This window comes from Notechis scutatus, chromosome 3 (genome assembly GCF_049901735.1).
Source record: "Notechis scutatus isolate UNSWTSFEM ecotype Mainland chromosome 3, rNotScu1.2, whole genome shotgun sequence".
NCBI lineage: Eukaryota > Metazoa > Chordata > Lepidosauria > Squamata > Elapidae > Notechis > Notechis scutatus.
The window spans coordinates 87,383,428-87,455,516 of NC_142011.1; the positions used below are offsets into that span (position 1 = coordinate 87,383,428).

At 38.2% G+C, this 72,089-nt stretch overlaps 1 protein-coding gene across 4 annotated transcripts; it reads right to left on the minus strand.

The window, feature by feature from the left end:
- Positions 1-5,277: 5,277 nt before the first annotated feature.
- On the minus strand, positions 5,278-55,371 carry ABCD3 (ATP binding cassette subfamily D member 3). 4 transcript variants are annotated; one of them, XM_026671841.2, is made up of 23 exons: positions 55,084-55,371; positions 45,294-45,327; positions 43,382-43,480; positions 42,916-43,004; positions 39,709-39,778; positions 37,273-37,370; positions 35,579-35,702; positions 35,127-35,183; positions 34,091-34,233; positions 33,258-33,327; positions 30,680-30,749; positions 29,505-29,602; positions 29,316-29,407; positions 25,791-25,879; positions 25,618-25,690; positions 17,162-17,225; positions 15,788-15,865; positions 15,644-15,709; positions 15,470-15,559; positions 13,661-13,780; positions 12,018-12,122; positions 11,320-11,376; positions 5,278-8,359 (listed from the first exon to the last, which is right to left on the minus strand). In XM_026671841.2, exons 1-23 carry the CDS (start codon positions 55,206-55,208, stop codon positions 8,282-8,284), a joined length of 1,989 nt encoding a protein of 662 aa, XP_026527626.1. In that variant the 5' UTR covers positions 55,209-55,371; the 3' UTR covers positions 5,278-8,281. The 4 variants fall into 4 exon arrangements, with proteins under 4 accessions (XP_026527626.1, XP_087816776.1, XP_026527627.1 ...); XM_087960650.1 differs by having other exon boundaries at positions 43,382-43,483; positions 55,084-55,366; XM_026671842.2 differs by lacking the exon at positions 39,709-39,778 and adding an exon at positions 41,360-41,429 and having other exon boundaries at positions 55,084-55,343.
- Between the last annotated feature and the right edge of the window lie 16,718 nt (positions 55,372-72,089).

Sequence of the window (72,089 nt, forward strand, 5' to 3'; positions counted from 1 at the left end):
GGCTGGTTTTTGCCCTCCTGGGGCTCCGGAGGCTCTCTGCTACAGTGAAGATGGGCTTCTAGTGTTTCAGTAGATAACTTGGTCCAGCCAAGGAACTTGGAATGTGTCAAACCTGTAGGATTGAATCAGCCAGACAGATATCATGGGCAACAGGCAGCCCATCAAGTAATCAGGTTCTTTGCCATGAGGGCTTTAAACAAATAACGAGGATTTTGTAATGCACTGGAAGCATACATATGAATTGTATAAATGGATTAATTTTACTATGTATATATTAACATATAGCTGGGAAATTTTCATAGAATCAAGTGCTGTATTGTTTTCCTATAGTAGACATCTTGATAGATACTTGATAAGACAGTAGATTCCATCGTCTAAATAATAAATTATATATTTGCCTGGTGTATCTCATATATGACTGTTACACCTTTTTTGGGATTTCTCTTCTTTTTATATACAAAGTAAGTCTATTTTTTTAATGTATATAAAAACATATGATATATGCTTCCCCAAATGAATCTTTCAGCAATAGAATTCTTTTCCATATATAGAGGTATAGGATCTTTGGTTCTCTGAATAATAGGTGGAGTATGAACATTCCTCCAGTCTTACAGTATTGAGCTGTAAAGTAGTTTTCTGCTGTCCTTCTATTCATTTCTAAATGATTTGTACATAATTCTTTTGAATTATAGTATACAAATCCTGTGAGTCACAGTGAGTTACTGTATTACATGACAGTATCATATAAACTGAAGGTTTGCAAATTCTTCAGAGAAATGCTTTGAAATGCAAAAAAGTACATGCAAAATATTTCTTTCAGTTTGAATGTGCCACAAGAACCTAGAATAAGGCAATTAATGTTTGAATAATTCCTGCATTCTATAAAGCACCTCTTTCAAATGACTAATATGGCATTATTATGAATTAGTATTGTATTTAGAACTACACACCAATCATTGGCTGAACACAACTTCTTCCTTCTAAACACATATAGGTATCAAATGCATCCCAAAACATTTCAATTGTATTAACTGAAATTAAAGCTAGAAATATGACATGTGGATGTTAAAATTGGCTTCTCTTGAAGTTCATGTACAAAGTTTTCTAATTATTTATTCTGTATTCCTTAAATGCCTCATTTGGTGTCTTCTGGTTGTTGTTTTTTAAATATAGCAATTATAGACTTGTGATATTTAACAGTTTTACTGCTATGTCTATTACTCTTCATTTTGATGTCAAAGAGTGTTTTTATTAAAAAAAATATTGTGGCACCTTGGAGCAATCGTTCTTACACGGTAAACAACAGCAAAACAACAACAAAAAATGAGCTAGCTGAAACTGATAGTTGGTCACCATAATTCTTAAGTGTGCTGACACATGTATGCACAGCAAGATTTTATTATTTAAAGCCAGAGTGCTTGTGGTCAACAGGAGCTCTTAGGAAGGCTAGAATCAGAGTACAATTTGTTTCTCTGCTTAGGGTTGCATGGTGTCAATTCTCATACAGCGCTTTTGAATGTCACACTAGTTCCTATCTTGATCCATATTATACATAAATGTCAACATGGATTTTATAATTGTTTAAGGAAGAGACGTGTACACTTTTTTGATGCAGGGACTGGCAACCTTTTCAGATGCTAGACATTGTCAGACCTGAATATAAAAGAAATATTTAAGAATAGTCCTCACATTATTAGCTCATTAAATAGAACAGGATTCTCAGGAATGCAACTCTCAGATTTTATGTTAGAATTATGAAACCTAAAAGATTCATCTATTATATGTAATCACAATCATTTCAAAGTGATTGGATTTGGGTTTTATATGGACACCATCTATGAGCATCACTCATAAAGCACCAATGACCTTGATTTATGTTATGAAGGTGGCATTACATTATCTATGGTTTACATATGCATATTCCTCTACTCTGTCATCTCAGATTTTTTGCAGTGCAGTGCTTAAAAATATTTATTTGATCCTCAGTTATACCAAAACATAGAAGTATTTGCACATGATTGGAATTTGGCATCATCAAACCATATTAACTATTCATAAAAAGGTGACATATATATGAAGACATTAGCATTATGGACACATGTAATTCAGGGGAATCGTGTTTCTTAATTTTCAAATAGTTTTCAATCCTTTGTATATTTACACATATTAAAATCATCTTTCACGTAAGTAAAATTAGAATATGAATTATTAGATTTCATAAATGAAACTTTTACTTATTTAGAAGAGATGTGTGCTTACCTGAATTTCCACAAATTCTGTGGCTAATATTAGAGGTTTATTACATCTATAATATAAACTTTTTATGGAAATAACTAGGATACATTAACATTCCTAGGATTATTAGTAAAGATTATCCTGCCTTCATTTGCTGGAGAAGCTGGATCCCACGGAGAGAAAAAAATCCTTAAATTCCTTAAAACTTAAAACAAATTGTCTAGTTCTGTTGAAAGGTTTAAACAAGAGAACCTTTTTGAAATGGCAAATTGTGCAATTTCTCAATTATCTTCTTTCTACATCTCCACAGTATGTTTAAAAGTAGGCATTCATCTAGCATTTCCTGTTTTTAAGCTCCAGTGATGGGGGTGGGAAAGCAGCTTTAATCAACAAAAATCAACAGCTTTAATCAACAAAAAGCAAAAATTGTATTCCACTAAAAACAGACATGGTGAAGTTTTGAGGGGGAAAGAAACCATTATTTTCTAGAATCTTTTTCTCACAAGGATAGCTATCAATGATGGAATGTTCCAGAAGTTTAAGGCATTCCTGCTTGTTTTTGCATAACACCATTTCAGATATCGGATTGTGTACATTTATTCTTTTATGCTCACAGCAGAAAGGTGCTTTACCTAGAATGAATTGGCATACTGGAAAATGACAGCAGATATCATATTGAAAAGTTGAGTGGGTATTATGGCTAATAACAGCAGAAACAGAAGTATTGTTGCCAGAGAAAATATGGAGACAAGAGTTGGCATCTGGGTTTATAGTAAAGAATGCTCCACTTTTGCACATACTGACCTGCTATTAAGTCAGGTGGAATGAAAGCATCAATGTGTAACCCAAGTTGTAGGATTGCCATTTCTTACAGTAAATTACTTCTGCCACAAATCTAGGACTGCTTTTTTTCATCCTTCACTTGCTTACTAGTTGAGTGAGAAGTACCTGACTTAAATTTTACTTGTAACCCTCTCCCTAATGTCTGAACAGATAAAAGCTGTAACACTTACCTCTCCTGAAATCCAAGATTTCTTTCTTTTTGTGTGTGATGAATGTTCAATAGAAACTAAAATCCCATAAATAACTGGAGCAATCTGTGCCTCTAAAGGACAGTACTTGTATGCACTATGTACTTCTATAATGATGTCTGGAATGTGAGTATATTGCATGGAATAGCATTGGTTTAAATTGGTGGTATGTCTATATTTTTACAGTTGCCTATAAAATGGATTTTTTTAGGCCCAATTTAATTATTAGCAGTTTCACGGTTTAGATCTCAACTCCTATCATTCCTACTCATCACAGCCAAGAGCAATCTGATTACTTAAGCTATAATCTGATGAGAACATTGACCGATTTAAACCTTTTGATGAGTAAAAGACTATCAGACGATTCTGTATTAATTAAAAGGGATAAAACTCTATAGAAAGTAGAAAACTGTTGGAGGTCCCCCGTAAATATCAATTAAAAAACCCAAAAGTGACTATGTCTAATAAAGTGAATAGAGAAATAAAACATTTTTCCATTTTCATTTCCCTCCCCGAGACTGAGGATCAATAGAATTTTACGCTTAGCTCTTCCAACTCCATTGGATAATCTGCCAAGCAAGGCTTTTAAAATGAGTGGGAAATTGCCCCATTATAATAAACAGAGCATTTGAACAGACATGAATGACAGGGAGTGCTTTAACATGCCATGAATGTGTTGTCTGGAGGGAAAAAAACATATGTAGTGCTAATGTCTTTTAATAGCAAGCATAAAAGTGCTTCAATCAAAACCTGTTTGCATGTTGATCACAATATTCAAAAATGGACTCTAGCCCTATCAGAATTTTGATTCCACTTTCCTAAATAGTGTATATCATGCTTGAAAAGTGCTTGCATAATCTGCCATTGATTTAATTTCACATAGATCATTTTCCCCCACTTACGTTTTAGTCACTGCGTTGTTCAATGCCAAGTATTTATAATGTAAACTTCTCCTCTACAGTCTGCTTTATCTCCCATTATGGTAATAAAGACCAAAGGGGATCATCAAAGAGATCACAGGCATGGAAACTCATCAAATCTATTGAAGTTTCTCACATAAAACAATTCCATTAGTTATTCTTGGTTCAACACCCTCCCCCCAAAGGACTATATCAAGCATACACGTGTATGCATGCATTATGGTTCACACTCACATACTTTTATATATGCCTACATACGCATATGTGTGTCATAATAGCTTAGAAAAAATGATTCTCATGGGTAAGGAATGCAGTGATCTATGAGATGTGTGTGAAGAAGAAAAATGGTTATGTAAGCCTTGTCATGTTGCAACCAGAGACCACCATGCTATAGTGAGATGTGAAATGACAACTCCTTAAGAAAATCCTTTTAACAATAACTCTTAGCCAGGAGTTAAATTAACACTTTAGTCAAGTCCCTTACTGGCAACCAAAGCTAGGTAGAATAGGTGTAATCAGAAAAGCCACTGTAAATTACTTACTGTAATTACTTACTCCTCATATTGGCTAAGTTCAATGGCTGAGGTCAAGCAACATAGAGATAAAAGGAAACAAACCATAATGTATGATATTAGTTATTGTGTTTTAAAAGATTAGAGCAAAATATGTTCTGAGTAAGGAGGGCAGCTGGATTGATGCGCATCCATACAACATACATTTTCCAAGTTGTACGTTTCTCTTCCTTTGTTTTACCATGAAGAAAAAACAAATAGGAATTGCAATCAGATTGGATTTAAAAAGTGGCCTTGAAACAAAATCAAGGCTATTTATTTTACAGTAGGTTCTTGATTTTCTGTTGGATGGATCCTGTGTTAGAAAACTGAAAACCAGCAGGCATGCACACACAGAAATTTGGACTCCATAATGTTTGTAATTTAGGCTTGATATGATAAAATGTGAAAATAATTTTTTCACTTTAACTGGGATCAGCCCCTTAAATTATGAAAGCTGAATCACTATGGCGATCAATTGTACAGTTGTAAAAACTTTTCATTTGACACCAATGGAAAAGAAAAAAAAATACTAGGTGGTTATATGTTTCAATTTTATTATCCAGAGGCACTTATATAGAAAAATCGTACATATGCCTTTCCTTCGAACTGACTTTACAAGCAATAAAGTAATGAATTACTGCAATTATTTCCCAAGGAAACAAGAGTCTCTTGTGATCAACTATAGTACAAAATACTACCAGGCTAAATGTAGTATAAAGTATGCTGATGCTTCATTCTTGCTGACTTTTACATCATACCAACATTTCCAGTTTAATACATTGTTAACAGTATCAATCAAAACATATGACCCTGACAAGACCATCATGGCTGATCCGTGAATCATTTTGCATAACCTTTGAAACATTACAGACGAAAAGCATAACCTTAAACAACTCTTGTCCCCTCGAGCACTGCTCGGGTTATCTTTACCTTCATACTAGTTTTCTCATGGGGCAGGTTGACTTTTGATGCACTCTGAATAAAAATATGAAGCTTGAGCTTAATGAAAGTCATCTAAAACCACCATTTCCCATCAGGGTCTCATGTAGCACTGAAGTAAATCAACCGGTATCACTGATTAATAGTTACTGAAGTTAATCAGCTCCGTCTGAGAGATAACATTTTTAAAATTGTGCCCAGTGGGTAATATTCATTGGAGAGTTTCCCATATAAGTAGAAATGCTTTTTTGTTCACAGAATGTAGGGTTCTTCCCAACAGTTTATATCCCTCAGAATCTTCTTCTAGATTCAGAGAAGATTTTATAGGGTTGTGGTGGCTGAAGGGAGATTGAAGAATAAGCAATTAGCTCTACTTCCCAAGCAATGCAATGTCCCACTCTATGAAAAATGTTGCTATTAAGCAATCCTGGATTTTCTACAAAAGATGCTATATGCTTTAGGGTGCTTTCCAGTTAGTAACAAAAACATACATGCCATTTTTGACTATTACTCACTTGTAGCCCAGATTTCCTGTAAAGTGTGTGTGTGTGTATGTATGTATGTATTTTAACAATAGCAGTTTTTTTCATAGGAATTTCTTGAAAAAGCTGGTCTCAGTAGAATAGCCGCACAAAAAAAGAAAAGAAAAAGATCATATAGGGGAAAAAGAAGTTTTCACCAGAAGCATGGCAACCAAATTCAAAGCAGAGCTTTGTTTATTCCAGACATTAGATTTCCATCCAATCTGTAACAACTATTCCAAGCAATCGATTTATGCTAAATTGGTATCATAGTCTCACTGCTTGGATTGCTTGTTTCAGATTGTGACATGTCCTGATGCATTGTCTGTAAACTCATAGCAACTAATACAATCAATATCAGCTTTTAGGGAGAAAAAAAATTGAAGTAATTATAAAAAAAGGCAATTCTTTGCCAAATATGAAATAGCAACAAACTGAAACTAGTTATTTACTGTAATATTTAAACTGAAAATAGTTACTTAACATTTATTTTTGCATTTCTCAGATAATTTATTCTAACCCAACTCTCCACCCATTTACCCAGCACACATGAAAACTCTGACTTTTCAGAAAAATACCAAATCTGATGAATTATTTGGAACTTTGACAAATTTCAAATTTCCCATGAAAGAGAGATAATTAATGATTGGCTAATCATTAAGAACAAATGCTGATTTTAAGCAAGGGGGGGACGGACACCAACCACATTTATTTTGCATGTAGTGCTTGCCATCATGTTAAGTGCATGTGGATATTCTATTATAAGGACAAAATCATGTCATACAGCACAGCTTTTAAAGATTTCTTAGAAGAATGGTAATCAATTACATAGCCAGACTAACCAACTCACATCTTCCAGTCCCATCCATGTCAATAAATCTGGACAATAATTTATAATCATCATATGTAAGTATTACCACATGCCTGTTTCAAAGGTGCTTATTTATAGTTAAGCAGTTGTTTTTACAAAAGTAATTGACAGGAAGCCAAACAATTCTTCAAGTAATAATTATAAAATAGTTCTAAAAGTTTCTGAACTGTTTCCTGGTGACTCTGAACTGCTGTGTCTCTGGCATTACTTAGTTTACATTCTTTTTTTTTTAAAAAATCACATATTATAGACCTACATGCCAGGTACAAAAATGTCCAGTAAGCAAAAGCCTTCTCCGAAAAATCCAAATCCTTGTGGCAGATACGCATGGCATTTCATTTCAAACTTGCACACTACATTCTACAAATTACAAAAAGATCAGACCTCTCGTAAGCGAGAATGTCCATGATCTTTATTCCATGACAAGGATTTGGGAATTATTTTATTTCTTTCTTCTTTATTTTTCTCCCCATTCTCATTCCTCTTATTTGTCCTTCTGAAATTGGGATGTAAAGGCCAAATGGAATATGGTTATTTTATTTGCACTAAGCAGGAGAAAAATGGAAAGGATTGAAAAGTAGTGACCAGCAATGGCCAGAGGATTTGGATGGAGTTTTTATCTTTTTGCAAAGAAATGCTAATGGTCTTTTCTCCCATCAATACAGCATACTGCTGCAAGAAGACTGTCTTCACAGTCACGACTAACATAAAGGCCAATTTCCCTAGACTATGTTGTAGTAATACAACAAGTCCTATCCTGAAAAGAGTACATATAATGAACTGATATATTAGGATTTTGACCTAGAAATTCATATCTGTTGTAATGGGTACAGAAGAGGTAGTGAATCTAATTTTAATAAGGGCCTTCCCCAGAGGAAGTATGGTCAAACAGAAGTCAAAATAGTTGACTTCAGACTGTTTACATCCCAGGATGAATCAACATTTCAGTGATTTAAGCCCAATTTAATTTAGGCAGATTTTTTTTTAAAAAAACACAGGAATAAGAACATTCTTAGAGCATATTAATAATTAAACCAACATGAACACAAATTAGTAATATTCTACATCATAACAAAAGTACTGACAGCTTGTTATCGTATTCCTAGTAATCAATTTAAGAGTAAGTCAAGTAGCTTTGTTACACCACAATGTACGTTTTCCAAGTCCAGTATTGTTAACAGTCATAGCTGTTGATGGCCAGGGATGGGGGTTATGAACCAAACTCAATAGTTTCTTCAGTAATTTTCTTGAATTCATAGTTGCCTCTTCCATCCATGTGAAGATAAAACTGGGGAGACAAGAAAAAAGAGTCAGCAAATTTGGATATTTAAAGAGTGAAAAGTATGCATCTGTTTAGATAAGGATCATCTAGAGGAATTCATATTCAGACATCACCCTTGCGAAAAAGATAAAAATATAAAATGTGGACATTTGATCACCATCTGCTGGCCATGACAATTAAACTAATGGTCTAAGCCCTATCCTTAAAAAATGAATTCAATGCTTTTTATTATTGAAACTCACGAATTGCTAAATAATAATCTTTTATTCTTCAAATAGTGATTAAAGACAATAGGTATTAAAACAAGTGATTTATATTAAAAAATAACTTAGCTAGAACAAACTAATGACAAAACTTACCTTTCCTAACTGTTAACAAAGTTTTGATTATATTTATGAGCAATCACAATGTGCAATATTAATACAGAAAAACCAACAATCTTCTTTAATTATCCTTGAGATAAATGTACATGATTCAGAGGAGTATAAAATTGGTTTTATTGTAATGGTTTATTATGGCTTTATTCTTCCATTATTCTATACTATATATATATCTATAGATATACTTTTGAAAGGAAGTTTCAGTGACAATGCGGTTATGATTAGAAATTTAGAAGAAAAATATAACCAAAACTCTGGCTCGTAACACTCAAAAATAAGAAAAAAATATTTAGCTAAGTTTTCAATTTATTTACTTACAATGTCAATTTCTAAGGTTGCTTACTTGCCAGTGACATTGGGTGACTCACACAGAGTTAAAAAGAATTCAGAGCATTTTTTAAAAAAAAACATGAAAAAAGAGTTGCACTGAGGAAAAAAAGGGCTGAGGAAAAAAACCACAGGAATGAAACAATACAGTCTCAGAGTTCAAAATGCTGATTCATGCAATGTCCCAGCATGGTGTCTGTGGGAACAGTCAGATCTTTAAGAGTCTCCTAAGAAGTGCAAGATCAAGATCAACAGGCCTCAAAAGTAAACTGTTCCAAAAGTCAGGTATAGTGACAAAGAAAACTATATGTCCCATATAGTTCCCATAAGGTGATAATTGTTTAACAGATGAGATCTGAAGCATACTAACTCTATTGGCTCTTGTAAGACAGGCAGAAACAACTGATGTGAGGCATTCTAGTAAACTTTCAGGCCAATGCAAATATTAATCTGTTCAAAGGATGGGTGATAAGTATAGTGACCCTATTTTCTTAGGAAAATAAAAGGAAAATCATGAAAAAAAAGTAAATCTGAAAAAGGTTCATTAGGGTTAAAAAAAAATGCTTATGTTTACAGCAGTGCTTTAGAATGGTAAATTCAATAGCAAACAAAAACAAGGAAACTTTACCAATATATATTATACATATATACATATATACATACATACATACATATACATACATACATACATACATACATACATACTATATCATACATACATATATACATACATATATATATATATATATATATATATATGTTTTCTTAAGCGGTACTTACATGTATGGCATTCAGCTTTGTTCGGTATTATAGTTGTGCTTTTAAAGTTGTACGTTTCAGCAGAATCTCATCTGCCATCATCATTGTATTGTGTGCTGTAGTTTTACAGTGGTTTCAGATTTAAATTTGGGGCAGCCTATTGCTGTGCCAGACGTTTTCTTCATCCTGATTGGTTGGAGTCTTGGTCTGTGTTTTTGGTCTCGAGTTTGCTGTGTTCTGCTTGATTGGTGTCTCTAATATCTTCATCTGTTTTTGGCTTTTGTATCTTGATTGTTCATCCAGATGAACACTATACAGAAGCCTGATGATGGCAGATGAGATTCTGCCGAAACATTGCTACAACTTTAAAAGCACAACTACAATGATGTGGGAAAATACCCGAACAAAGCTGAATGCCATACATACACACACACACACACACACAAAATTAAGTGATATATAATATATAATAGCGGTGGCTAACTAGAGGAGCAGCTCCCTGATGCGCACGTGGGAGCAATGGAAACCAGAAGCTTGGTCTTCTGGTTTCTAACCTGCATGCACGCGCGAAGACTGCGTGCTGGCTGGCACACGCATGCGCTCTGGGGAGCTGCTCTTCCAGTTTCCGGTGCTCCCAGATGCGCGAAGACCAGCTGGCTGGCGCACACATGCACTCTGGGGAGCTGCTCTTCTGTTTCTGGCGCTCTCTCGTGCACGAAGACCAGCTAGCCGCCGCGCATGCACACACTGGAACCCGGAAGAGCAATAGATGACAGCTGGCATGCCCAGAAAAATGGCTCTTCATGCTACTTCCAGCACGTGTGGCATAGGTTCGCCATCATGGATACATAAATTCATTTTAAAAGTAATTCAATTTCTGAGCAGACTTCCCTCAAGATGGCTGCTGAATGGTAGGAGGATTTTCCTCTCCTGCCACTGATCAGCTGATTTTGCTGCCAAAGCTGGTTTTTTGGCAGTGCTGCTCCCTGGATTTGAAAGGAGCAATTCAATTTCTGTATTTTTCATGTGTGCATTAAGTAATACCATTTGTACAACAAAAGTTAAATAAAAGACAACAGTGAGTTTTGGAAGAATAAATAAAGCCAAAGCACAGCTTTTAAAATATATATATTCTTCAAATTACTTCTCTTTAAACTCAATCCTGATTCCCAATTTACTGATAACATTAAGGTTGACTCTGTTTCTTGGGTTTCTATATACAGATAATCCTCAACCTGACCTTGGGACTTCCCATACTTATCAAAAGAGTTATAATGCCTTCAAGCTAATTCCTAGGCTTAAAACTTTATTCTTTGAGACCAGAATAATTAAAGAGTAAGTCTTCTGTTTGATTCTGCCCCTTAATTCAGATAATGAAAGCTCCTATGTATGTTTTCAACCTATCCAGCAATAACATACCAAGCTGATCTTATTCCTTTAGCAGACATGGATAACATAGAATGGATTTTTAAAAACCCAGTTAAATAAAATAAGCCTTACTTCATGGTGCTTCCAAAGTGATTTTCTGTGAGAAACAGTGAAGAGAGTGATGCCAACCTGAAATGCCAAAACACAGTTTAAGGATTATAATAAGCTTTAGATTGCTAGACATCTATCTGCCCTGGAGGCACACATAACAATAAAAAAGCCAACCCGTATATTATGTAGAGAAAAACAATCAAAATTTCCAAAGTATTCCTTTTTCTAAAAGCAACTATTGGAATGGGGACCATTTAGAACAGGATTATAGTGCAGGAATGACACTTTTTGCTCTGTTTAATTTTATGTTGCATAATTCTCTTCTGTAACTAAACAGATCAAACAGATAACCAGAGTTGGAAGGGACCTTCCAAAACAATGACCTGTTTTAATCAATGAAATAAATCACTCTCATCCTTTAATTCAGAGAAATGACCTTCAGATTGGAGAGACTTCACGAAGGGAGAGACGGATTTAAGTTATATTCTACAGAAAATATCAAATAAAAATTGGGCAAAGCAGGCTGTCGTTACTCTTCATGTGATTTTTCTCTCTGCTATTTTATTTTTCTTTTCTTTAAAACATATTCAAGTTAATATGATAGGGTTAGGATCTGTAGGCCTAAAGTTACTATAGTAATATACTCTTTTCTTTTTTTAACATGATTTTAAAGTTGGATCTGAAACTAGCAATGCAAGATTAACCACAGAAAGACATACTTTCCGACAATGGCTGTAAATGTATCCTTCCACATCAACACTAACGGCACTCGTACATTCATCCAGAATGGCAAACTGGGGTTTATGGTAAAACAATCTAGCCATCTACAATGAAAAAAAAGAAATGATAAAGCATTAACATATAATCCATACATACGAAGAACATTAAATTGGATTTTATTTTTTAAAAATCTAAGATATTTTCCAGTTAATCATAAAAGATAAGCCACATTATATGATGGGAAAGGTGTTCAAATCACAACAGTACTACACAAAGGTCCATTAATTCCACCACACTCATATTCTCCAGAGAGTCACATTATTTGTACGTGGTCCTTTAGTAAACATTAAAATAAAAACAAAGCTAATTTTATATGTGGCACACAGTTCTCTTTTTTCCCTTGAAGCAGATGCAAACATTTTACTAAATTTCTGACCCACTTAAAGGTAGCAATTAATGAGAGACTTATCTATGATTGAGAACTGATGCCAGTCTGAGTTAATTCTAGATTAGAAGAACAAAAATTCTGAACTGGAATTAAGCAGATTCCAAACTGTTAAGTACTGAACTTATTTTTTATTTTTATTTTTTTAAAAAGCTTATTGTAAAAAGCAGACATTGTACCACATTTTGTTCCTATGTAATACTGTACCAAATTATTAACTAACAGGTACAGGTGGTCCTCGACTTACAACAGTTTGTTTAGTGACTGTTCAAAGTTACAACGGCACTGAAAAAAGTAACTTATGACAGCTTTTCACACTTAGGACCATTGCAGCATCCCCATGATCATGTGATCAAAATTAAGATGCTTGGCAATTTATGACAGTTGCAGTGTCCTGGGGTCATGTGATCACCTTTTGCAACCTTCCGACAAGCAAAGCCAATGGGGAAGCAGATTCACTTGACAAGAGTGTTATTAACAACTGCAACGATTCATTTAACCAATCAGGCAAGGAAGTTTGTAAAATGGGGAAAAAGTCATGTCTTGCTTAGCAATGGAAATTTTGGGCTCAGTTGTGGTCGTAAGTCGAGGACTACCTATGGTAGGTCCAGGACGATGACTGGGGCATAATTTTACTTCAATTCCTTTCGGCTTGCAACCTCCAGCAAAATGGATAAGATGCTAAGATCTCCTCAAACATCTATAGTTTTAATGTTTGCCCTTCCTGGCTCCTTTGGGCAGCTAAGGAAGAGGAAATTTCTAGATCTGGACCTAGGAGATGATTAATGCCTCCCTGATGGATGGAATGTTAATGGCAGCTTTGAGGGAGGCTGTGATACACCTCCTCAAATAGTTCTTTCTGGATCCAGAGTTATTGGATAACTATTGCCCAGTCTTCAACCTCTCCTTTTTGGGGAAGGTTATTGAAACCACAGTTCAATAACAGTGGCATCAACTATGGAGCATCCTATAAGAAACGAATTATTGAAAGACTCTACACTTAGGAATGGAGACCACCCTGGTTGCTCTAGTAGTTGATGTTTGTTGGAACCTACGGATTTGGTGGTCTATAAATGTAATTAATAATAATAGTAGTATTAGACCACCATTTTACTACTGAATTTATGATAACATGTCAATCAAAACAAGTGCTGGAAAATGCACACAGTGTCTAGGGACACCGTGAGGACAACCTACCGCCATTCTCTGTTTCTCTCCTCCACTGAGAACATCCATCCAGTCTTGAACACTATCCCAGCCTCCTTCACGTTCCAGGATCTGACCCAGCTGGACGTTATCTAAATATTCCTTTAACACCTGCAACCAAAACAGTTAACAAATATTGCTTAATAGCTTGTAGATATATTTGCTAGTACCTCACTGTTGAATTTATTTAATCCTCTCCCTCCCTGACAATTTACATTGGTTTAGTTCAAAAAATTTTGTCAGATAACTGTAGCAAGCAACAATATTGACTGAGCTACATTATGTATTTTAAGTGGCACTAAAGCATATGATAAATATTATGCAGCCTCACATACAATTAGCCTGAAAACGGTTCTGATTCGCTGACCTTCCTTTCCATTAAAATAAATAACCTAAATAACCAAGTGCTCTCTTTCGCCAGAACTGTAGTTTTTTTTCTCTCCAATTTCTCTACGATTCAAGATAGAAATCATAATGGCATTGCTACAGAACCTGGCATTTAACTCAGAGAAGCATCAGCACAGAATTCAGATTCAATCAATATTCTCTTTTTCTATATAGGAAACAGAGCTATGGGACTTGGAAATCCATGTGTACAGTTATAAAATTCCCATCTTGAAAGCTTAGCAGAAGTTAAAGCAGAAGAGTAATTTCTATGCAAGTACAGATGAACTGATGCATCTCTTCTTTACTACATTCGTACCCTGTAACTGTATCAGCAGACAGGGAGTATGCACCTGATTTTTCTGTCCTATAGTTTCAGGATGCTCACATAATAGCACATTTTCCTATCTGCCATGTGGCAGTGTCTACAATAAATTCAGAAAATTAGCTTTTATTATTCCACTTCTACACTAATTCAGGGTTCTACAGTAATTGAGCAAATTAAGGCTTGTATGAGCAATGTTGTCATTAACCCCAATTTAAAAAACAAACAAGAATCAAGCAAGGAATATCTGAAACACAGACACCACTATAGCAGCAAATGTGAAAACCAACGAAACAATACTCTATCCAGGAACATTATTCTTTTGGCAGAGTTATCCATCATAGATACATATTTACTTTTTAAAGTATTATATCTTTCTCAGAGAAAGAAAAAAATGTAGAAATATTTATAAATTTCTCCTCTGCTCCCATTAAGGCTGCAATAAATACAAGAATATCCATCCACAGTTTTTATGTATGTATACACAGTATACACACACATATACTCTCTGTGTATGTGTGTATACAGCACACACACACATATATACAACACACACACACACACACAGCATACACACACATACACAGTGTGGGAGGGAGGAAGGGAGGGAGGGAAAGAGAATGAGAATACTTGTTTAAACGAATACACACACACACACACACACACACACACACACACATATATATACATATATATCGAGACAAAACTGGTTTAAATGACTGGCATTTCAAATTATTACATGCTTTTAAAACTTACAGTGATTTTTGTATTTTAAATTTTTATTTATTTGTGTTATATATCTACAGTAAATATAATATTTAAAAATAGATAGAGCCAGTTTGGTCTAATGGCTAAGGCACCAGGCTACAAAGCAGGAATCTGTGAGTGCTAGGTACCACCTTAGCCATGAAAGTCAGCTGGGTGACTTTGGGTCAGTCACTCTCTCTCAGCCCAACCCACCTCACAGTTGTTGTTGAGGGGAAAATAGGAGGAGGAAAGTGTGTGGATATGTTAGCTGCCTTGAGTTATTTGTAAAAGTAATAAAGGGGAGATTCAAATAAATAAAATGTAGGAATAATAATGCACTTCACCTGATCAGAGATGCCTTTCCTTTTTTGATCTTCTATAGTGTCTGGATAAATTACTTGGTCTCTCAGCGTCCCAAGTGTCATATATGGTCTCTGAAATTAAAATGATAAGGGATTAGAAAATTGGGACATTTGTCAGAGAGAAGAAACGTCAACAGTCCTAGTGGTTTGATTTACCTGGGGAACATAAAACAACTTTCCTCTCTCGGGTTTAGTTAGACAGCCACCAAACAAAGGCCACAACTGCAATAAGAAAACACAATTTATTAGAATAGAAATGTAAATGTCCTTAAAATCAAGTTTACTTTAGCCTTTACTTACTTCACCAAGGACACGGAAAAGAGAACTCTTTCCACATCCATTTGGCCCACAAATAAGAACATTTGCACCAGATTGCACCTGGAATATAAATCAAGACAGAATATATTTAAAGTTTCTCAAACATTAAAAGCTACAGTATATGGATTGCCTTCATAATGCATGAGGTTTGCTTCATTAACTTGGGAACATATATTTGATTTGGCAAATATTTTCTAGATATTCCTTTAAACATGAGCACTCAAAAGTATTCAAACCTTGAAGTGTTTATAAAATTTGGTAGAAGGAAGTTAAAAACCTACATGCAAATTTTCAGTTCACAATGGGGCAGACCTGCTTTTCTTTAATATTAAAATGTTCTTAAATTAAAATTTGTTCTTAAATTAAAAATTGACGTGTTTTTAAAGTAACCTGAACTAGATTGTTGTATGAAAATAAATCGCAAGATTTTGTTATTGTAGCCTGTCTCAATCAAATATAGTTCTGTTCTTCCAGCAGAGTGATTTCTGATCTGATCTATCTTAAGGGCCATCCCTCTGGCTACTATTTGTGGAATGCCACAGAGATTGGTTCTCTCTCTACCCTACTCTTTATCATTTATATGGAGCACGGGAGAAGTCCTGATATGACTTGAGGTGCTGATGAATTACCAAGTTTTATGCTGCAACCCAACACTGAATTGGACTCCCATCAACTGTGGAGGTCCTTTTTCTTTGTCTGGAAGCTATACGGATCTGGATAGGACAAAACAGTCTGTACTAAAACCCTAGTAAGACCATCTTGGAGCTACACAAAAAATATTATGGAATGGATATGTATATTATAACTACCTAATGGGGAAAAAACCCCTAGCCTGATTAATGTATTGTTTCAAATTCCTATACTAGTGTTGACAAGGTCCATAGAGAATAGCAATCTGTTCGTAAAATTACTCCTGGTTTCCATGTGTACAGCATGATTATCACCAGGATGAGTTTTCTGCAAATATTTAGTGTTATGCATGCAGAAGATGGGGAAACCACTTACAGCCTACCTGGGTTAGTTCCCCTCTTAAAAGTTTCTCATATAGAAATTGTTCCTTTTCCTGCCTCTTGGCACTTTCCCCCAACTTTAGAAAATCTTTTTGATTGTCTGGGGAACGGCCTATACTGAGAAGGAGACATAGCTCACAATTGGGTACATTTCACTGATCAAAATATTTCTACTAATTTTGGATAGTTTTTCATTTTCAAGGCAATCTCCCTTACTACCAGAGATCACTTTGTTCTGAAATAATCTTCCAAAGACAATGCTTTGGGATGGGAAGAGGAACAAAACAGATTTTTATTCTTATTCAGCTAACTATTTCAAGATAAAATTGTCAATGTTGCAAATTACCTCAAAATTGAGATCTCTAATCAGCATATCGCCATTTGGTGTTGCCAATGGAACATGATCAAATCTTCAAGGAAAATAGACATGCCATCATTAATTATTGAAGATATTACCATTACCATTACAAAGGGACAATGAATAAATTAATTCATAAACTACTAAATTTACTAGTGGATTACTGTTAAACAAGAGAGTAATATTTTCAAGGTGTTTTCAACATAGCCGTGCCACAAAATAAGCACCAGTGAAAAAAACAAAATGTGTTTTTGAAGTCGAAGATGGGAAAATATATGAAAATCTACAAAGTTGAAAATATAAATACCATTATGTTTCACAAGCATTAACCTCTGCCCCTCTCTTTTAAATTTGTTGTGCAATTTCTTTTCAAAAATGATATGGGTATTCCTCAAGTGACAACCATTTGTTCAGCGACTGTTCAAAGTTACAGGTGAATGATAACTTACACCCTGTTCCTGAAGCTACAGCTGTCAAGCCGTAGTCAAGGCCTGCAGTTAAGGGATCAAAATTCAGGTGCTTGGCAGCCCATCTGCACTTACAATCACAGGGGCGCTTCAATTTCCCCCACCCATCTTCCCCATCTGTGCCAGAACTTACTCTGCAGGTGTGGGCAAAGCTATCATTGTTCCCCTGGCAGGTTCTGTTTGCTCTGTCTCCCAAGCTCTTTCCCACATACCCCATTACACCTTGTCAGCAGGGGGAAGAAGAAGACAATAAAATTTAGCTGGGGCAATAAAATTTAACACAGGATGGAAGGGGCTTCAGAGGGCAGAACAAAAAAGGCAGCTGGTGTTGGGGCAGCTGCAACTTCTTGAGATGGCTGGGACTTCCCATTGTGATGGTTGTTGCTTCCTGGGGCAACTGCAGCTTTGTGCTAAGGCTCAAGACTCCTTGCAGACCCAGAGCTGTGGCAAGCCATGAAGCTCGTGAGCTGCAATCTGGCAAGCAGGCCCTAGGCCCATTGATGGCGAACCTATGGCACGCATGCCAGAACTGGCACGCAGAGCCATTTCTGCTGGCACGCAAGAGGTCGCCCGGAACAGACCCACTGTGCATGGACACACATCCCCGCCAGCTGATTGTCGGGTATCTTCCGCGCAGGTGTGGGAGACGCATGTGCAGGAGATGTGTGTGCATGTGCAGGGTGCATGCCAGGGAGGCCGCACACGCATGCACAGAAGCGCTCAGTGCAGGTGGGTCATGTGCACATGCACAGGGGGGCGGGGGGTCACACGCGCCCTGCATTATGGGTGCAGGCACATGTGTGCGCATGCACACTTTCAGCATTCGATGAGGAAAAGGTTAGCCATCACTGCCCTAGGCTGTGCAGTTCTTGGGCTGCTTGCTATCAAGCCAAGATTGATTTGCATTGGGATGGGTCCTCAGGATAATGATGAGTGGAATTCAGTTCACAATTGCAATTAGGACTGTCAGGAGTGCTGTCGCTAAGCAATGAAGTCACATGATATCAAGCTTTATAATCGCATTGTTCAGCGGTGGAAATTCCAGTTCCAATTGCCATCATAACTCAAGGACTACTTTTACATAAAAGAGAACTAAAGGTAGAAATGTGTTGATATTGAACGTTTCCTTTTGAAAATTCAGGCATATATGAACAGTAACAGTTTAATAACCTTTTTAACTGTTGTTTAATCAAGTCTGTTTTGTTTATTTACTTTACTGCAATTCTCTCCCACAAAGCTTCTTGTACATCCAAGAGATGGCAATAGTTGTTGACAGTTGGAATAAAACGTTAACCAATATAAAAAGGGCGTTGGTGCTTACCTGACACGCCCATTCTCTTTGAGCTGCGAAGAGCATCCAGTAGTGGGAGGTGCTTCAGTCTCTGCTCATCTAGGCTGGGCTTAATTTGCGGAACGCTCCTCCTCCTCCACGCGACTCCTCCCCAGCGTTCCCCCGTTTTGGCGAAGATGAGAGAAACAAACACCCTCGCCCTTAACACTGTAAAAATTTGTTGGCCGACACAGGATCCCACCAGACGGAAGAGGGTGGGGCTGGATGCTCTTTGCAGCTCAAGGAGAATGGGCGTGTCAGGTAAGTACCAACACCCTTTCTCCCATGAGCTGCTCAGAGCATCCAGTAGTGGGACATACCAAAGCTTGGCCTGTCCTACAGGAGGGACTCTGTCTGCCTTGGGATCCCCTCCTGGTCCCTGTGGACCCGTTGCAGCACCCTTCTGCCAAAGGAGGCCTCGGCTGATGCAAACACATCTATTTTATAATGCCTAATGAAAGGCGATGGAGAGGCCCAGGTTGCGGCACGACAGATGTCAGTGATTGGTGCCTGCCTGGCCCATGCTGCAGATGTTGCGGCGCTCCTTGTTGAATGAGCTGTTATGCCCCTGGGCACCTGAAGTGCTTGAGTCTGATACATTTTTGCAATTACGGCCTGTAGCCAACGGCCTATTGTGGAGGATGAGACCTTGCATCCCTGATTGTTGGGCTGAAAAGACACAAGCCTCCGTTTTTCTAAAAGAGGCTGTGCGGTGAATATATATTTGTAACGCTCGTCTCACGTCCAGCCGATGCCACTGTCGTTCCAGCCCTTGGGATGGCCTGGGACAAAAATTAGGAAGTATCAGTTCTTGTGCCCTGTAAAAGGCTGAATTAACTTTGGGTATAAATGTAAGATCGGGACGAAGGACAACCCTGTCGGAATGGAAGATGCAAAGATCTTGCCTGATCGACAAGGCTGCCAGTTCTGAAATACGACGAGCGGAAGTGATCGCTACAAGAAAAAATACTTTATATGTCAGAAATTGGAGACTTGACGATTGCAAGGGCTCGAAAGGGCACTTAGTGAGTGCAAGAAGGACCTTGTTAAGGTCCCAAGTGGATAACGGTGAACCGTTGGCGGGAGTACGTTTGTGGCTCCTCGAAGGAAACACTGTATGCGTGGATGATGGGAAAGGGATAGGAGACCTTCATAAGTGATGACTGACGCCAAGGCCGCCACTTGTCTTTTCAACGTATTAGGTGATAATCCCTTGTCAAGCCCATCTTGTAAGAACTCTAGGATCTGCGCCACAGATGGAGAAATGGGATCAATTTGAGACTTAGTACACCATTTGTAGACACTGGACCACGTGGCATTGTAGATGCGAGTTGTTGAGGGGCGTCTGGCAGCTTGGATAGTGGCGATAACTCTGTTGGAAAACTTTTTGCTCTTCAGACGACTCCGCTCAACCTCCAGATGGTCAGGGTCCGCTCAACCTCCATTGAGGGTCCGGATGTTGCAGGGGTCCTTGGGTTAACAAGACCCTGTCTGGCGGAATTCTCCATGGTGGTGATACAGATAGACTGTGAAGGTCTGCAAACCACGACCACGTCTGGGCCAATAGAGAGCTACTAGAAGCAGTTCCGCCCTCTCGTTGAGCAGCTTCTGGATGACCCTGGGGATCAGTGGAAGGGGCGGGAATGCATACAGAAGCCCCAGGAGCCAACGGCAACGGAGCGCATTGAAATTCTCCGCTCCTTGTGAGGGGTATCTGGAAAGAAATCTCAGGAGCTGAGCATTGAGGGGGGAAGCGAACAGGTCTACTACTGGCTGCCCAAATGTCCTGACCGCCTCTTGAAAGAGGGTCAGATGGAGGCGCCACTCCGATGGATCTATCGTGGCCCTGCTTAGCCAATCTGCCTGCATATTCGACAGTCCTGAAATGTGTTCTGCTCTGATGGAAATCAGGTTGCTCTCTGCCCAATGACACAAATGCTCCGCTTCTCGCATGAGGTGTTTTGACTGAGTGCCCCCGTTTGTTTATGTGAGCTTTCGCAGTTACATTGTCGGTCAATATTAATGTGTTGGTTGCGTACCTGTGGAAGGAAGCTGCGGAGAGCCAGGTGTACTGCTCGAAGCTCCAGCCAGTTTATGCTGCGCGATCATTCTATGGAGGACCAGCGGCCTTGGGCTATGAGCGATTGAAAGTGAGCTCCCCATCCAATCAGGCTGGCATCGGTGGTGATGGTAAGTCTGTGGGGCTCTTTGAATAGGCAACCCTTGTTTATGGTTGGTCTGGTCCACCAGAGGAGAGATATGAGGACCTGTGATGGAACTTTGACCTTGTATTTGGAGTTGCTTCGGCTGGATCGCTGGTACGGGAACAGGAACCACTGGAGGGATCTAGTGTGGAGCTGGGCCCAAGGAATAATAGATATACATGAGATCATCTTGCCTAACAATTTTGATAAATCAGCTAGGGACACCCTCCTGAGAATCCTGACCTCCTTAACTAATTGATGAATGCTGTTTTGTCTATCTGGTGACAGGAAAACTTTGCCCTCCACTGTATCTATGACTGCCCCCAGATGGATTCATCGAGTCGAAGGCGTTAAATGACTCTTTTCCCAATTGATTGAGAACCCGTGTAGTTGTAAGAAATGTAATGTGGTCTGAACAGAAGGTGACAGAATTAAGATATCATCGAGGTAACACTGCAGTCATATGGGGACACCCCGGAGATGAGCAGCGAGGGCTGTGAGGACCTTTGTGAAGGTCCTGGGGGCAGAGGCTAGTCCGAAGGGAAGAGCCACATATTCAAAATGGAGATTATTATAACAGAATCTTAAAAATTTATAGTGGGATGGCTGAATTGGAATATGTAAGTATGCCTCCATCAGATCTATAGATGTAAGGACGTCACCTTTTCTGATACCAAGTAAGATAGATTGTAGGGTGTGCATTTTAAATTTGCGATATACTAAAAATTGATTAAGGCGTTTCAAATCCAAGATTGCTCTCCACCCCCCTGAACTTTTGGGAACAACAAAAAGATGTGAATAGAAACCTCGCCCTCGTTGATTGGTAGCTACTGGTTGGATGGCTTGTATGTCCAGTAAGTGCTGAATAGCTGTTTCCATAAGATCTCGTTTAACCGGATCTCTGGAAAGAGGGCACGGCATAAAGAAGTCTGGGGGAGCGGATTGAAACTCCAGCGCAAGGCCGAATCTGATCGTGTCTCTGACCCAGGAATCAGACGCTGAGGAGTCCCATTGGTCCGCGAATAATTTAAGGCGGCTGCCAATGGGAGGCGGGTCCATGGGATTATCTTGGATGCCGGAAAAATCTATTTCCCGCTCCTCGGAAGGATTTCTTGGGTTGGCCACCCCTTCTGTTCCTATCCCCAAAGTCTGACCTCTCTGGCTGTTGCCCTGGTCGGAAAGGTGGGGATTTCTGGTATCTGGTTGACAACAGTCCCTGATAAAAGGGCCAAAAGGATCCCCTCCGAAAAGACTGAGGGTTTCTAGGGTCTGACCTCCGAAAAAGGGAGGGTAAAATTTTATTTTTATTTTGAGTCTCGATGAGTAGCAGATCGAGGAAAGGGCCAAAACAGTCTGTCTCCCGCTAGAGGAGATGAAGCGAGCTTGCATTTATGTTTAATGTTCGCTTGCCAGTTCTTTAACCATAGCAAGCGTCGTGCTGTGACATGTGAAGTGATGGCTCTGGCTAAAAACTTAACTGCATGAAAGGTTGCGTCAGCTGAGAATTCGGTGGCTGCTGTCAGCTTTGCAATGTCTTGGTGTGTTTAGTATTGGTATTGGGACATGCTTCCATAATAGCCGGAGCCATCTGAGGGAAGAACGGGTAAAGAAGGAAGCGGCTGTGGCTGCTCTGATGGCCCAAGCGTCAGACTGATGGGCCCTGCGTAGGGCTAGCTCGGCCCGTTTGTCCTCCGGCTTTAATGCCTTCAGTGCCTCACTGGGAATGGAGGACGAGGACGCTAATCCCACAGTGGGTTCATCTATACTCATCTATACTCATCTATACTCAGGAGTATTCAACAATTTTAAGAAATCTGGGGCCAAATTAAAGAATTTCCTGTCGTAACCAGTGGGGGCCGGGTACACTGCTGCAGAAGCCCATTGTTTCTGTACCAGGTCTGCAAACATGTGGGGGACTGGAATCACGTCTGCCTCAACAACAGGTTGAGTGAAAATGAGATCCTCTGGTCCCTCATCTGATGGAGTTGGAGTGGTAGAAGGGGCCGGCTTGTCCAGTTGCGCAGTATTTTTGGCCTTGAACAATAGAGATTTGAAAAGTTGTGGCCGGAACAAGCCTGTAAATACAGGTTGGTCGGGAGCGAGGCCCTCAGACATCCCCCTTTCTAAGGGGTCTGTTTCCGACATGGCCGGGTCAGTATTATGCCTTGATTCTGATTCACTCTGGTCCATGTGTTCAAAGTGTTCCATCTCTTCCGCCGCCTCCTCCTGCTCCTCCTCCTGCGGCTCCTGTAGGAGCATACCCCCTTGACACTATACCTGGGTATAGCGTAGCTCTGACCTGGCCAATGACCGAACTGATTGCGAATCATACTCAGCGGGTGCGGGATGATCCCTGATCAGAACCGCATGTTGCAGGCCTGATGCAATTCCCTGACTGATAGCCATCTCCATCCAGGTCTTCATTCACTCTGGCACATACTCTGGAAGAGATTGGTCCTGTCGAAGACCAGCAGCCGTTGGTGTGAACGTCACTTCGGGTATTCTTCGCATGGTTGGTGATTGAGCTGACTGGACCTGTTGACTCAGGGGAGCCATGCTGCGCCTGGATAAGAGGGAGAGATCTAGGGGGGTAGGAGGGAGGAAAGAGGAGGACGGCTCTGGACTGTGTGGTGAAAAGGCTTGAGAGGTCCTATGTGCCTCCCGTGTGCATTTATCTATTTGTTTTTCCAGAGCCTTGTGGCGCCTATTGGCATCCTTTTCTGATGCTTTAGAAGTCCCTTTTTTTTGCTTAGGATTGTGTTGAGATTTGGACTTGTCCCTTGAAGTTGAGGAGTGTGAACCACTACCCCCGCCATTGTGACTATGGAAGGACCAGTACGCTCGTTATTTAATGCTATATTGTGTAGGCGGTTGGCGCACCCAGGGACCTGGCCAAGAAATGGACAGGGTGCCCTGAAATCAAATCCCCCGTACTTTCTTTTTATTATTTGTTTTTTTAAAAAATATGGATATCTGCTTCAAAATTGAGTCGTATCTCAACAATTCATTTATTATTGTTATGAAGTTGCCAGTATTATTATATTGGTGTGATTAATATTATCAGAGCATATGTGCAAATATATATCAAATTTGGATGTCCCAATCAGCCAAATTGAGAACGCCTAGCAGGCCAAATAATCACTTACAGGCCTTCAACAACTTCCCTGCACAGGTGGACGCTGGCCTAGGTGCTCACTGTTGTGCCGCTGGATAGGGAAAACTGTGAGCGTTGAGCCAACAACACGAAATAACAAAAACCTCGAATATGTTAAAAACGAGGTTGTAATGATTCCTCGGGGTATTTTGTGGGGAAAAAAACCCCTTCAATCTGGAATAAGGATTACCTCACACAGTCTTCTGAATTAGCACTCAACGCGGCCACGCGGTCCCTTGACAGTAAAAAAACAAAAAAATGGCGACCGGATGTTATTTGTGGCGCGCGCGCCAGCAGCATTCTCCCACCAAGAAAAAGAGATAAGTTCCAACAGTCTTCCCTTAGGGCTAAACCAGCGGGGAGGGGTGAAATAATGAGGCGATTACACCTCCACCCCTAAACGGCATTCTTGGGGGAAAAGAGAAACAGTGATACGACTCAGAAAGGAACGAGAGAAAAAAAGCCCCGCCGTTTAAATATTAAAGTGGCTCGGCAATCGTAATGGCAAGGGTAAGGCTAGCGGTTGTGGGGAGCGAAATGCGTGCGAAGCCGGCCTGCGCTTAGGAGCGCTTCCTGGTTATGCGATCCCCAATGGCCAGATGGCAAAGGCAGCGTCGGTAAGAAAAGAACAATTGACTACCTGTCAAACCTTAAAGAGAATTCTCCTGTTTCGGCCAAGGAGTAACAAAAAAGCACTGCCTATCTCACGCAAGGCTGAGCCAAAACTGGGGAACGCTGGGGAGGAGTCCTGTGGAGGAGGAGGAGCGTTCCGCAAATTAAGCCCAGCCAAGATGAGCAGAGATTGAAGCACCTCCCACTACTGGATGCTCTGAACAGCTCGTGGGAGAACTGCTGTCTTAAATCAATCAACTCAGATTGCTAGATAATTCTGCCAACTGAACAAGTAGCGGCTTGTGCTATTCATTAAACCTTTCAAATGTAATGCGGTTTGCTTTTTAATTTAATTCATTGAATCCCGTGCAGATGATTCAAACTCCAAGATTTGCTGAAGCACATTCATACAGAGGCCTACATGATTAGGTTTTCTGCATTCAGAAGACCACAATTGGGAATGGGGAAGAGAAAAAAAATGGCATTGCCAGGAAGCAATTGTAGACACGGTCTCACAGCTGCTTCTTGTACAATTTACTCTTTTGGGTAAGAGGCAAGTGCAAAGAACTACCACAAATGCTAAAAATTAAAAATAAAATTTAGATAGCATGGATAGGTATGTAAAAATGAAAACGGTTAATGGGACATCCTAATAAGAAATGAAGGATTTTACCTACTTGATAATGTTATCTGTTATGACAATCCGTCCCGCTCCAGGAATCAACGGGGTGGCTTGCTTTAGGTCTAAGTCTTAAATTAAAAAAACAACAGTAATCAATTGTAAAAACAACAAGCAAGCAATTGTGTTTTTATATTAATTCCTTAATCAACCTCAGGGCATCATAGTTACCTTTGTCTTGTACTAGCATGGTTCGTTGATATTTCCCTGTGTTTAGTTCCTTCAGAACTTGCATTAATTCTGTAATTCGAGCTGTGAAGCTAAAGGTTATAAATCTATTAAACTGACAGACTTCAAGAATTTTTCTTCAAAACTGAATGTTCATCAAAAATAAATGAAATCAACAGTTTAAAATGGAAAGCAAAAATATTACATATCACGAGAGCATATTATAATTATTTAGAAACTACTTTTTTCTTTTAAAAAAAATGTATTGTAGAAAAAACATTTATTTGACATACATTTAAAACAGACAAATCAATGTATGTATGTATGTATGTATGTATGTATGTATGTATGTATTTATGTATGATATTCAGCTTTGTTAGGGTATTTTCCCATGTCATTATAGTTGTGCTTTTAAAGTTGTAGCAACGTTTCGGCAGAATCTCATCTGCCATCATCAGGTTTCTGTATTGTGTTCATCTGTGAGTCAGACTTTTACAGTTGTTTCAGTTTTAAATTTGGGGCTAGCCTACTGCTGTACCAGAATGTTTTTTTCTTCATCCTGATTGGTTGGGAGTCTTGGTCTGTGTTTATTGGTCTTGGAGTTTGCTGTGTTCTGCTTGATTGGTGTTTCTAATATCTTCTGTCTGTTTTGTGGCTTTCTTTGTCTTGGTTGGCTGGCAACATTGTGTTCCTGTATTGGAGGCTTTTAGTGCAGCTTGGCTCCGAGTAAATGGACAGCTATCATTTGTTAGGAAGTTAGGTTTCATTTGGGTGCCTGGTTGGGGTGTGTTTGAGCTGGAGGTATCAGGGGGGATCTGTTTGTGCCCAGGTGTTTGCCTGGCTTGTGGTGTGGAGATTTTTTTGTTTGTGAGTGCAGGCTTCCAAATAATTGACAGTCTGGTGGAATCATCTCTTCTATTCATGCTTTCAGGTCTTTTTTCAATCTCTATGGCTTCTCTGATAATTCTGTGGCTGGGGTTTTCTATAGTGGTTAGGGTTTTGGTGCCATTGAAGTTGATGCTATGACCTGTGGCTTTCATGTGTTGGACTAGTAAGGAAGTGTGTTCCAGCTTTTTTACTGCATTTTTGTGTTCATCCAGGCGGGTACTTATTCTTCTATTGATCTGTCCAATGTATGTGGCCAGGCATGATGCACAGGGGACTTCATATATGCCTTGGTTTTCCAGGTCAATTTTATCTTTGGGGTTTCTAAGGATGGCTGCTATTTTTCTGTCTGTTTTGAAGGTAGTCTTGATGTGATTCTGTCTTCAAAACAGACAGAAAAATAGCAGACCAAGACTCCCAACCAATCAGGATGAAGAAAAAACCATTCTGGAAGGCCAAATCCTCCTTTTTTCTTGGCATCCTGTAATAATTTATATTTCACTCTGGGTTTTTTCCTCTGCCATATAAATTTAGATATACATTTGTTTAATTCTACAAAAAAATTCTTTTCCAATTTGACTGGCACTGTCTGAAACAAGAAAACAGTTTTGGCAAAATATTCATTTTTACTATCGAAATACGTCCCAATAGTGATAACTGCAATTTGGCCCAATTATCTAAATCTTTAACTATTTGCGTTATTAACTTATCATAGTTATCTTTTTTAATCGACAAACATCTAGCAGTCAACCAGATCCCTAAGTATTTTATTTTATTTACCACCTGCATACCTAATTTATTTGCTACCTAATTTATTTGCTAGTTCTTCCTTCTGCTTTGTAGTTTTTTGTTAACACTTTTGTTTTTTCTTTGTTAATTTTTAACCCTGCCACCTTTCCATATTCTTCTATTTCTCTTAGTAGTATAGGGCTCACTTCTAAGGGTTCTTCTAATATAAATGCCATATCATTGGCGAATGCCTGGAGTTTATATTCCTCTTTTTTAATTTTTAGTCCTCTAATCTCTTGTTTTTGCCTAATTTGTACTAAGAGAGTCTCTTCTGCCAATATATACAATAGAGGAGCTAGGGGGCAGCCTTGTCTTACTCTCTTATTTATCTTTATGGTATCTGTATTTTCCCCATTTATTAATATTTTTGCAGTTTGCATGTTATAAATTGTCTTAATAAATCCTATAAAATTTTCACCAAATTTTATGCCTATCAGTTGTTTAATAAGGAAATTCCAATTCAGGTTGTCAAATGCCTTCTGGGCGTCTAAAAATATCAATGCCATTGTCTTGGTTGAGTATACTTCATAATATTCTAATATATCCATAATGGTTCTTGTATTTGTTTTTATTTGCCTATGGGGGAGGAAGCCATTGTGATCAATGTGGATAATTCTACTTAATACTCTCTTTAATCTTTCTGCCAATATTGTAGCCATTATTTTGTAATCTACATTTAAAAGTGATATTGGTCTATAGTTTTGAATTTTTTGTGGGTCTGATTGTTCTTTATAAATAAGGGTAATATATGCTTCCAACCATGATTTAGGCATGTTAGCATTCTCCAGGGCTTCATTGTACAAGTCCACCAATATCTCCTCTATTGTTTCTTGGAATTCCTTATAGAATTCCGAAAGAATTCCATCTGGGCCAGGAGTCTTATTTGCTTTTTGTGTTCCAATTGCCTTCCTAATTTCTTCTATAGATATTTTATTATTCAAATTTTGTTTCTCTTCATCAGTATTTTCGGGCAAGTTTTTTTCATTCAAGTATTGATCAATAGATTCTTCTGGTATTTCTTCCTGTTTATACAATTTCATAAAAAACTCCTTAGCAATTTTTTTCTTTTCTTGGGTCTGTGTGCATAATTTCCCTTCCTGATCTTGGAGAGCTACGATCATTCTCTTTTCTTGTTCTTTTTTAATTTTATGGGCTAACCACCTCCCCGGCTTATTTGCATTTTCAAAATAATTTTGTTTTGCTAATTTAATTTTTCGATTTAGATTTATCTTATGTTTTACCAGATCAATTTCTTTCTTAATGTTTGAATTGTTTGGGTCCTTTTGTCTACTTGTTTCCAAATCTTTCAGTTTCTCCCTCCATATGTTTTGTTGCTGTCTTTTTTCTTTACTCTTTTTAATACTGTAAGCAATAGTTAAATGAAATCAACAGTTTAAAATGGAAATCAAAAATATTACATATCATGAGAGCATATTATAATTATTTAGAAACTACTTTTTTCTATTAAATAATGGTCCAAGCTTTGTTAAAATACTTTATATTTTATATTTCAAAACAATCAAATTAATCTCAATTATCTCATAATTAGAAATGAATACAAGGAGGATAAAATAAATTTATTTTATGAATGAAAATAGGATTACACTTATTGGTCAATCTTATTGTTGGGGAAACTGCTGGCCAGGCTAGAAGCAGGAGTCAAGTGAGGATCTAGCTTAGAGTTCTTGCAAAGCCAAGCTTGACCTCCTCCTTCAAGATCCATAAAGCCGTATCTGGCTGTTTCTGAGGAAGGCGAGCAGTCTGGGCAGATTCTTATAGCACAGGTAGAAGTCAATAAAATTGTTTACTTCAACTATTTATGGGTGGCTCTAGTTGCTTGTACTTGACACTTACCCAGCCAATCGAGTCATTTCACGGCCAGCTAGAACTATTCTGCCAAGGGCCTGAGACATTCTCAGCAGCATTCTTCCACTTTGGTAGTAATCCTTAAAACAATGAAATATAGGGTTTTTTTCTCTCAAAAAACAAACAAGCAATATGTGTGTCATTTATTACAATCACTGCAGCAAATATATTACTCACCTCCAAAAGTTCAGCATGGGTGCTATTCTGATGACGAGGATGAGACAAGTTTAGAAATGGACGGCTAACAACCAAATAACCAACTACGGTTGCCAGATCTATAACATTTGAAGAAAAAAAAAGTATTTCTAAGTCCATGTCATTATTTTAAATATGGACTGACCCAACATTTGGACAGCAATTTCATGAAACACTGTTTTATTCTTTTCAGTTTAATATAGGTAGTCCTTGTTTAGCAACCACAATTAGGAACCAGCGAGTCCGGGTTGCTAAGTGGGGAAAATTGTGTGACCACAACTGGGATTTCAAGCTTGAAATTGACAATGAAACTGAAAAGGCTGATCAGTTTTACTTTGCCTCCTAACCATTCCCCAGACATTTGGAATGCTCACTCCAGCACAAAGGAATTCATATTTATATTTATATTCATTGGAGAGGAAGGGAGTGCAAGGCTGTATAGGAACCCTTGCTTAATGACAATTGGACCCAGAATTTTGGTCGTAAATCATTGCAGCCATTAAGTAGGTGCCCATGTAACCTGACTCAATTTTAGAACCATTTTACAATGATCGTAAAGTAAGCCACAACGGTCATTAACCAAATCACATGATCATTAAGCGAATCGAGAGATTAAGCAAATCCAGCATATGCAATGGGTGGGTTTTGCCTTTTTCTGCTGGAAAATGTCAAGCTGGCCAGGTCTCTCAGGCCATGCCCAGTCGGCTCTGACCACTCCGGTCCCTCCCCTCCCTCCCAGCCTCTGGAGGACAACCACAATGTTGATCTGGCCCTCAATGAAATCAAGTTTGATGCCCCTGGTCTAGGGTCAACAAAATGAGGAGAAAACTCTGTGCTATAAGACAGAGTTTTTCCTTTCCTTCTGCCCAACATTGGGGAAACTTCTTAAATGCTACAGGAATCAGAAGGGAGAGGCTGCTATTTAAAAATAAGAAAGTAGATACTGGCACTATTGAATTCTACATGGCAAAAAGTCTGTTTTATGGAAAGTACCATTAAGTTCTATATCAAGAGAGAAGGAAGGAAGGAAGGAAGGAAGGAAGGAAGGAAGGAAGGAAGGAAGGAAGGAAGGAAGGAAGGAAGGAAGGAAGGAAGGAAGGAAGGAGGGAGGGAGGGAGGGAGGGAGGGAGGGAGGGAGGGAGGGAAGGGAGACTTACATTTAGCAATAATGGTGTCTATAAAGCCCATTGTAAACCGGAACAAAATGAAATTGTGCAGGTGCTCTACCTAGGGCAATAAAAAATGGGAAAGTTATGTTAATATATTTTATACATGGTATTTAAATGATGGATTAAAAATAGATTGTGTCTCAGTCTTTCTTAGGATGTATTTATTTTATTTGGAAACAAAAAAGAAAAATGTTGCATTCTACAGGAAGGAAATACTTATCCAAAAATTGAAAATGTATAAGTAGCAGGCTACTTTTGGCAATCTTTTTTTTTTTTTTAAATGGTACTGTCTTTCATAAGTTCCAATTTTCAGAAAACATATTGCTGATTTTATTGCTATAGTACATTTTAAAAATTGTAATAATTTCAAGATAACCTTTTCATTCACCATTTAATCAAATTTATATATTTTTATATTAGATGTCCATGGATGAGGGAATCATGAGCCTTTTGAAGCAATTACTGTGTATCGTTGAGCGTTCCCAAAAATAAATTTTTTAAAAATGATCAAAACAATCTCAAGATATCTCATGCAAGAATAGTAATCTTATGAAATTTGGTTCATTTTGTGTAATTTAACTGCATATGCCTCTCAGTTGGTATCGTGCAGGCAATAAATAGCACATTGGCTTACAAAGTAGTCTCTAATTAAAGATCTTAGCTTGCATAGAATAGCATGAGCTTGCTTAAGTAAAACAGGACTTTAGTTGATTTGGTGCCAAATCCTGTATGAAAAAGTTTCAGAAGATATAATAATCTCCCATTTAGATGAACAGAAAGTGGATATAAGGAAAAAGAATGAGAAAATTGTTTGGGAAAGAGTGAAATGGTGTATGCTACAAAATACCACAAAAATATGTGGAGTTATGAGAAGTCTGTGAAAAAAATACTTGGTGGAATGTTGATAAAAATGCTACAGGTGAGCAAAAAATCATTCGACAGCAGCATGAGGACCAGAAAAAAAATTGTATATGTGGATGTGTATGCTACACAGAATGTAGTCAAAGACTAAAAAAATAGTTAAGATTAAAAATGGCAAAGAAAATGCAGAACAATTTTGAAATATACATGCACGTATATATGTCTTAAAAAAGAATTACAGAAGCTGTATTCAATATGTGGTTTACTTATGTTGACAACTCCCAAGAATAAAATATGCAAATAGGTAAAGAAGGATCTTGGAATGTCACATCCGTCAAGGAAACCTGTGGCACATTAGAAATTAAACTTGAATTGTGATATGAATTTTCAGAGGCAAAAGTCTGCAACGTGAAATAGGTTTTTGCCTTTTAAACTTCATACATCAAATTTATTAAGCTTTAACAATAAGATTTGTTTTGCATCTCAGACAGGGCTTCAACCTGCTCACAACTAAAAAAGTGAAAATATATTTATAATGCAATATGGGAAACTAAAAAAGTGTATTAATGGTGAGGGGAAAAAAAGACTTTGGTGCTTGTAAACGGTACTTGTAAAAGTCAAATACATTTTTTTTTAAAAAAAAAAGTCCACATCCAGGATCAACAAAGCTCATTTGTTCTGAAGTCACTGGGTCTAAAGGGCATTTTAAATCAGACTTAAGGAAAAATTAAAGATATAAAGGCTGAGAGGGGAAGAAGATAATTAAGCAAGTTTGGCAGTATTTTTGGAGAGTGGATATAATCAAATTGAATCAAATCAAATTGAAGGAGACAAAATCCTTACTACAACTAAAGCATTCAGAGGGCCAATTTATAGAAAAGGCCAATATGCTACAATCAAGTCCCCTCCTTTTTATCTATATCTTTTGGATTTGCTTTCAGAAAAAATAATAGATTCTTTCACCTTGATTGCAACCAATCAAGACAAACAGAGACTTCAACAGATAATTAGAACTGCAGAAAAAAAAAATGCTACCAATCTGCCTTCCGTTGAGGACCGGTATATTGCATGAGCCAGAAAGAGGGCTGTAAAAATATCTACAGACCCCTCACATCCTGGACATAAACAGTTTCAACTTCTACCCTCAACGCGACTTTAGGGCACTGCACGCCAGAATAACTAGACACAAGGACATTTTCCCCCTATGTCATCACTCTGCTAAACAATTAATTCCCACAATTCTGTCAAACTATCTAAAAAGGCAGTATTACCATCATTATTCTCATCTTCCCTATTACCTATCTCCTTAACTTCTTATGAATATAATTTTGTTGCTTGTATCTTACGATTTATATTGTTTACTTAGTATCCTAAATATGATTTATGTTGATTGCTTATTTAATATCCATGACTATCACTAAGTATTGTATCTAATGTTTTATGATGAATGTATTTTACAATGACTATATTAATGATCTATCACTATTGTTGTATGTACATTGAGAGCTTACATACCAAAAACAAATTCCTCATGTGTCACACTTGGCCAATAAAGAATTCTATAATTCTATTGTTTTTCACTTTTCATTAAGTCATTGTCTCATGCAGATATCCCTCTAGCATAGGCACCTTTCGTAATCTTTAACATCACTGTGCCAAATGTTATGGATTATTTATATTACCAAATGGTTTGACACTAACTTACCAGTTTGTGAAAAGCTTTGTGAATTGTCTGTTTTTCCCTTTGATTCCCATTATAAAATGCAATTTCCTCACTGTAGAAAAAAAAAAAAAGGTCTAATCAGCACATATTTGCAAGCAAGATCAAGCTATGCAGCAGGAGAATGAGGTGGGATTGTCCACAGGTGATAAAAATGTGTAATGGCACCTGCCGTTTCAGACAACTGGTTGGAAGTCATAATTTTAAATGCTCCCTCACTCTCTTTCCCTGCTTACTACACGTTTTAATCCTGCCCTGCAACACAGAATCACATTGGCTGTTTCAGCATTTCATGATTTTCAATCTCCCACATGTCTGGACCAGACCCTGAAACTAGTCTTACAACTAGTGAAAGCTTGCTGTAATAACAAAATTAGCAAAATGTTCTTGTTCAAATGACCAAGCAGAATAACTCAGGGTGCATGCATTCTTAAATTCTTAATTACAGCCATACCCTTGATTCTCTAATAGAATTACCAATAACTACTCCCGATTTTCACTGCTTTTGCATTAAAGTTCACATTAAGTTCATATCACATCACTACTAACTTCAACTTTTTTTTAATAAAATGGGTATTTTAAGAAGTTGTTTTTTAAGAAAAGAAGTCAACTATCTTAGGATGCGCTTCCTACAAAAACTGAATTACCCTAAAACAAATTACAACAAATCAAACATATACATCTTACTCATTCAGTTTTCAGATGAAAATTCTTTGTTTTCATGTTATGCCAACCAATATAGACAGGTTTAACATGAAACATTTTGATTTTTTAAAAATAAATAACAACATAAAAGACTTGATTTAGCCATCTCATACCTGTTTGTAATGAGCCGTGAATTGACGTATCTATACTCGCCTTCGTATTTTTGTTCTGTAACCGTCATCTTACCAATAGGTCTTCTTAAGCGTGTAAGGAAAAAGCCTGAAAAAAGCAAGTAGGCCATCATGGAAGAAGGGCCCTGAAAATATCAACGAGTAAAATAAGACACAACTTCCAGAATAAATCTGTTAACAATATTTTCTTTTTCAAAAAGAATGCATCTAGCAATCCATCTGTGCAGAGGCTGGTTACAAGGAAAAGTATCACTTGACTACAGGTTAGAAGTTACTTCCAACTGCAGAAAAATGTAATCAATCTCAAAGTAAGACCTGCCAATTCTGAAATTAAATAACATTTAATTATTTTTATAAATGACAGCAGGTTCCAAATATTTGCTTCTGAGTAAATGCTTATAGGATATCGTATACGTCAAGGGCTGATCTATGATAGAAACCTTTTCTGAAAGATTAACTTATTAATACATCAATTTCTATTACAAAAAATGTGTGCAGGGATGTGGGCATGCATGTCTGTATATGTTTAACTCTGTGTTGACTCCTGTTGACTGCCTGGATAAGGCCTTGCAATTTTTTCTTGCAAGATTTCAGAAGTGGATTGCCATTGCCTATAGATCTCAGAGAGCATGACTGGCTCAAGATCACCCAGCCGCTTTCATGCGCAAAGTGGGACTAGAAATCACACTCTTCAGATTTTTAGTCTGATACCTTAACCACTACAGCAAACTGGCTCTCTACAAGAATGTTAATGTATGTAAAATTCTTAAAAGTCTGAATAACCTATTACATTATCAAGGCATTGTTAAAAGAATACCCCGCATTATATTTGTTTATAGAGGATACAGCACACATTTGACAGATTATAATAAAATGGTTGAAAATTTCTAAATTTCTTATCATTTTAGTTCCAAATACTTCTCAATATTACATTATAGAAACTTCTCAATAATTCATCTCTCCTATTGAATAGTATATAATTCATATTTAAAGTGCATAAATAAAAATACAATTTTACCTGTGCTCCTATTGCACTTGTTAGTTTGAAGATGTATAGAACAATATCCAAAAATGGCTGCAAAATAAGATTTAATGGTAAATATTGGTTATGGGAGAAAGCATGCAGCGTTAATTTTTATTTAAAAGGACACCTTTAAAAAGATGTCGGTTTTTTCAAATAAATATAGCTAAAATGTCTCTTTATAACTTAGTCTCTCAAAGATTATGTGAATGTTCTGATTCACTTTTAAAAAACAAAAAATCTGTATTTAAAAATATTCCTATAATAGAAGTCAGTTTCTAAATAGTTTTTGCTTTCTCTACTGTTTAAGAGTTATTTAAATACAAGAAAAATCTTTAATTCAGCAGTTTTTCAGTTTCATGCTGAGAACGAATATTTAACTTGCTACTATGTAAATAATATTTCAACATGCAGATGACAACATAATTGCTTTTTTTCTTCGCACTTACCTTGCTGAGGTTTGAATATAGGTCCACTACACTGTTACAAAATTTTTCGACGTCTTGTGTAAGCAGCTGATCAGGATTGCCTATTCTGTTATCCAGATTGCCCATTTTGTAGAATGTGTAACTCCTGAAATGTCAGGAAATCACATTATATAATCAAAATATAACACAATAGTTTTACTAAATGATTATCTACATTTATATTTATTTATTAAAATTGTTGTTCTCCCTCCCTGCAAGGCGACTCTGGGCTGTTTATAAGATGAAAAGAAATAAAACTATACATATACTTCTATACATGTGTGGATGGATGGAGGGAGGGAGGGAGGGAGGGAGGGAAAGGGAGAGAGAGAGAGAGAGGGAGAGAGAGAGGGAGAGAGAGAGAGAGAGAGAGAGAGATTATAATTAAAATTATCATTAAAAGATGGAGAGGAAAAAAATAAGAACTGCAGGGGTGAGGTGGGATCTGTTACGAGTCCATCAACCACCTCCACTGTGACACTGCCCATTGGAATGAGGTAGTCCCTCAGGTAACCTGGATCCATGCCACAAAGGGCTTTAAAGATGATAACCAACACCTTGAATTGCACCGGAAGCAAATTGGTAGCCAGTGTAACTCGTGGTTCAGCAGTGTGACATGGGCAACTCTAGGGTCCCTAAAGCCACACTCTGTATAAGATGTAGTGTCCGAATGCTCTTCAGGGCAGACCCATGTACAGCACATGCAATAGGCCAGATGTGAGATGACAAGGATTTGAATGACTGACTGCAGGGGCTCCTGAACCAGGAAAGGCTACAACTGGCGCACAACCCGAAGTTGTACAAAGGCTGCCCTAGCCTTGACTGCCACCTGCTCATGAATCCAGGAGAAACCCCAAATTGCGAACCAGGTCTGTGTGGGATAATGCCCCCCATCCAAACTAAAGATGTCAAAGTCCCAGATCTTAAAGCTCCACACTCCCAAAGCCATTCAGTCTTATCAGGGTTCAATCAAGGTCTGTTGTCCCTCATCCAGAACTCGAAAGCCTCCCAGGCACCTTGAAAGGGCAGAAATCGCATCACTCGGGTCACCAGGGGTGGAGATGTAGATAACTCAAAGTACCGACGATACCTCAGCCCATGGTGACAAATGATCCTACTTGGTGGCTTCATGTAGAACGAGAGGCAAGAACCCTGCAGCAGGCCACAGACTGTGGCCTGGAACTCTCACTCCCTATCAATACCGATTGGGACCTGATCTTGGATAAAGGAGCCCAACCAGCACAAGACTCCATAGCTGGCCCAAAAGGATATTATGATCGATGGTATCGAAGGTTGCTGAGAGATGAAGGAGAGCAAGGATGACTATACTACCCCCATCCTACTCTTGTCAGAGATCATCCACAAGTGCAACCAGGGCTGTTTCTGTCCCTTAACCAGGCCTAAATCCTGACTGAAAGGGATCCAGATAATCTATTTCATCCAGGATCCTCTGAAGCTGCCAAACAACTATCTTTTCTACCACCTTCCCCTAAGAAGGGAAGAAATGGACAACAAATTATCTAGGCAGTGGGATCTTGCAAAGATCATGCAAGGAGGCAAGGTGAACCGGTGCCTTCTTATACATTAATTTATATATTACAATTTATATTAACTTTAGAGTTTATTTAATTTTAATCTAATTTAATGTTAAAAACTAAACAAAAAATATTACTTACTGTAGGTATTGCTCATAAAGATACTTGGTAAGCCGGACACGGAAACACAATTTAAGTTCATTTAGTCCGTATTTCAAGAAGTTATTCACTAGGGAAATCTATAAGTAAGAACATATCAGTAAGAACACATAATCCAATCTGCTGAAAGCCCACCACCACTTTAGATCCCAACAGATGGCAAACTAAAATCCAATTTAAGAATACAACCCACAAAGAATTCATCTGCAATCCTAGCAATGTTTATTTGGGAAATAAGCCCCAATAAACTGAATGCAATGTAAACCTGCATAGGATTGTGTTGTAATCCGTTTTTTAAAAAAACTTCATGAAGAAATATATGCTTAGATACAAAGCACCAAGAGGAAGCTTGAAATGTAGTAGTATTTGCTACTCTGTGAATTTTTTCGCCAGGTGGTGAGTTTCTCATGGCACAATATCACAATATACTGGGGATTATATAAATTACAGCATGTCGGTGAACAATCTTTTATCTGTAAGGATCACATATTGGGTACCACCAAAGAAATAGAAAGCAGCAACAGTGGAGTGGGCTTTCTCTTTCATATGTGTGAATCAGGACTTTCTAATTCTTTCTTTGATTTTGAAAACTTTTCATTTTTTCCCCTCATTTCTATGCTAGGATTTGTTCTGTTGGCTTTTCTACACACAAAAAAAGCTTTAACATGCTAATATGTTACTACAGGTCTCAATTATCTACAGCAGGGGTGTCAAACTCAAGGCCCATGGTGCTTAGTTCTGGCATGCAGGTCCACCCTGGAAACAGTGAAGGACTGGCCCGCAGTCCCTCTGCTAGTGAAAACAGAGCTCAGGAGGGCCGCACGTGACTCTTCCAAGCTCCGTTTTCACTGGCAGAGGGTTGCAGGAGGCTGTCCCAGCCAAAAACGGAGCTTGCGAGCCTATTTTTGCTGGCAAGTGCTCGGGCCACCACAGGTGCTTCCCCATGAGTGACGTCAAGTTGACGCCATGCCCCTCCTCACCACGACCCCCTCATTCTGTGGTCAAACATGATTCTGATGCTGCCCTCAATGAAATCAAGTTTGACACCCCATATCTACAGTAAGGCTTTCACCTACCTGAACTGGCCCATTTGATATGTTTTTCCTGGAAGAAGCTTCTGCATATTCTCCACTTTTATAAGTAAGGAGAATGGAGGACATGGGGTCCTACTTCTCTGGCTTTGTGAAATGATCTTCCCTTGGAAATGAGACTGACACCATCCTTCTTCACATTCTGAACTCTTCCCCAGAATGTATAGGGACTGGTAAAAGTGTTCGAATTTCCATTTCATTTAACCGTTGTGTTTCATGTTTATCTTATATTTTGGTTGCGCTATTATTTTCTCTATTATCTGCCTATCCCAAGCCCATGCCAAATCCAGTCTGAGCATCTGGCTGAAAGTGTGACAAACCATAATGATATTTTTTAATGTTTACGACTTTTATTTTAATGATATTTACTGTGGCTGTTTTATTGGCTGTATATTTTACTGCATTGCCACTAAAATTGTTCATACTTCCTATATGATGGGGGCTCATGATGAAAGGGGAAGTCTTTTCCTTTTCTTTATTACATTCTTATTTTTTCAGTTTTTAATATGTTTAATGTTCTGTTCTGCCCCTTTCTTTTCTTTTAGTTTGTATTAATTTTTATTGTAATCACAATTTTTATTAAAATTACTACATAGGAAAAGAGGAACTTGGATTATTTTTCTCATATCATATCCCTTCAACAGAAGGGAAAAGAATTGGCCAAGAACCAGTCTTGAACTCAGAGTTACTTTTGAATTGTATTAAGAGTATCGAACAATTATTTATACCATCAAGTTTAAATTCCTACAAATGGAATTCCTTGCTCTTACTTTGATGTAGAGCCCCAAAAATATTTTTTTTGAAAAATCCTTTCTTGTATAAAACACTTCCCCATCAGTCTGGAAGAGGAGCTGTTCCATTAATGAAGTGAGAAACTACCATTTTGTTAATGATAAGAAGAGAAAAAACACACCAAAATTGTATCTTATGCACTTTGATTCAAAACCAAAATGGAACAAGCAGTTTATCAATTTTTAAGTATGTTTTGCACTATTAAATACTAACTTTCCCTAAGCTTTTATTCTCTGGATATAGACTATTTTATTCCTCCTGTTTCATTGTGGTTGGAGTGACATTAAACAAATCTTTCACATTAAGATCAAGGGTGGGCAACTTGGAGCACTGCAAATAGTTTGGATGATAGTTTCCACAACATTGTGTCATGTTGTAGACCTAACTTCTGGAAGCCACTACAATATAGTGAGTGCATAATTGAAGTAGGAAAAGAAATAAATACCGCAAACGGCCAAATGTTATTTGAAAAGTTGTGACTGAATACCTATTCAGTTTACCCCAAAGAGGTCAAGAACAAAAAAGCACCACTTACAGCAGGCATGGCAGCGATGAAGTTGAACAAGTACCTCTTGAAATCTTTTCTACTGCGGCCAATGATAGCACTGCAAACCACCATATGCGCAAGATTAGTGTCAGAAGCAAGACCCATCCCACAATGTTTCCACAAGGACAAGTGGAAAGCCGTGAAAATGAACACAAGAAAAGATCAACAAAAGAAGCAGCAAGACTATCTTTACACCAGGGGTGTCAAACTCGTGGCCTGTGGGCTGGATGCATCACATGCTGGCCCTGCCCCCACCTGGTTTAGCAAAGGGGGGGGGAAAGTCCCGATACATCACATGACGTCGCTGTGATGCTGCCAGTTTGACACCCCTACTTTACACCATATCAACATTCAGATGTGCTCCCACAACTGTGGACAAAGCGACAACTGAATCAGTGAAAGCCATCACCTTCCTTTCTACCCGTGGTGAAAGCCATCACCTCCTTTCCTACCCTTCACACCAATGGAACTAATTATACAGGCGGTGGTGGGTTTTAAACTTCCACATACTGTTGCCCATCTCCTTGAAGACACCACACTACAAAGAAGTTATCGCCAAACAAGCGTATTGCTAAATCCCATGCCTCCATAAGGCCTGCTTAACCTACACTTCCATCCTGACGTCACTGAGATATATATTTTCTCCATTTCTGCTGTCCTCAGGACATGGGTTAAGTTAGGTCTTCCACAGGAGAAAGCATGGGCTGCCACTATAAAAGGCAGTTCTGTGCTTTTTGTAAAAAAAAAAAAAATAACCAACAAAAAAAAATCCCACTCCTACATTACACTGAGCCTCTGTGGCACAGTGATTAGAGTGCAGTACTGCAAGCTACTTCTGCTGACAGCCAGCTGCCTACAATTTGGCAGTTCAAATCCCACCAGGCTCAAGGTTGACTCAGCCTTCCATCCTTACGAGGTGGGTAAAATGAGGACCCAAATTGTTGGGGCAAGAGGCTGACTCTGTAAACTGATTAGAGAGGGCTGTAAAGCATATAAAGCAGTATATGTCTAAGTGCTATTGCTATTATAGCAGCAAATGCAAAAAAAAATTAATAAATAGGATTCAAATTGGATAAAAGCCAATACATATAGAGGAAAAAAAGAATAGGTCAAGGAATAAAAAATTATATTCAGGAAGGTGAAGAATTTGGTAAGAAAAAAAATAATACTAATGGTTTAGAAACATAGCAGGGAGAAATTTGACTACAATCATCCAATGATCAGCAATGTTTCTTAGTGAGCTCATCCTCAACTTCCAGAATTCTCAGCCAGCATGGCCAAAGCTGGGAACTGCACTCCCAGTGACTGGGAATAATTCGATTAAGAGCAATCTAGAACAAGATTCAAGGTGGCATTGGCGGCAATTGAGACTGTTTACTTTTAATCTACTAAGTGGTTGTCTTTGGAGTAGCAGAGAACAACAGTGAAAGTCACCAGCACCATACTGTATAATTTGTAAGAATACAAGTTTTGAGGCAATTAATAAAGCTTTAGAAAGAGTATACAATTTAGCTGATATTATTCAAACTAAATCTCTCTGAAGTCAAAAACCACTGGGGAAAAGAAGCAATTGTTTCATTTATGCATCAGTTATGAGCATAAACATTGTAGATACATGCTAATATTTATGTCTCTTTACCAGTGGAATGGAAACTACAAATTTAAAAAAGAAATCCTTGAATAGCGACAGATTCCTGCTTATGATTGCACTGAAAGAAAAAAAAAATGGTCAGAATTTAACAGTTTTATTTCTGACTAGGCAAAGTAATCATAATATGCTTTTATTGTACAAAGAATAATGGATAATTACTACAGGCAGTCCTCAACTTAGCGACCACAAGTGAGCCCAGAATTTATGTTGCTAAGTGCAAAATTTAAGTGAGTTTTGCCCCTGGCTTTTCTTGCCACATTTGTTAAGTAAATCACTGCAGTAGTTAATTTAATAAAACAGTTGTTGGGTGAATCTGGCTTCCCCATTGACTTTGCTTGTCACAAGGTCGCAAAAGGGGATCACATGACTCTGGGACACTGCAACGGTCATAAATATGAACCAGTTGTCAGGTATCCAAATGTAAATCATGTGACCATGGGGATGCTGCAATGGTCACAAGTGTGAAAAATGGTCATAAGTCACTTTTTTCAGTGCCGTTGTAACTTTGAATGGTCAGTAAATGAACTGTTGTAAGTTGAGGACCACCTGTACTACAGAAGTCTAATAAACAACATCCCTCATAGACATCAACATTTGTAAGGTAAAAATAATAGCTATCCATTTACGTTTCATAGAAAACAGGATTACTGCATGAATGTCAACATGGAAAGTGTAAATTTCCTCTCCATAAGATTCTTGATGCTAAGAGCAAAACTCTTGATATCCAAGAGTATTCATGGTTTAGATGACTAGTGCCCACAATATTGCATTGTACATGCAACATGGGAATATGGAATCATGTATTACCTTCCATAAAATAATCTCATACATATATGCGGTTGAGTGACACACTCAAGTATGTTGAAATACCAACTTTTAAAACTCCCAGTCAACAAAACTGATAGTCATGCTACTACGGAATTCTGAGAGAGAAATCCCAACATATCTGGGATTTGGGAGAAAACTATGATTTTTGCACCTCACGAGAGCACCAATTGAGCAAGGCTAACCCTTAAACTATGGTTTTTGCTTTTCTATGAGCCACACTGGTTCTTCTCCAGGGAGCTCCAAGAGAGACTAAAAGGGTAGAGGAGAGCCTCTGGCCTAACATGGCATGTTCACTTAGAAATACATTTTGATTTTGTATTGTACTTGGATGAAGCCTTTATATTTAGTCATTGAAGACAAATATCATTTATCTGTATGAAAACTCTGTTTGTAAAAATAGTAGTACAGTAATCCGTAATCCGTTCCATGACTTTGGTCGCAACCCAATTTGGTCGTGACCGGAAGCGAGACTGACTGTGCACGTGCATACAAAATGAATGGCGTGGAAGGGGAAATTGCCACAGCTGTGTTTGATCGCCACACGAGTATTTGTTCACAACCAGATGCAAAAATTTTGTGAAATTTTTGGTCATCACCCAATTTGGTCATGGTCAGAAGCGTTTGTGACCAGAGGTCTATTGTATTAGCTTCTGATATATGGTAACATGGAAGAATAATGGTAGGAAATTGGTTTGAAATATATAAATGACCCTTACCTCTCGATAACTGTTCCATTATGAATCATCCAGATGTCACAATATGTGCGAAGTACCAACATAATGGCAATAAGTATCAAATAACCTGTCTATTATAAGAAAGTTATAAAAACAATATTTAAAACTGTATTAATTTTAGCAGCTTTACACAGAAAGCATACAGATCTTTTCCAACCATAAAGAATCAGTACAAATTAAACTATAAAATAAAGCTGTTTATAATGTTGATTTAAAAATAAATCTGTTCCAAATATGAAGTACAGATAGTCCTTGACTTACAACCAAAATAAGGACCAGAAGAAAAATCACTGTTAAGCAGTGTGGTCATTAAGTGAGATATGATGGGACTGAATCCTTCACGTTGAATTGGCATTTTAGAGATTGCAGCCAAAATACATCTGAAAGACAAGCTAGTAAGGCTTCAAAACAAAAGTATTAGACTGGTTATTCTCTATTTGCAACTTACCTCTTTACAAAATGTCCTGGGGACCATAATTTTCAGAATTTGCCAAATTCTTCCAACAAATACTTTATCTACTGCAGCTCGCTCTTTCTTGACTTCTTTCTGCATAGATTACAGGAGGAAATGGTCTCATCAAAACAATGGTATCTTAATTATTTCAACATAGCTAAACAATTTAATGTGAATTACTCTCTGAATCCTAGATCTGCCAAATGAAGAAGACGTATGTTTTTGCTTTACAAAAGAAACAGGGCTTGCTATTTTCTTCATTATATTAATGCTGTATCTTTATTTTATCAATGCTTATTCCTGAATGAATCAAATAGGTTGTAAATCTAACCAGCCAGGATAGACCAAAAAAGACTGAACTGGGAGATGAACTTAGTAGTACATGCCTACCTGTCCTTCCACTTCCCACACCAAATTGGTTATTGCAAGCAATTTTTCTGTTATTTCCAGGTGAAAATCAAAAAGGTAAAGCAGCTCTCTTTCTCCTGGATTATATTCAGTAATAAAAAACATGACCTTACGTATTTTAGCAGTGCAAGTGAAAATTGCTTACAATTTGGTAGGATATTTTACAGTGATATAGAATAAATAAGTAAATAGAGTGTTTCAAAGAGGTGTTTTGCAAAGTGTGAATGAAATCTCTCTTTGAAGCGTTAAAGCAGTCGCCTCCTTTGCCAAGCTCATGTGGCTGTTTCAAAGGCTGTTCCACCCTTGTCGATCTGCATGCCAGCACAGCCATCAAATTCAGGCCCAGAAAAACAAACACAGCCCTCTAAGTAGTTACACAAGCTTTGCAGAAAATGCAGCTGCTTTATCTTTCAAAAAGAGGAGATTTACTTACACATGACTTAACTCCTTTGAAAAGTACTTCTTTCAAATGTTTTCCATGTCCCTATTTAGTATTTACTTCTCATTCATCCACACATGTATGACCAGTTCTTAAGAACGGAAATGTACGTAGTATAGATTTAAGGAAAATATTTTAACCTTGATATATGTTGGCCGCAAAGGAAAACTATTATATAACACTTTAAGAAATGTACTTATTAAAACAGCCTACACATAAGCAACATCAATTGAGTTCACTGTAATATAAATATTGCAAAACAGATATCATCTTTAAAAAAACCTGCATTGTTTAAAACATTTTACATTGGCCAATATAAACCATCTACTTATCAGCTTCTTTTTACTAAGACTAGTGGATATAAACTTTTTTTCAAATTTATTCTAGTAGATCAAAGCTGTAGAATTATTAAATCATATAATGTTCTACTGCTTCTACCACACATAATTATTACTCTATTTTTTAATCAATTCCCTGCAAGCTCTATGAGCAAGTGCTGTATTCTATTTTTGTATTATCCAATATCAAAAGAAGTGTGATTTTTTTTTTGCCAGATTCTTTTTCTCCTATACAAATTTGTAAAAGGATGTCTGCTTTTATTTTTATTGTTTGTTTTGTATTTATTTTTCTCTAAAGTATGATGAGGTATTGTAATGAATATTTGCTCCTGACTTCATGACAAGTTGCTCTGTGCAGCCACTATATAATTTGATTTTTGTGAGGGTTTATCTATATTATCAAAATAAAAATAAATATGATTATTTCAGTTTCTAAATGAAGCTACATACAATGACTTAGTGCTAGTATGTCATAATCTTTTATTTATTTGCTTGGAAATAAGCCCTACTGCAGTCAGTAAAATTCCACATAGAGGATTGTATAATATATCTCACTTAAATAGATACTCTATTTTCTTACTGTATAAGAGAAAATATAGCTAAAACATTCTTCTAACCTCTTTTTTATTGTATTTAGTACATTTTTACCCACAACATAATTTCATGGAATTTCAGCTACCATCTGATCTAGGTTTGATAGGGTAACTGTAGTAAAACTTACCTCACTGCTGGATAAATTTTTTCCATTTTTCTTTCTGCAAATAATAAATTTATTTTTCTTTTATTGTTTCTTACAAAGTTGTTACAAAATTAACAGAACACATTCTTAAAGTTGTTTCTTTATCAAATAAAATCAAAACACAAAACACACACACACTATCCATTGGATATTTTCAGAGTTAAATTTATATTAGCTAATTTTGTTTTAGTTTCTCCTGATTTGATAATCTTAAATAGGATTGCTGTTCCTGTATAATTTAAACGATAAAGCATCTCTGCCTGAAACCATAACACTAAAAATATTTCCCAATGTTATTTCAGAAAAATAAAAACAAAATTAAATAGTTTCAAGATAACAAAAAAGATGGTAATAGCTAGATATACCTAGCTGATAAAACCAATGCATAAAAATAGCTCCATTTGCATAGAAATTCTCTTTGATTTTCACTGGATGAGGGTATTAGTCTATAACTTATTTTAATAAGATAAAGTCAACATATTTTAATATCATTTATGTGAATTAATGGAGAATCTTTTCCTTCTAAACTAGAATGGAGAACCTGTATCCCTTCAAATACCACCAAGCTAAAATTTTTGGTAGTGTCACCTGAATGGTAATGGTGAGTTCCTAGGACTTGTAATTTAATAATATCTGGGGACTCTATTGTAAAAAGCGAAGTATTTTTTTAAATATCATGGTGCAATCCAAATATTAAGCGAACCACTTCTACAAAATGTGTTATATGTTGCATGCCTATATGAAAAATATAGATATTACAATGATAAAATACACACCAATGTAGAATAATTTTTATGTATCAAATAACTAACAATATTTTACACCTTGTACATATTTAGTTTATTTCACTCACATTTATAGATGATACCATTTTTTAATGGTTATTTATTTATTACAGTTCTAGGTTGCCCATGCTAAATGACTTTGTGAGGCTTCACAATGTTAGAATAACAATACTATTAAAAAATGAACAAAGAAACATAAAACTGTCCAAAGAAATAAGCCCATTTTTCCACAACTGCATTCAGCTTAAAGAGACCATCCTAATTCCAAAGCTGGGGGAACAGCCAAGTTTTTTATTACTTCTAGAACAGGGACTGCCAACCTTTTGAACCTCAGGGACCACCAGGTAAGGAATGAGTGGGTGGGGAGGGTTCCCGTGGGCCATGTGGGTGGCGCAGCCTTGTGTTCCTGCGCAACCTGGATTAATTCCTTTGGGGGGTGCTCTGGGGGTGACATTTTTCTGTGGACCACCAAAATTTTCTTGCAGACCACCAGTGGGCCGCAGCCCACCAGCTGGCGAACACTGTTCTAGAACACAAATATTTAGTAGAAACAAAAACAAAAATACCCCAATATTGTAGTGGAAAAATACTTTAGTGGACAAATGCAAATTAACCAAAACCAGGCATGATATTCCCCTCTGAAAAAAAAATCAGGGCCGGCCAAAAGAGACCCCCCACTCGCGCCGCCCGCCCGCCCACACGGGGTCAGCTCGTGCCGCCCGCCGCTCGCGCCGCCCGCCCGCCCACACGGGCTCAGCTCGCGCCGCCTGCCGCTCGCGCTGCCGCCCGCCCGCCAAAAAATCGGAATTCCGATTTTAATCAGAATAATATCATGTCTGCAAAACTCTATACTAATGTATACAAATATTTCTTGTCATAACATCTATCTGCCTGTCTGTCTGTCTGCAATCTATCAAATTTCTAAATCACCTATCACGCTTGTCTTTGCTTTCAATTCTTTGCTGCACCACCTAAAAAGTTATCCGAAACGTCCATACAGCTGATATGGCTTGATATTTAATTTTAACAAACAAGTATAATAGTGAAAAGAATACAATCTGGATTTTAATGGTAAAGATAAGAACCACCAAAGAGATAAGATTATGTTTATGCAATGTTTATGCAATACATTGCATAAAAGGAATCTCTGCTTGTAGAGGAGGCTGATGGGAGTACAAATTAGCATTGTACCCATGGCTTATTTTAGGTTCACTGTACAAGTTGATGTCAGGAAAATATCAGAAGAAGATGATACAAGTACATTTAAAGAAATGTATGCATTTATGGCATGCAAATAACACAAGAAACATCTGTAAAACTAGTGGACTATCAAAAATACGTATAGAATAACAAAATGATGGCTAATGAGGAATTACGTTTCTTGTATATTTCAAGGAAGTTAAGAAATTATTAGCAACACGAACAAAACATGCTTTCATGTTATTTTGATTTTTCACTATTCTTCAGAGGTTATACCTACAAAGAGTTTTTTATTAAGTATAAGGAGTGTCTTGATGTATTTCCAAAACTGTGCAACATCAGACTAGTTGTTTTCCTGACTTCCACATGTTGAGCTCTGGTCAAATATATTAATTTTGCTATAGATATATTTGCTGCTATATTTGATTAGTTCATGTCCAATATATGTTTGAAAGGACAGATAGAATCAAAATAATCCCATTACCTGAATGAAAAGCTAAATTGTAGATAAAAATATGAATTAATTAAACAGGCCTCATAACTTTAACATCATTCAGCAAACACCAAGCTGAAATCCAATACAGGTAAGTTCTCGATTTACTGCCATTCATTTAATGACTATTCAAAACTACAGCGACCCTGAAAAACGTGATTTATGACCCGTTTTCACATGTATGACCTTTGCCGCATCCCTACAGTCATGTGATCAAACTCTGGTTGCTTGGCAACCTGCATATATTTATGGGCGTTGCAACATTCCAGGTCCTAGGATTATCATCTGCAGGGAGCTTTTGACAGGCAAAGTCAAAAGGAAAGCCAAATGCACTTAACGACCACGTGATTCACTTAACAACTTGTACTTTAAATGTTACATTATATTAGCTTTTGATCTTTGTCTTCCTTGCAATGTAGCCAATGATGTGGCTTTTAGTTGCAAATAGGAGGAATTCCTCCATCACACAAGTGCTGGACCTGGCATCTCTGGCTGCATGCGGCCTCAAATTCCTTTGGTCCATCCCCCAGAGCTCCTTCCAAAGTTCTCATATCTATTACATGTATAGGGAATAATCAAATTAATTGTAGTTAATTTAATGTTTAAGCGAAATCAAATTTAGCCTTCCCCAACTATTTATTCTAGCTTCACTTGTTCTTTGCAGTATAACTTTCTGGTAATCTACTTCAAGGCAATAAGCAACTCTTGGCCACAAGTAACTGTTATATATTCTTGCTTTCTCGTTCTTCAGTCCAGCTGTAGCTACTTGAGGGTCCACCTCCAAAAAGGGACCTTTATGGTGCTTCCCAAACGTAGAATTCCAAAATAATGCTTCTTTTTTGAAGCTGGTTACTGGTCTTACACGCAATAAACTCACAGATGCTCACTCACCCTTTCAATTGTTATTTTCTTTCTTTTAAATACAAACATGAAATGTTAGCACAGATATGTGTGGGACAGAAACTATAGGTAGTCCTTGTCTTACAGCTGTTTATTTAGTGACCGTTCAGAGTTACAACATCACTGAAAAAAGGGACTTATGACCTTTTTTCACACTTACACCCTTTGCAGCATCCCCCATGGTCACATGATTAAAATTTAAATGCTTAGCAGCTGGTTCATCTTTATGCTGGCTGCAGTGTCCTGGTAACCTTTGATCCCCTTCTGCGTCCTTCTGACAAATAAAGTCAATGGGGAAGCCAGATTCACTTAACAACCATGTTACTAACTTAAAAACTGTAATGATTCACTTAACAACTATGGTAAAAAAACGTAAAAGGGGACAAAATTCACTTAACAACTGTCTCACTCAGCAACAGAAATTTTGGGCTCAATTGTGGTCGAAAGTAGTTCAGATATTGAGCCTATGTATTGCCTAATCTGCTTATGCTACATTTGGCACAATTCATCCCTTTAAATCTAGGTATTGACTAAATGATGAATTTTAGAATCAGACAAGTAAATTATTGCCAAGTGAGTATCAAGCAATTCTATTGTTATTCAAACCATCACTAAAACAGACATAGCAAGAAAATAAAAACACTAATCTAGTTGCTATTATACCCGTCACTTTGTTTAAAAACTAACAACTATATTGTATGACCTTGGACACATCCTAAGAAAGGCAATATTTCATCCAAGAGTTTAATAATAGAACCTTCCGCCTGGCTGTTGGGTCAGAATAAATAATTCAACTTTCTATAAGAAGATATTCCTAAATGACACCATAAATAGCGACAGCACTGGAAGACAGGACAGCCAGAGCTAAGAAAGACATCTAAGTTCTCACACCAGTTCTCATTATTATCTGTGATGAAGAAATAGCTTTTAAGATAACTCTTCAGATGGCAATCTGAAGGCTACATTTTTCTCACAGCCCCTTTCAGAAGTTTGATTTCATAAGAAGCTAAGATTTAAAATATCCTGTCAGACTACTTTTTTTCTGCTGTCACTGCTCTTCCTCTCCACCCAGCAAGGAATCAGAACATCAAGGATTAATTGATAAATACAAGAAACTCCTTTACCTACTGTACTGTTTCAGATCCTGCTCAAATATCACACAAGATCAGAACAGATCCCTTCTTTGCCAGTGGGGAACTGCATTTGCTTTCACTGTGTTGAAAGGATAGAGCTGCGACAGTAATTTCTCACACTGATAAGAAACCTAGCAAACAGTTACAAAAAGAATCAACAGATGCAGTCATGCTTTCAAAAAGACAACCCTCCTTTTCCTTTTTGAGGGAAAAGAGGATGGGAAAGTAGACCAGGATTTTGCCACTATATATAATTTTCTTATTGCAACGTTGAGAACTTACTTGTGCTAAAGCTTTTTACCTTTTTTCTAATAACTATTGCTTTAAAAAAAGAAGCTCCAAAACACCTCTGCTTTGCTCTGTTTTCAATCCACATTGCTTCAAGGGAAGCCTGACAACCACTCATAATCCTAGACATGAACAAATGACATTTTGCACATATATCTATACTAACCAAATTCATTTCTGGCTTTAATAGGAATTAAAATACCAAAGAATCAAAAGTAACACATTGACTTGCTGGGAAGGACATGTTCTGTGTTACAATAGTCAGACTAAATGTTGTTTCCTTTCTATTATCATAAATAAATTATCTTTTTTGTTTTTACTATTTTATTCATCTGCATGCTTTTATACAACAGTAGCAAAGCTACTGTAGCAAACCAGTACAGCTCTATGTGTTCTGCATTACTCATTTGAAAGAAACTACCAAAAGAATAAAAGATGAATGATTCCAGATTTTGGATGACTTAAGAGAGCATTTATGTTTCGCTTCAATCAATTTCCTTGCAACAGAAAATTATTTCCCCTTGACTGAATTTTACCACAGGTACCTTTCCTTGGTGGCAATGTGTAAGAATCCCTCAAAAACTAGCATTGAATAATTCAACCTGACACTCTCTAATATGTAATGAGGGAACTATGATCTTCTAAAACTAGTTAGCTAGGTAAATAACAGGAACTTAATTCAGTAACATCTGAAAAAATGAAATTTCTATACTCTTATTCTAAATACTATTATCCTGGGTATAGTTTTCCCTAAATTTTCATTTACCTTCCTACTACCTTTGGAAAGCATATATTATGGCACAACTATTTCTTTAGTTGAATAATCAAGTATGATTCATTTAAGTAGAACAAGTAAAATAATTGCAAAATAATCTACCTCCTACAAAATCCAATAATTATGGTTGCCAAATGCTGTTTTATATTATTTGAGTGTAAAGCCACCTATATTACTTGGGATAATGTCAAAGCTATTGCTGCTGCACTGTGCAATTCCTATTTGGATAAAAGTATTTATATATAGTTTACCAAATTGAAACATTTATATCAAAACATTTCTAAATGTGTTCACAAATCCATTCATCCATAGAAAATTCTACTTATTTATGAAGAAAACTAATAATTTCACAAATGTAATTTTGATTAGAATTGCTCGTATTTCAAGCGTTATTCCATTTACGATGAGATCATATCAGTATTCCATTTATTTATGAAGAAAACTAATAATTTCACAAATGTAATTGTGATTATAATTGCTTATATGTATTTCAAGCATTATTCCATTTACGATGAGATCATATCAGTCCATTGTGGTGCCTTTTATTTATCACAATGCTGAAACAAAACAAATAAAACAGTAATGATACTCCCACTAGAATTCTAACAATCCTGTTCTTTATCACGTACCTATCTGATATAATTTCATGTATTCATACATACATTCATCTTGTTGCTTACTTTGCTAGGTTAATTTACTAGGATAATAGTATACATACATTCATCTTGTTGCTTACTTTACTAGGATAATTTTGAACACTACGGATGATAGATTCATTTTAACCAAATAAAGTTCACTAACTAAATCATTTAACATGAATGGTCATTAACCACCCAAAGGTCATTTAATTTAAAAGGGATTTCCACCAATTATATTTATTTGAATATTCACTCTAATAAAGTTCACCAGAGAAGATTTGAGAGGCTGAAGAGACAGTATTGGAAAAGTGTTTATTGTGTGACTGGAGAATCACTGGATGTCATAGTATGTCTATAAAAGTAATAAGTGGCAGATGTTGATAGGGGGATTTTGCACAAAGCTGTCTTGTGCACCTATTATGCCCTTTCCTGAATGCTCACCTCCCAGTTTCTTTCTGGGTCCAATTAAGTTGCTGATTATCACCTTTAAAATCTTACCTGGCCTGGGGCCATAGTCACCTGCAGTACTGCCTCTCCCTGACTGTATTTACTCATTCCACCAAAGCAGATAGCGTGGGCACAATCCCAACCCCTTCCCTTAAACACCAAGGGTGTCAAACTACATTTCAGAGTGCGGCCAGCTTGATGTCACTTGTGTTGGGGGCGCCTGTGGTGGCCTGAGTGATCTGCCAGTGAAAATGGGCTCTTGAGCTCCATTTTCTTCCAGCAAAAACAGAGCTTGGGAGGGCCGTATGCCTGTTTTCATTGGCAGAGGCACAGTGGGCCGGTCCTTCGCTGTTTCCAGGGTGGCCTTGAGGGCCAGATCTAAGCACCCTGCTGGCCTGATCCAGCCCCCAGGCCTTAAGTTTGACACCTGCCTTAAACATTACTATCTTATAGGTCCTAGCAAGTATGCTTTCTCCATTGCCTGGTATCCAACAGGCCCCCATCCTTTTAACCCTCAGGAAGATGGTAAGACCTGGCATTTCCCTCTAGTGTTGAGATAGGGTGAGGTTAGAGTGGGAAGAGAATGTTGGATGAATCATCCAACACACGTTGAAAGTGTACTCATTGCGCCTGATGTTTTTTTGTTGCATATATTGGTTTATTTTTTTCAGTTGTAAGACACCCAGAGTTTGGCTTAAAAATGGACAGCTCTATAAATGTTCTAAATAAAGGCTCTCCAACCTTGGCCACTTTAAGACTTGTGGACTTCAACTCCCAGAATTTCTCAGCCATCTTTGCAACTTTAAGACTTGTGGACTTCAACTCCCAGAATTCTGGGAGTTGAAGCCCACAAATCTTAAAGTGGCCAAGGTTGGAGACCCCTGTTCTAAATAACTAACTAAAATAGGTTGCATTTCAATAAAGGCAACATGCATTAGTATGTATATAGGTATGAGCTACTTGTCAGGTAATTTATAAAATACACAAAACTTGTTGCCAAATCCAAGGAGTATGAGAGATCATTTAAAAATTAAATAGAATTTCAAGAAAACAAATGCACAATCAAGGTCTGAAAATAAGATAGCTGTTGGATTTGTCAATTGGATGAAATGTTTTCCTTTCTGGCAGCATATAATGTGTGTGTGTGTGTGTTCAACTCATGTGAAAACTTGATTTGCTTGTATGAAGACAAACAAACAAATTGTCTGATTATTTTAATTCTGGCAATACCAGCCTACAAATGTTTAAAATTGTTGTTTGAGTGCTAAGTTAAAAAACACACACCATAAAATAGTACCCAAACTATTATTTTAACCTCAGTTATCACAGCTACAAACTTGAAAGCTATACAGTAGTATGTAAAAAAACTTAGGCCATCATTTGATTTGATTTGATGCAAAGTTTTAATGGTCATCCATAATTATTTTTCAATCTTGAATACCACATCTCAAATATTGCTTCTTTGTCGATTTCCCTTTGAGTGGTCTCACTGATGCAAAAGAATAATTTTATGTCTGTCAAATTCTGTGAACTTTGGCATTTTCACTGGAATGATGTGATTGAATGTTGGTCTTATTAGCAAGCTTCCGATGAATTACATTCATACAGCATGTGTCTTGCACAAACCTAATATAAGACCTTTTTGCACAGCTGTCATTTTGGCATGAAATAGAAGGACACATACAGGTGACCTACTGACGCGCCCACGAAACCGCCACAGGCCGAAAGCTTGGGGCTCCCTGTAATAAAAAACCTTTTCCACGCTTCATTTTGGCATGAAATAGAAGGACCACTATAGGGACCAGCCAGACTTAGGGTATGCCAGGTGTCTGTTGCTCAAGTGTAAGGAGAGGTCACACTAAATACTTGCCCCTTTAACCTATGGGAGCTGTTTCTTCTGCTTTTTTCTTGCTTTTGAATACTGTATTTTCTGATTACTTTCTAATAAGGAGAGTGAGATATAATTATAAATGGTCATTATATAACTGCTACAACAAATCTACTGGTGGCCTAAGACTTTCACAGTACTGTATATACCAGTAATAATAGGTTTACCCACATTGCAGTGTTTCAACAGGGAATCTCACAAGCTGAACAATAACACTATTTGTTAACTACCCTTCAGAAGATTCAACTTTTACAGCATTTTTTTTCTCCAGAGGTCCATGCATACATCATGTTTCATATAGGACAGTCTGCGGTTGCCCTTTGCAGTTTGTGTCAATTAGATCTTTTGTACAAGAGCCACTGAGTATATTGTGAAGGATAATTATTATGATTGTAAAATTAAAATAATATATGTTTTTAAAGTAGTACAATTTCTTTCTCCTAACAAAAAAGAACAGCTATCTACTATGTTTGTGGAATTAAAAGACAGAGCAAACACCAGTGCCAGTTAGCCAGCAAGTCACTCTTAAGTCCAAGATCGATATAATAGCTTCGATTTATCTTAAAGCTTGGTCACGGTTACTGAGAACAAACCCATACAAATCTTGGAACATTGTTAAGTCCTACCTAAACCCTGCACCCACTGTTTATGTTTTCCAATTGACTGGGTTTCAAATATCAGAAAGAAATAATAGGAGACCCTCCAGATAATGGGTTGGATTGCTCTCTCATCACGAAGGGCAGCCCAGGATGGTCTGGGATCCTTTGGTGACCCCACACACAGATCCAAGCATACAGGACTAGATCATGAGTTTGGAAGGGGCAAGAGTTGGGTTGAAGGAAGATTACTACGATCGGACAAATAGCATGCCTCCTCCCCCCACCCACCCACCCACCAGGCCCCGCTGAAAAAAGGCACACCTGCTGAACATCCACCTGTTTCCCCAGGGATCAGCAGCTCAACGGCGCCGCTTTTTATTGACCTCTGTCAATTGCGAAATTCCTTTCAGCCTTCCCTTCCACCTCCCGGGCTGGAACTGACCTTTAGGTAACTGGAGGAAAGGGGAAGATCATCCATCCCAACCCAACCTCGCCCAACCCGGGTGACCTTGTATCTTCGGGGCGACCCTGGACAAGCCAGCCTGTCGCCCGGCTTCGCGATCGCAGCCCCCGACCCCAGCCGGCCGCCCCCCACCCACTCACCCACCCGATCCCCCGTCACTGACCCGTGCAAGGCGGCAGCGGCTGCTTTCCGCCGCTTGCTGAGCAGGCAGAGGAAGGCGCAGGCGGCAGCGGCGGTGCCGGCCATGGTGGAGTAGCGCGCGGTGAGGAACTTGCTGTAGACGGCCATGGCGGCGCACCAAGAACGAAAAGGGCGATCGCACACCCCGAGCGGCGAAGCGGCGACTGGCCGACCGGAGGACAGGCTCGCCGAAAAGAGGGACGTCGGGAAAAAAAGGTGGCGGCTGCCGGCAACAGAGAAGGCTCGGGCCTTGCCCTCTTTCTGGAAACCCCGCCTTGGCTCCTCCTCACCCGGCAGCCGGGCCACAGCCGTTGGCAGGCTCAGCAGAGAGCGCCGAAATCACCGAGGCCGGAGGAAGGAGAGCGAGGGAGTGGGGGAGGGAATTCACTACAATGGAGGCGCTTTCTTGCGGTGTGAGTAAGCTTCGATGGCCACGAGCGTGCGGGGACTGGAAATGAAGGTGGTAATATTGGAATGGAAAACCAAAAAGCAAGGAATCCCCGGCTTCGAAGTCCTCAAAGCACCCCGGAAGAAAGAGATAGCAAGACATGGCTATGGAGATTCTCAGTCATCCAGGTCATGGTTGTCCCAAAGCTGCTGCTTTTTTTTTTTTTTTTAAAGGCAACTGGACTTTCTGGTTTTTCTTTGAAGACGTTTGGCTTCTCATCTAGCGCTGAAGAAGCTTCTTGGATGAGAAGCGAAACGTTATCAAAGAAAAACCAGAAAGGCCAGTTGCCTCTTGAAAAACGACCTTTGGGACAATGGCATGACACTTCTTGGCAAGGAAGCTCAGCTAAAAGTCAAAGAGCCTCTCTTTCAAGGGCAGGTGTCAAAGTCCAGGTAGTCCTCGAATTACGACCCACAATTGAGCCCAGAATTTGTTTGCTGTCAGAAATTTGTTAAGTGACTTTTGCCCCATTTTACGACTTTTCTTGCTGCTATTTCTTAAGTGAATCACTGCAAGTCATTAAATTAGTAACACGGTTGTTAAGTGAATCTGGCTTCCTCACTGGCTTTGCTTATCAGAAGGTCGCAAAAGGTGAGCCCAGGACCCTTGCAACTGTCATAAATATGAACCAATTGTCAAGCCTTCGAATGCACATCACATGGCCATGGGGATGCTGTCATAAGTGTGAAAAATCATAAGTCACTTTTTTTCAGTGCCATTGTAACTTCAAACAATCACTAAATGAACTGTTGTAAGTCAAGGACTACCTGTACCTCCAGAAGCAGCCAGTGCTGTTCACCTTCTCCGCCTGAAGATTTTTGGGACGACAAGAAGAGATTACTTTTTCAGTAGGTTGTGAAATAAAGTACAGGTAGTTCTTGAATTATGACTACAATTAGCAGCACAATCTCAGTGATTGACTGAAATACTTATTGAGCAAGATATCATGTGATTGTTTTACTCAACAACTCAACAAGGTCATTAAGTAGACAGCTCCACGTGAAGAGCATGGGGTACTGGGGATTGGTGGGTGAGAAGATCCTGGGAGGCCTGGTGCAAGTGGCATATAAGTGTCTTTCCACTCAGGAGCTGAAAAACCTCCCTGCCAAAATCCTAACAGGATTTTCAGCCCATTGAGTGGAGAGAGACACTAGTGCACAACCCGTGCCTGGCCTTCTGCACACTTGTGAAACCCCTTGCACTCTTTATTTTGCTCCACTCAGGGATTAAAAACCCTACTTGAATGTCAACTCCCTCTCTTCTCTGTCGGTTGGCTGAAAGAGTTTGCTGCTGAAAGATTTCAATTGCACTTGTGCTGAATTTTGCACAGGACTTTTTCAGCCAGACTCCAGGGTTGAGACGGAGTTCTCAATGGGAGGCAACAGCTTGCAGCCTTCCCTGCCAGCTTCCCCGTTGACTTTCTGGGCTAGTTGGAAGAAGAAGAAGAAAAGCAAATGGCATTTACTTGATTATGGGGGCTTGGCAACATGCAAACAGGTTACCAAGCACTCAGATTGTGATCACGTGACCGAGGAGGGGAATGTGACATTTTGCAACTGTAGAAAGTGCTTTGCAGGCCATGAAACACTCTGGGAACATCATCAGTTTGAAGTGTCGTTAAGCAATCAGCTGTAAGCTGAAGACTTCCTATATTAAGACAGTTTGGTGTAGTGATTCTTGCCAGTCACTTGCTCAGATCTCACCTCACAGGCTCCTTGTGAAGAAAGTAGGAAGCAGGAGTATTAAATATGTTTGCTGCTTTGACTTGACAAATAGGCAAACAGAAAGACAAATGCACATACACACAAAACTTGTATTCCATTGGGTCATCGTTTCAGGGGTATTTCTTTGACAAAACAGAAACATGACCAAAGATGGGCAAAAAAAAAAAAAAAAACCCAGTGGGAGCAGGAATGATTTCTGACTTCCTGCTGGCTTCCCCATTGAGTTTCCATATGGAGCAGGGAGCTGAAGGGAGCATTGGAAATTCCCTTTCCCTCTTTTTCCTAGCAAGCAGATAAATGACTGCTGCTGGATGGGAGACAGAGGGATTGCAAGACTAGCTGGGAAAATATCACAGAATGTTGAAAATAAAGATCACATGACCACAGCAGCCAGTAGCATGGAAGCAGCCATAACTTCCCCAAATTTTGTTTCCTCATAGAGTTGGATTTTGGATACATTCTGTAGAAAGCCCATTTGAGGTACCATGGATCAAAAATTGTTTAATTAATTAATGCCCATTTGAACTTAGTGACTCAAAATTGTTGCCCTGTCACGGGCCATTTCGCCCTTTGTCTGATGTCCTCAATACATTTTTCTTCATCTTTCATTTTGGTGGCCAAGTGAACCCATAATCTGAAACAAAAGTGCCCAGAGTGGCTTCAACAATGAGATGGGTGGCATATAAATTTAATTAATTCATAAAAACTCTCTATCCCCCAAAAAACATGAGTTTTTAATGTACTTATATTAGGCTAGACCTTTTAATATGTAGAACCAAAATTTCAAAAAATTGTCATTAAGCTTTCTTTTTAAAGCTGGATGTTAAACAAAATATGTCAGGGTAGAGGTAGGAAAAAATATGTTAATTTGTAACTGTACAGGTAATCTTCAACTTACGTCCACAATTGAGCCCAGAATTTTTGTTCCTAAGTGAGAAATTTGTTAAGTGAGTTTTGCCCCATTTTATGACTTTTCTTGTCACATTTGTTAAGCGAATCATTGCAGTTGTTAAATTAGTAACACAGCTGTTAAATAAACTTGGTTTCCCCCATTGACTTTGTCAGAACGTCGCCAAAGATGATCACATACTGGGACACTGCAGTTGTCATAAAAATGAACCAGTTGTCAAGCATCCAAATGTAAATCACATGATCATGGGGATGCTACAACAGTCATAAGTGTGAAAAATGGTCATAAGTCACTTTTTTCCAGTGCCATTGTAACTTTGAACGGTCATTAAATGAACTGTTATAAGTCAACTGTTGTACCTGTACTGAGATGGAATTTAAGAAGGACATAAGTAGTAACAGCTTTCAGTTTTATTGAATAGTTTTCTTGAGAGCAATTATAATATGGGAATGATTTGCCTTGTTTTCTTCCATGATGCTTTTTGGCTTCCTAGTTTAGTTTACATTACTTAGAAATTCTGGTGGATTCCAGTCAAAATACTAAATTAGGTTTGACTTCATTTAGGCTTGTGAAATTGGCTTTGGTTGGTCCCACCATCTAGCTCAGGGGTGTCAAACTCACGACGTCACGATATCATGTGACATATCGCGACTTTCCCCCCTTCGCTAAACCAGGGGTAGGTGTGGCCAGCATGTGACATATCCAGCCCATGGGCCATGAGTTTCACACCCCTGATCTAGATGGAAAAATACTTTATATCAATACTTTAAAAGAATATAACATCAAGTTTTGTCATCATCGTCAGCCATTTACCGTGTTTCTCACATAATAAGGCCGGGCCTTATTTTTTTTTGACCCCCGAAAAAACGGCTAGGACGTCTTTTCGGGGTGACTTAATTCTCCCCTTGCATCCTCGGGTGGGTGGGCGGGCGGCGACAGCTTGGATATTCGGGAGACCTTCGGGTTCGGGCCACCGTTGCTTTCCCTTCTCCCTTGCTGCCGCGGCGTTTGGCGCAGCCACGTGCGGCCAGTCAGGGCTCCTCCCTGCAACTGGAGCCCTGAGGAGACACTTGACTTCAGGCGCTCCCGTCTTCCCTTTGCTTTGAAGGTAAAGCGAATTATTTTACAAAGCCTCCCCTGCCTGAGAGGGCAGCCCAACCCCACGTGGGGAGGCTAATCTCCCGGGGCCTCTTCCGTTCCTCCCGACCTCCTACGCTGCGCGCCTCTGCGCGCCGCTCCCTTCAGCCCAGCGAGCTCTTCCACCTCAAAGAAAGGCCAGGCGGGCGGCTGCGGAGCAGCAGCGGGTCTGAGCCGCCGCAGCGAAACAGCCACCACCCGTAGCCCGGCGGGAGAACGAGCGAGGTTAGCGCCCACCAGCCCGGGCGAGATTTGGGAGCGAGGGGCAGGAGGAGGCACGCACACACCGCGGCTCACTTTCCCAGCTTTGCCCAGCCCTTACGGCTCTGGCGCGGCCCTGGCAGGATGAGCGGAGGGTCCAGCGGGAGGCGCTCGCTGCCCGCCAGGGCCGCGCCAGAGCCGTAAGGGCTGGGCAAAGCTGGGAAAGTGAGCCGCGGGTGTGTGCGTGCCTCCTCCTGCCCCTCGTTCCCAAATCTCGCCCGGCTGGCGGGCGCTAACCTCGCTCGTTCTCCCCGCCGGGCTACGGGTGGTGGCTGTTTCGCTGCGAGCGGCTCAGACCCACTGCTGCTGCCCGCAGCCGCCCGCCTGGCCTTTCTTTGAGGTGGAAGAGCTCGCTGGGCTGAAGGGAGCGGCGCGTCAGAGGCGCGCAGCGTAGGGAGGTCGGGGGAGGAACGGAAGAGGCCCCGGGAAATTAGCCTCTCCCACGTGGGGTTGAGCTGCCCTCTAGGGCAGGGGAGGCTTTGTAAAATAATTTGCTTTACCTTCAAAGCAAAGGGAAAACGGGAGCGCCTGAAGCCAGTGTCTCCTCAGGGCCCGGTTGCAGGGAGGAGCCCTGACTGGCTGCGCATGGCTGCGTGGAACGCCGCGGCAGCAAGGAGAAGGGGCAGCAAGGGAGAAGGGGCAGCAAGGGAGAAGGGAGAAGCAACAGTGGAAGGTCTCCCGATATGAAGTGCCCCACCAATGCAGGCAGCACCATATCCGGGCATGCAACAAAAGTACTTACTAACGGCAAGCCCCCCCGCTCTCCCCCCATTTCGCATGTTTAATATGGGGCTTAATTTGGGGGGAGGGGCTTAATTTGATTTTATGCCAATAAAACATGGTGGGGCTTCCTATTGGTGGAGGCCGTATTGTTGGAGAAACACGGTAGTTGTGTCTGACCCTTGGCTACTCTTATGAATCAGCACTCTTCATGCCCCCTTCAGATCTAACATGGTCATCCCACTGTCATCCTTTATAGTGTCCAGCCAACGAATACTTTTTCCACTGATCACTCCCTGGATGATTGACTTGACATGTCTCAGTTCACATGACATGACCAAAGTATGATAGCCTTTGTTTCGTGATCTTGACTTGGCAAGTGATATTTTTGGTAAGATTCACTCTAGGACTTATTTGTTTGTGATTTTTGCAGTTCATAGAATGTGTAATAGTCGTCTCTAGCATCATAATTCAGAAGCACTCCCCTTCTCCGATCTGCCTCTTTCAAAGTCCAGGTTTTGAAACCATAAGTAGCAATTGGAAAAATTATTGTGTTGACTAATCTGCATTTACTTTTTACTCTTCCAGATGTTATTCATGCTGGACATCGCAGTTCTTCCAAATGCTCTACACCTTCTGATTTCAGGGCTGCAGTCACCACATTGGCCAATTTAGAGCCCAGAAAGATGAAATCCTTTACTGTTTCAAAGGTCTCGTTGTCAATCTGCACTCTGCAGTCATCATTATCTTTGTTTCCTTGATGTTAAGGTGCAGTCCAAAATTTTCACTTTCATCTCTAATTCTCAGGATTAGCCACTGTAGATCTTCCTTGCTTTCCCTGAGTAATGCTGTATCATCTGCGTATCAGAGGTTGCTGATATTCCTACTGCTGATTTAAACCACAATGGTAGATTTTTCCAAATGTGCATTTTTTATAACTATTTTTATGTACATTTTGAACAGTATATACAGGTGAAACTCGAAAAAATAGAATATCGTGCAAAAGTTCATTTATTTCAGTAATGCAGCTTAAAAGGTGAAACTAATATATGAGATAGACTCATTACATGCAAAGCAAGATAGTTCAAGCCGTGATTTGGCATAATTGAGATGATTATGGCTTACAGCTCATGAAAACCCCAAATCCATAATCTCAGAAAATTAGAATATTGCGAAAAGGTTTAATATTCTAGGCTCAAAGTGTCCCACTCTAATCAGCTAATTAAGCCATAACATCTGCAAAGGGTTCCTGAGCCTTTAAATGGTCTCTCCGTCTGGTTCAGTAGGAATCACAATCATGGGAAAGACTGCTGACCTGACCGTTGTGCAGAAAATCATCATTGACACCCTCCATATGGAGGGAAAGCCTCAAAAGGTAATTGCAAAAAAAGTTGGATGTTCCCAAAGTGCTGTATCAAAGCACATTAATAGAAAGTTATGTGGAAGGAAAACTGTGGAAGAAAAAGGTGCACTAGCAGCAGGGATGACCGCAGCCTGGAGAGGATTGTCAGGAAAAGGCCATTCAAAAGTGTTGGGGACTTTCACAAGGAGTGGACTGAGGCTGGAGTCAGTGCATCAAGAGCCACCACACAGAGATGGATCCTGGACATGGGCGTCAAATGTCGCATTCCTCTTGTCAAGCCGCTCCTGAACAACAAACAACGTCAGAAGCGTCTTACTTGGGCTAAAGAAAAAAAGAACTGGTTTGTTGCTCAGTGGTCCAAAGTCCTCTTTTCTGATGAGAGCAACTTTTGCATCTCGTTTGGAAACCAAGTACCCAGAATCTGGAGAAAGAATGGAGAGGCCCACACTGCAAGATGCTTGAAGCCATGTCATCTGCTGGTGTTGGTCCACTGTCCTTCATTGAGTCCAGGGTCAACGCAGCCATCTACCAGGAGATTTTGGAGCACTTCATGCTTCCTTCCGCAGACGAGCTTTATGGGGATGCTGACTTCATTTTCCAGCAGGACTTGGCACCTGCCCACACTGCCAAAGCACCAAAACCTGGTTCAATGACCGTGGGATTATTGTGCTTGATTGGCCAGCAAACTCACCTGACCTGGACCCCATAGAGAATCTATGGGCATTGCCAAGAGAAAGATGAGAGACATGAAACCAAACAATGCAGAAGAGCTGAAGGCCGCTATTGGAGCATCCTGGTCTTCCATAACACCTCAGCAGTGGCACAGGCTGATAGCTTCCATGCCACACTGCATTGAGGCAGTAATTGCTGCAAAAGGGGCCCAGACATATGCATGCTTATACTTTTCAGATATCTGAAATTGTTTCCAGTTCTTTGAGGCATTTTCAGAGCTTTTCATGGTCAACAGTCAAAGACTTTTGTGTCATCATTGAAGCACATGTAGAGGTCTTTTTGGTATTCCTTTGCTTTTTCCATCATCCAACATAGATTGCCATTTGATCACATGTTCCTCTTCCTTTACGAAATCCTGCTTGTATTTCAGCCAGGTTTTGGGCATAGGAAGAGTTTCATTTGTCCTACGGGTTTTTTTTTAGTTTAGAAAAATTGGTAATGCAATTAAGTAGTTAATCTTGTTTAGCAAGAAATTTACATGTTTACTCCAAGATTTCAAAACCTAGTGAGTGATGTTTATTGCTCAAGCCTCCATTGAACTTGATGTGTTTTGCATCATAGGATCCTGCTATAATTAGTTTAAAGGTGTTAATTAGCAAATAGCATTGCTTTAGAAGGTCAGTAGTGTTATACATAGATAAACCATAGCCTTAAATTAAAATATTTCAATACATTTGCTTTTCTTTCTCTTTTCATTTAGGATTCTCCACATGATTTCTCTGAATGCTAATTTATTTTCTCTGTACATTCTGAATGCCTTATTCAACTTTGCTTTTCATACCTCTTAATCTTTAGGGGATTTCAGCTACTATGGGAATTGAAACTAGCTATTTGAATCGACAATAAGCTATTACATGGGGCTGGGACCCTTAAAAGGCAAAAAAGGTTGAGAAAGAAGATGCAATAAACATTAGAACTTGATGCCAAGTCGCTATGAAAATGTAAACAGAACTGTACAAACATTTGAGTTGTAAATCTTTAGCAGAGAGAGGGGGAAGGCAAGGGAATAAGCACATTCGAGAATGGCATAATATAAAAAACAAATCAGGTAGAACATTTTAGTACTTACATTCTGGAATACATATAGAAGTTTGTAAAAGTCATAGAATTTAAACCCAAACTATTTTTATTGGGAATAATTAAAGGGAAATTTAGCAAACAAATCCAATATATCATATTGCATATAATAACAGCAGCGAGGATAGTTTTTGCACAGGGTTGGAAATCAGAAAATCTACCATCCAAAGAGAAGTTGATACAAAAGGTATTAGATTATACTGAGATGGACAAACTTACAATAGAACTAAAAGGCAAGGAGGAATCAGATTAATACGCGGTTTGGGATAGATGATATAAATGGATAGAACATAGGAATAAGGATTAGTGTATAGAAATAAATGTAAATATATGTAATATTGATGACACAATACTGTTAATGTAAATAGTGATGTGTAATTTTGAAAATAAATAAATATTTTTTTTAAAAAAATGTTTGTAAAAGTCAAACTCAGTAAGGTAATTTTGTTAGACAACTAGTTTTAGTGCTGCACAGGTAGGAAAACATGTTTTTGCATCGTTCCCAAGGAAAAGAAAGCCCACAACATGCAATAACAACTTGAATTTGCAATATTAAGCAAAAACTATCAGGATATACAGGCTTTGTTTCAAATTAGGGGTTACTTGGCCATCAAAGTGAAAGAAGAAATTAATTGAGGACATCATGTAATGGGCTAATTCTACTCAGTAGAATTCAGTTTTCAAGGAAGAAGAAAGTTACAACCAATAGTTTAGATTTGGGGACAGTTGTATTTTAGTTACTGTTTTACGTTACAGTTTCAGTTGCAACTTGCGCAGAGGCAGAGCCCGGATGGTGAAATATTTTTCTTCTTTGCATTATGTGGTTTGTGTAATTAAAAAAAAAACAATATTTTTTTCTTTCTAATATCTATGTGAGATATTAGGGTTTTTTGCAATAATACCATTCTGTTGATAGATAAGCAACTGATTTTCGGGGGAGGGGAATAATTGTAAAATGATATGCACAACATATTGAGTGAAATCTATATATGGCTACTTAGAAGTAAGTTCTGTCACTTTCCAAGCTGAATGTGCGTGCAAGTTTTTTTTTTCTTCCTAGGTTTTCCTGCAAAGGTAGGGTGTTGATTCATTAGGTTGCCACAGTAGTTGAACAACTGGCCTTTTGCCAAAACATGACTGTGGGCTGAGAGAGAGGTCACCCAGGTCACCCAGGTCACCCAGCCAGTTGTCATGCCAGGTTGCCCAGGTCGCCCAGCCAGTTGTCATGCCAGGTAAGGACTAAAATTCACAGGTTTCAAACCTGGTGCCTTAATCTCTAGATTACTTAATCACCTTAATAACTTGATATCTTAATCACTAGATCAAACTGGCTCTCACTGAATGTACTGTTGTGCAATGTACATTCTTTATACAGGATTGCAGCCTTAATTAGATTTTTAACTAACAGCACCTACTCAGCTTCACTATAAAAGTATTCTTCAACAGTAACAACAATCTGTAGAAAACTACAAAATAAATGCATATTTGCACTTAGAATAAGTCTTATATTTGCACTTAGAATAAGTCTTCCCCACAGTTTCACTAATCAATTTATCATTTTTCTCTTGCTTGATAATGAATTACCTGCAGAATAAGAACAAGCCTTCTGCAATTTTTGTAAGAATATAGGTGCCCTTTTAGTCTATATAAAACTTCCATCTGCAGACGGAATAGGATTTTTCTTCCCATTTACTTCTTGCTAAGAAACTGCTTTTTTTACTTTTGATACTTATGCCAAGGAGATATTTTTCATACAGTCACAACAATCATTACTCTTTTGTATCTTCTTGTTGTTGGCAACCATTTAAGAAAGGTTGATTTAGTGAATGCTCACCTCAATCTAATATTAAAGAATGCCTGTCTCCTGAACATCTATATCAGTGACCTGTTTGGTGATCTTATATGTTCAGATATTCTTCAAAATAATTTATTTGAACAATACTGGTATTCTGGATTCTGAAATAAATCTTTTAAATCCCTTCCTCAGAAATCCACTCTCCTATTTTAGTTCTGAGGTACCTGGGTGTGTAGCTGTTACCCCAAATAAAACAATTCCTGGGCAGGTAATTAAGCTGTCATCACCTGTTCTTGAGTGGTCAGATCTCCAGTCCCTTTGTCTAGAATCTGGATGGGGCTGAACAGGAAATATCTTATTTCCAGGGCTAAGCTTATAAATGTTTCCCACAAAGGAAATATAAAGGATGTTCCTTTTAGTAAATGCAATTAAGTAAATATTTTGGAAATAAGACAAAAGCCAGGTTACAGGAGACCTATGTTTATATATATGTGTAAAAGCTAACAAAATTAATCTACCAAAAAACAGAGACAGAAAATGAGAGCAAAGTTTACACTAAATGGTTGAGTAAAACAGCCTTGAAAATAAATACAATAAGTTGACATATCTTAAAGAAATGAAGACAAATACCCACTGCTTTCTTAGCATGAATCCAACTCCTATACTCTCAGTGGAAGCAGATAGTATAGCGTTAAAGGACTATAAGCATAATTCTTAAAGTCACTGTAATTTCCCATATAAATGGAGGAGAAAGTCGACATGGAGAAGATTGGCATCATACAAATGATGATCTTGCAAAACTACATATATATTTGCATACTTATTTCAGATGTATTATAAAACATGTATGTATGTATGTATGTATGTATGTATGTATGTATGTATGTAAAAAATCAAATCAAATATATTTATTGTGGTCTTTGACCAGCCTGTTGTAGTTTCATACAACAATTCATTATTGGGAAAGAAAAAAAAAACAATAGGACAATTAAAGTAATTAAAAGTTTTCTGCAGTTGTATGAGTCGGGGAAGATATCTAGTCACCTGATACTTGATTGTGGGGTTAGCATCTCTTTAAAAATAATAAACATAAATTTTATCTGTAAGGTCCTCTTATTAAGAGCAGTGGTGGCGCAGTGGTTAGAATGCAGTATTGCAGGGTAATTCTGCCGACTGCCACCAGCTCAAGGTTGACTCAGCCTTCCATTGTTCTGAAGTCAGTAAAATGAGGACCCAGATTGTTGGGGCAATATGCCGACCCTGTAAACTGCTTAGAGAGAACCGCAAAGCAATATGAAGTGGTATTTAAGTCTAAGTGCTGTTGCTATTTGGAATTCTTTGGGACTATCAGAGCAAGTCCTGGGGCATCATACAAAGGGCACTGTATGAAGACATGGATGAAAATTTCAATCTCCCTGGAACCACAAGGGCAAAGTCTCTGCAAATAAGGACTCCCATTAAATCTATGTAAAATAGTTTTCTCTTTAATACTGTAACTATTTTATAAGAATACATTCACATGCACAAAAGTTTAATGCAACATTAGCAACATCTCATAGATTTCCCATCACTGTAAGGAATCAGCGCCTCCATCCTTAATGGAAAGGCAAGCATCCAGTTACTCATTTTCACTGAGGGAAATTATTATGCATTAGATTCAGGGCATTCAATCTTGCAACATCTCCAATTAGTGTAGGATGGCTTTCAACTTTTTCCCACAGCATAACCATTTCCAAAGACTCTCCCTTCAGCCATCTCAAATTGGGCCTGGTTTCATGAGCAAACAGATCTGGTTTTATTCATTCTTCACTGGAAACCGTCTGGAAAAAAAAAACCCTACAATTAAGGAGTTGGGATCATGCTGGGGACATTGGTTTCAATATCAATTTCTTTTACACACAAATTTATCTCAAAACCACACAGGAAAAATAATTACTAATCAAATTAAAGTTGGAAATTCTTGTTGACTGAAGATCTTCAGTACAGCTCCATCTAGCTTTTGCTCATTTCTGTCTGGTGGGGTCCTCTACTGTCACTCCCCTCCCAAAACCAGTAAGGAATATGTGTACCAGATTTTTTTTTTAAAGTAAGCAAAAGAGGAGTTTAAAGCATCAGTTTATAACCTGAGAGTGGAAACATCAACATGGAAAATCTGTTCTTTTAACACTAAAGAGGAATGACAATATTCAATGAGGCCGGTGGATTTTTGGCTATTCAAATTAATTTCTATGAAACATAAATAATATATTTTAAGTTTTTTAGAATCACATCTTAGGTTTCTAATTACAAGTTGTCTGTGCTTTTGAGCCTAATTCTTGAGATTTTGATACACGTGATAATAATAATCTGATTATGGCAGATATTCAAACCATTGTTAGGATGGTTTTGCAAAGAGAATTAATGTTAAAGATACAGTGTTCTGAAAATGTGAAATTTAGCAGTATATGGAGAACTCTGGATTCATGAGGTTTGGAGGATATCTAAGAATATGTCATCACGTTACTGAAAAATTAATAGTTATTCTGGATTTAAAATCTTGGATTGAATATATATATTCAATTTCAGCCTTTGAATGTGTTTTTTATCAACACAAAGGAAATACTGATTGATATGGATTGGGTTTGGCATATCCACAGATGGACTAGTCTGTGAGTATGTTTGGTAATACTTTTATTAAAGTATCTATATATCCCACATATACTCGTGTATCAGTGGATCTGCACAAAAGCTAATGCTTGGATTTTAACTGAAATACCATGAAAAATGGATAAACCATGGATTTCCGACAGATAAACCAATTGTGAAAATTAAAACACACAAGATTTTCGGGGGTTGCTTCACCATGGGTAGTACCTTTTTCATGGTATTTTGACTAAAACTTACCCATGGATGGACATGAGCATATACATAAATAAAATCTAAAAGACTATAAACCTTAAAATATAATCTATGTAATTCTAGAATATGATTTGAATGTCAAACTCAAGGATGGCAATTTGTAGCAAATTGCTGAGGCAATATACACTACTTGTAACTCCCAGAGAGGACAGGATGCCACTAACTCAGATAACAAGGAGCCAGATCCAGACAGAGTGCAAGTCCAAAAAGAGACTGGCAACGAAGCAGAACAGAGCAGACATGATCAGCAAAGCTCTTCAAGAGGAAAGAATGGAAATTCTGCTTATTAACCAGTCAGCAAGTTGGGCTATTGTAATGGTATGTAAAAATAACTATGTGAGACAGGAGGAAGAGACGCAGCCTAGACAATCCTCATGTAAAAAGTGTCTCAGCCCACAGAAGGGAAAAGGGCATGATAAGCGTTTCAGAAGGGACCCCAGTTTTCTGATAAGTAAAAGTAAAGGTGGGGGGAAAGTGCTTTCAGACTTACAAGATTCTGTCACTGTAACTTACAATAAAGGTAGTGTTGGTACTCATGGTTTGTGCTTCTTGGCTGGACTACCTCAAAAGTTTGATAGCTATGTTCCTTTGCCTTCTCCAAAACTTTTTTCGTGATTCAGACCAGTGTTGCTGTGATACCCTGCCCCAAGTTCCTTCTGTTTCTTGCCTGGTGATCAGCTCTTCATTTTGACATTTGGGCCAGTTTGCAGTTTTGGCTTTCAATGTTTGAAGCACCTGAGACAACCTCTGCCTCTGCCTCCTTCTTGCTAGGAGAAGTGATTAAGTTACAAGATACTAAAATCTCTCTGAGCTCAATGTGAAATTGTAATATGGAGCATCTGATCTGCCTCAGAATTAATGTGTACAGCCTGCAGACATTTGTTGTGGACTTCTTCAACTTCAAGATTGAAGAGCAAAACGTACTAGACTAATTCAAGAGGCAACAAGCTGGCAGCCACCTATGAATAATGGATTTGACATAATGTAGCTTGTAATAGCTTGTTCTAATAGTAAGGAGTCAGAGAGTGCCAAGTGTGTGAAGAGATTTGGGCAGCATGGATATGAAGAATTGTGTTGGCTTCAACATGTAGATTGTCTTAGACACTTCTTGGCATTCTTACCTTTGAATCCTTCAGCAACTTACAGTGTTGGCATAATTTACATAGCAACTTCTCTTTGAACTCTTCAAGTCTTTGTCTAAATCAGGGGTAGTCAACTATTTATACATACCGCCCACTTTTGTATCTTTGTTAGTAGTAAAATTTTCTAACCGCCCACTGGTTCCACAGTAATGGTGATTTATAAAGTAGGGGACAAAACCCCTACCACCCACCCTGAAAGCTGGAACGCCCACTAGTGGGTGGTAGGGACTAGGTTGACTACCACTGGTCTAAATTATCAGCTCTTCTTCTTTTATTTTATTTTTTAAAATTTTATAAAAATACTTTATTAAACATATTTACAGAAATAAAATAAACAAAACATTCCGCTTATTGCAACGTGAGCAAGGCAGTATTCACTCAGTTTGGCATCTCTCAGGCTATGTAAAATGTATAATCATTCACACTTATTACATTGATAGGTAACACAAGTTTTCATCCAATTGGTATATTACAAACGTATATCTTATTACAAATAAAATTATTAATTTCCATCATACATTCTTATTTATCTTCCTTTGTTCATTTCATGTCTATCTTCCAACCAACTGTACCATAAATTCCAGATCTCGTAGTACTCTGACTTCTCTTTGTTTTTAAGTTCCATTGACAACCTGTCCATTTCTGCACATTCCAAAGTTTTCTTTATAATCATAAAGTCGGGAAGAGTATTTTTGCATTTCCAATTTTGGGCAAGGGCAAATCTTGCTGCTGTTAATATATGGAGTATAATATATAACAATCTTTAGCTAATTTTTTGTTTTAGAATTCCTAATAAAAAATATCTCTGGTTTCAGTTCAATTTTCACTTTTGTAATTTTTTCTAGCCAATTTCTGATTTTCCGCCAATATTTTTTTGCTTTTGGGCAGGTCCACCACATATGGTAGTATGTTCCCTGCTCATAGCCACATTTTCAACTGCTTGCCGAATTATTGGGGAACATTTTTGCAAGTCTAGCTGGCGGTAAATGCCAGTGATAAAACATTTTATATAAATTCTCCTTATAAGTTGCTGATAAAGTTAATTTATAATTTATTTTCCATAGGTTTTCCCAATCTTCCAAATTGATACTATATCCAAAGTTTTTGGCCCAGGTTATCATTGTTTCCTTCACAGTTTCTTCTTCCAACTTATACCTTAACAAATACATTTTGGTGATCATTTTTCTCTCTGCCCACTTTAGGATTTTATCCAATTCTTGTTGATCCAAATATATCCCATATTGTTCTATATCTTTCTTGTATCTAGTTTGGATCTGTTGCTACGGCCACCAATCTACTTGTATTCCTTGTAGCTCAAGCTCCTGCTTAGATTTTAATTTCCCTTGTTCATCTAGTATTTCTTTATAACTCACTGTCTTGTTCAAATCTAGAACATTCGCGTATACCATAGCTTCCATGGTTGACATCCAGATTGGGATTTTTGCGTAATGGTTTCGTTTTAGTTTTTCACAAACCCCTAGTAAGGTATCTCTAATTTGATGTCTTTGAAAATACAAATGAAATTTATTTTTCTCTTCCCACATGAACGCGTGCCAGCCAATCTGCAGGTCATGTTCTTCTAATATTAACACTCTTTTATTCTTTAAATTTACCCAATCTTTAATCCATGTTGCTATTGTGGCCTGATAATAGAGTTCCCAATCTGGAAGTCTGAACCCTCCTTTATCTTTACTGTCCTGCAAGAGCCTTAGTTTTATCTGGGCCTTTCTCCCTTGCCAAATAAATTTTGTAATTGTTTTATTTAATTCTTCAAAGAAGGTTTTACCTAATTTTATTGGAATTGTTTGGAAGAGGAATAATACCTTGGGTAGTATATTCATCTTAATGGTAGCAATTCTCCCTATCAATGATATCTGAAGTTCCCCCAATTTTCCAAATCCTTTTGTATTTGTTTTAATAATTTTTCATAATTATCTGTTTTTATCGATGAGCATTTAGCTGTCAACCACACCCCAAGATATTTCAATTTTTTTTTTGTTTGGACCCCCAATTTCTTCTCCAATTCCTCCTTCTGTTTCACTGTCATATTCTTTGCTAGTATCTTTGTTTTTTCTTTATTTATTTTTAGTCCTGCCACTCTACTGAATTCTTCAATTTCTTGTAACAATATATGTCCTGTTTCCAGAGGGTCTTCTATGATGAATGCCATGTCATCGGCAAATGCTTGTGTTTTATATTCTTCTGTTTTAATTCTCAGTCCTTTTATTTCTTGGTTGTATCTAATTTGTGTTAATAGTTCCTCTGCTGCAATAATAAATATTAGTGGCAATAGTAGTCTTACTCCTTTTGATATATTAAATTTGTCCGTTAATTCACCATTCAAAATTATCTTTGCTGTTGAGTGGTGTATATTGCTTTGATCATATCTATATTTTTTTCCAAAATTCATTAGATGCAATTGATTGATAAAAAAATTCCAATTCAAATTGTCGAAAGCTTTTTGTGCATCCATAAGCATCAACGCCAATTGTTTGTCTGGGTGTGCCTCATAATACTCTAATACATTCATTATCAGTGTGGTGTTATTTCTTGGATGTCTCTGTGGTATGAATCCATTTTGGTTGGGGTGAATATATACATGTAAAATTTTCTTAACCCTCTCTCCAATTATTGTAACAAATATTTTGTCATCAACAATAAGTAATGAAATTGGTCTATAATTTTGTATCTGTTGGTCATTGGTATTCTCTTTTAAAATAAGGGTAATGTAAGCTTCTGTCCATGAATTTGGGAGTTTTGCCTGTTCTAAATGTTAGGAATG

Excerpts from the sequence above, each read along its gene's own strand:
- ABCD3 (XM_087960650.1), bottom strand. The coding sequence starts at position 55,208 with ATGGCCGTCTACAGCAAGTTCCTCACCGCGCGCTACTCCACCATGGCC. Across the intron at positions 45,328-55,083 it reads GCCGCTGCCGCCTTGCACGG|AAAGAAAAATGGAAAAAATT; the intron begins GTCAGTGACGGG and ends TATTATTTGCAG. Across the intron at positions 13,781-15,469 it reads GGAAAGGCATCTCTGATCAG|GTGTTAAAGGAATATTTAGA; the intron begins GTGAAGTGCATT and ends TTTTGGTTGCAG.